The sequence below is a fragment of the Eublepharis macularius genome, chromosome 15, assembly GCF_028583425.1.
Source record: "Eublepharis macularius isolate TG4126 chromosome 15, MPM_Emac_v1.0, whole genome shotgun sequence".
Classification (NCBI taxonomy): domain Eukaryota; kingdom Metazoa; phylum Chordata; class Lepidosauria; order Squamata; family Eublepharidae; genus Eublepharis; species Eublepharis macularius.
In genome coordinates this window covers 48,469,556-48,541,118 of record NC_072804.1, presented here as the reverse complement: position 1 = coordinate 48,541,118, position 71,563 = coordinate 48,469,556, and the positions used below count along the sequence as shown (strand labels likewise).

The 71,563-nt window shown below is 45.5% G+C and overlaps 2 protein-coding genes across 2 annotated transcripts; both read left to right on the top strand.

Moving 5' to 3' along the window:
- Window positions 1-26,479: 26,479 nt before the first annotated feature.
- Window positions 26,480-41,976, top strand: LOC129342956 (sialic acid-binding Ig-like lectin 5). Its single transcript, XM_054998913.1, has 10 exons — window positions 26,480-26,518; window positions 27,550-27,705; window positions 29,688-30,059; window positions 31,592-31,894; window positions 32,031-32,084; window positions 33,670-33,936; window positions 37,591-37,884; window positions 39,869-39,953; window positions 40,110-40,236; window positions 41,631-41,976. The coding sequence occupies exons 2-10, from the start codon at window positions 27,591-27,593 to the stop codon at window positions 41,826-41,828; spliced, it is 1,815 nt and encodes a 604-aa protein (XP_054854888.1). The 5' UTR covers window positions 26,480-26,518; window positions 27,550-27,590; the 3' UTR covers window positions 41,829-41,976.
- An 11,403-nt stretch (window positions 41,977-53,379) lies between these two features.
- Window positions 53,380-59,991, top strand: LOC129342955 (sialic acid-binding Ig-like lectin 12). The gene is made up of 6 exons (XM_054998912.1): window positions 53,380-53,407; window positions 53,540-53,911; window positions 55,694-55,987; window positions 57,104-57,154; window positions 57,806-58,024; window positions 59,930-59,991. The coding sequence occupies exons 1-6, from the start codon at window positions 53,380-53,382 to the stop codon at window positions 59,989-59,991; spliced, it is 1,026 nt and encodes a 341-aa protein (XP_054854887.1).
- Window positions 59,992-71,563: the final 11,572 nt, after the last annotated feature.

The following is a 71,563-nucleotide window of genomic DNA, read 5'->3' as shown; positions in this document are numbered from 1 at the left end:
ATAAAAAATACATATAATACATATCTCTCCTCAGCATCTCAAAATGCGGCACTTCCTTTTCACACAGTCCCATCTGCTCCCCCCATCCTTACTTGCTAGGCAGGGGACTAGCTATCTCCTCCAGCATCAGTGGTGCTTGGCCACAGCAATTTCCCAACAATCAAGGGCTGTTGAGGAGATAGCCATAGCCAGCTAGACACATGACATTACTTTGCAATCTTAAAAACTTAAAGAGGCTTCCAGTTTTCTCTGTGACATATATAACTATAATTACAAATTTACCTGATGTTTACAAAAAAACCTCTCTTTTTTCTGTTGTCCAAATTCCTCGTTCAGTAAAACCCACTAATCATCAAATCATTATTAGATTTTTAATGCAAAAAATCTATAAGGGGTTTCCAATCCACAATAAACAAACTTATTGTCTTTTTTCTATTCAATGAAGAAAATGCGGCACTTCCTTTCCACACAGTCCCATCTGCACCCCCATTTCGAGCTACGCATGAGGCTATCTACCTCCTTCAGCATCAATAGTGCTTGGTCAGGGCAATTTCCCAAAAATCAAGAGCTGTTGAGGAGATATCCACAGCCAGGTAGACACATGGGCATTACTTTGCAGTCTTGAAAAGACTGTGGTATTGAGATTGGAATCCAAACGGTAAAACTATGAATGGATTTTTAAAATCATCTGCTGCTTCATGAGGTATTTCAGATTGCCTTAACAATCTTGAGCGGGATCCCTTGAGAGCCGTTGTGAAGCAGTAGTTCAGAGTGTTGGACCAGGTGTGTGTGTGTGGGCCAGGTGCTGTCAAGTCACAGACAACTTATGGGGGTGACCCCAGATGGCTTTCAAGGCAAGAAACAAACAGAGCTGTCTCTTGCCTGCCTCCATGTAAGGACCCTGGACTTCCTTTGTGGTCTCTCAAACAAGTACCAACCAAAGCAGAGCTTCCTTTGTGGTCTTTCACATCCTCGCTCTGTCATGGAAGGCAGAACTCACTGGGTGACCTTAGTGCCCGTCTCATACTCTCAGCTTAACCTATCTCACAAACTGTGAGGCATTTCTCTCCCCCCTTAAATGTTCCCCTCGCCCTTCAGATTAGTGAGATGGAATATGCAGAGTTGGTTTCATGCAGATGGTGCCATTTTAGATGATACAACATCCTGAGGGGGGGAAAGGACCTTTTAAGAAGTGGGTGGCTACCTAGAGGCTCTTGGACCTCAGAAGAGCAGAAAGAGGAGCCAACTAGATGCAGAGGGTGAAAGAATTCCTGGACAGGTAGTGAAGAAAACCAGTAGGAGAGGCGGGGGGTTTTTTTTGTCTTAAGCAGCAAAACTAAAGGCAACCCAAACAGAGCTGCGGGGGGAAGAGACACCATAATGGAGTCGGTGTTTTGGGAAGCCTCCTTCTTATTAGTGACCTACCAAAGCTGAAGTTGATGTAAGAATCTGCTCATTGCATACACAGAGCATATTGCTAAGTGGGTGATTCTCCATGTTTCTCTGATGGTGCACAAGAAGGTATGCCCCCCCCCCCAAACCCTGACCAACTCTAATGACAAGAGGGATGTACTTTGGCAAGGGCATCCATTTTACCTGCTTTTCATTTTTTTTTTACCAACTATGGTCCCTAAAGTGACGCCTAATAATTTTGCAGAGTAATGTTTAAGGAAGTAATCTTTGCTTTCCCACTTCCCACCCCGGCAAAGCTCCTTATAGAAACTGTTTACTACCACTTTCTCTTTTCTGGTTCCTGTCGATTTCAAGCCACAGAAGCAAACAAGGCAGCAGTGGCACACCGGTGGCTCCTCTCCGCATGCAAGAAAAGTAAGTGTCCTTGGAGGTTTGGAGAGAAGGGGGGAAGCTGAGTCAAGAAAGTCAAGAAGTTCTAGGGATAAAGAGGAAATGAAACTGAACTGAAGCAGGGTGGGGGGGGGGATAGAAATGCACACACCTGCTGGTGCACATGCCCATTAAGAAGCTGGTCAATGGCTTACTCATTTGATTTCTTCATCGCCCAGGTCTTGGAGAGTCTGTAACCAATGACTCAAACCAAGCCTGAATTCAACCCAAAGACATTTCTTAGAGAGATTTCCCTGCCCCCTCCCCTCCTCCAGATTTAGAAGTGAACCAGAACTGGAACCAAAACTCCTCAACGCAAAAACTGTTGGTGGTTCAAAATGTGTGTTAATATGGAGCAGATCAGGAGCTCCTCTTGAGGAGGGAAGAAACCTCTCTGCCTCCTCCATCCATAGGCATGCAAGCTAGGAGGGCTCCATCTTTCTGAGGTTACCCCTAGATATGAAGTCATGGGTCAGAACAAGAGAACAGATTCTGGGATCCTAAGAAGAAATTCTGAAAGCAATCCTAAGCAGGTCTACTCACAATTCCCTGGGGCTTACTCCCAGGAACGGGCTCTTAGGATTCCACTTTCTCTTAGATAAAGATTAAAAACAACCCAAATGAATCCAAATAAATGGTTTGGGCTTTCTAGAGAGGTGTTTCAAATGATGGATTTGAATCTGCTTTCTTGGTTTTCCATTTCTAAAATCTGTGTTAGAAAATAAATGTGCAATTATCTGTCCAACTAAATCAGACCAAGTAGGGTTGCTAGCTCTCGCCTGGGAATTCTGGAAGATCTGGGACAGTATGTGAGAAAAGTAGTTTGAGGAGTAGAGGACTCGGTGGGGATATGATGCCGTAGAGTCTCTTCTCCGAAGCTCCATGCATCTGACGAAGAGTGAAGAGTGACGAAGAGTGATTCTCGAAAGCTTATGCCACAGTAAAGTTGGTTAGTCTTAAAGGTGCTACTGGACTCTTTTCTATTTTGCTACTACAGACTAACACAGCAAACTCCTCTGGATCTCCAAAGCTGCCGTTTTCTCTAGGTGAACTTAATTTCCTGGTCTGGGTCAGAAAAGATTATAAATCCAGGAGAACTCCAGACTCCACCTGGGAGTTGAATGTCTGCCTGTCCATCTATCCATTCTCAAATATATTTGATGATGTTTTACTACTACAGTAAAAACAGAAAAGAATCTATTTATAAATAACTTGGTTTTCAGCCTACTTTGTGTCCATTTTGCACAAACTTGGCACAATATCCGGTCTTCAGAATCCTGCATATACTATTTGTGCTGCTTTTACTATATAACATATTTCTCCACCTTTTGTTAGAACATTTTGACATAGAGATGAAGATGCACCAAGGGATTAAAATCCAAGTCAGTCCTACAATGATTGATTTGTTCAGTCCAGAAAATAATTGCCCCTGGGACATGCTTTCCAGATACAGGAAAACATGCCCAGTTCCTTTTAGCACTTCCAACAGTGAGAATCATAGTTAGAATGAATCTTAATATGCTTAGCTAGGCTGCATTCAGATGGGGCAGTTAAATGAAAATGTGCGCAAACCCAGCTTGTGGCAGGTTTATGCACATGCATGGTTCTTCCACCTGCCCTTCTTGCATGGTATATGAGGAAGGAATGGTGGTGCAAGGCAAGCTTACCCCGACATAAGAATGCAAGTGTATAGTTCTACTGGGCAAAGTTTTCCTTCCATCCACCAGCATCCAGGCCACCCTAGGTAAGAATCTTTCCTTGTGGGAGAAAAGGAGGGGTTGCTGGTCTTTTAGATGCGGATAGCATTGTGATAGTGTGCTCACACAGTAGCTGCTGTAGCATAGTGGATAAGTGGTTGGGCTGCAAATCAGCACCGTGCTGGTTCACATCTCACTGCTGCCATGAGCTCAATAGGTAAGCCACTCCTCTCATCCTCAGTTCTCCAGCTGTATTGTGGGGGTAATAATAACACTGACTTTGCTCACTGATCTGAGTAGGCAGGCACTAATCTGTCTGGAAGAGTGTTATATAAGCACGTTGTTGCTGTTGTTATTGTTATTACATTCCCTGTCTTCAGTATGCTTCCTCCCCCAGTCATATCATGCTAACCAGGTGCAATATAATGGGTACACTCATGGCTTTTTTTCAGGGGGAACGCGGGGGAACGGAGTTCCAGAACCTCTTGAAAATGGTCACATGTCTGGTGGCCCCGCCCCCTGATCTCCAGACAGAGGGGAGTTTAGATTGCCCTCCGTGCTGTTGCGCGGAGGGCAATCTCAACTCCCCTCTGTCTGGAGATCAGGGGGCAGTGCCACCAACCATGTGACCATTTTTCTCTGAGGGCAACCCACTGAGTTCCACCATCTCTTTTCCCAGAAAAAAAGCCCTGGGTACACTGATGATTGTTGTTTATTGTTGCTACACCAATGTGCCATAAACATTATGTTCCAATGGTGTGGGAACACATTTGAGGAAACAGCAGTGCTGTAAAGTCCTTTTGGCATGTAATAGTCAGCTTTCCCCAAGCCCATCAGGCTTTAGGCAGATGCAAAGGAGGAGAGGGAATCTGTACCCTGAAATGCTGCGCAGAAGACAAAATTTTAGCAAGATGGGCTTAACATTCCCTTGGTGGTATTCCCTCTTCGGGCCAAGCTACAAGTGACGAATGACACTTGAACGGCAAGTGTATTTCTCCCTGTTCACTTGCCCTCCACTCAATCCACTTGCCGTTCAAGTGTCATTCATCACTTGTAGCTTGGCCCTCAATCCACTTGCCATTCAAGTGTCATTCGTCACTTGTAGCTTGGCCCTTCTTCACAACATCTGCTCATTCTAACTGACAGAGGTGGGGGAGGGAGACTGGGTTCCTCCTGATCTTTGGTTTGCACGTTCTAATAGTTGCTCCAAGCATACCTGCTGTCAGTTTTGTCCTGATCTCTTTACTGTCCCACGTTCCTCCTTTCCCTGCTACAGAGTTCCTACCCCAGAAAGAAACTTCCAGTGGTTACGGCTGCCTGCCAGGGGGCAGGAAGCACCAGCAACTCATGGATCTCCCCTGGAAGGTGCTGAATCCGGATTTCTCTGCAACTTTAATCGTTCTCATCTTTGCTTGCCTGAATAAAGGTTGGTGTGATATATGGAAAAAATTCTGGGAAAAATGAGGTGCTGTGAAAAATCATGGCAAGGGAGGGCATAAATGCCTGCGATAGGAATTTCCCATCCCTGTCATTTTGGTAACATCTAGTCATAGAATCCCATAACTGGATTGCACCACCTTCACTGTTTCTTACCCCTCAAGCAGGAGCCAGGACACTGGGGCAGAGATATAATGAGGTTGTTTGCTGGACGTGCCCAAGAAAGCAGCTTGACAAGGTTCTTGCATCTTCTGAACTGTGTGGAAAGGACCTTGGACCCCCTTGTAACCATCTGCAGTCTCCCCTCTTACTCTGAGTCCTGGGCCACCTGAAACACTGCTGTTAGGCTGAGGGTTTGAGGTCTGCCTCTCTGCCTGGATATGCCTAAACACATCCACCAAGCAGTGAGCTCTTGGCATATTTGGGTGCTTTCCAACGTCCAGAATGTCCTTGGTAGAACTATAGAAGGGCCAAGGCAAAACAGAGCTTAGCAACCCCTCTGTTCATATGCCAGTTAACTTCTGTCTTCTTTCTCTGGAAGGTCTGCTGAGCCAAAATATGGAGTATAAACTGATAGTTCCAGACTTAATCTCTGTGCAACACGGCCTGTGTGTCCACATTCCCTGCAACTTCACTTACAATTATTTAGACAGGGAAATCTCCGATCAACTGTATGGTCATTGGTTTCAGAAAAAAGATGGATATCGACGCCGTCTTGTCTGTGGCTACTGCACCCCTCAAGGTAAACTTGTGGCCACCAATGACAAGCAGGAGCAACTCCTGCCATCTGTTGAGAACCGTTTCCAGTTGACAGGCAATCTAGAGCAAGGTGATTGCTCCTTCAGCATCCTCAACGCCCAGTTGGAGGACATAGGAGAATATTACTTTGTCATTTGGAACAACGAAATGGGACACAGCTACGAAAATCACAGGCTGCTTCGAATTTTTGTGACAGGCAAGACTTTCCTCCTTATTTATTTCGTAACTATTGGGTTGCCTCCTATGCTACAGAGGTAGAAAAGCTAGATTGTTGGCTGCAGACTTTGTGCAGAACAGAGAAGAAAAGGAAGCTCAAGCGCCTCTTGTTTCCTGTTCCTCCACATCCTGGTCATGTTTGAAAGACACCCTTCACATCTCTTGCTGCAGGAGCAAAGCTGCTCTCTTCCCTGCTAGAGAACCTGCATCTTTTTTTGGACCCTTTGGGAAACCGGATATGTGAAGCAGTTGCGCTTCCTGTTCCTAACGCATCCTCATTGGAGTAGGGGAGGGGGAGCTCAGTCGTTTCTTGCCTATAATTTACCTACTAAAAATTTCCTTTCCTTGCACTGTTTTTCTCCTTGAAGGGGAAAAAGATACCTGCAGTGCAGTCTTAATCAGAGTGACACCCTCCTATGAATGTTCAAGGGTGTAATTCGTAGAAGGGGGTAACCCTGTTATAATTACATTGCTAGTTTTGTCAAAAAGAGTCCAGTAGCACCTTTAAGACTAACCAATTTTATTGTAGCATAAGCTTTCGAGAATCAAGTTCTCTTGTCAGATGCATGTTACAGAGACTGGTCAAATATAGAAGAGGAGGAAGGAGAAGGGGAGGAGAGAGAAGAGGCAAAGGGGGGGAAACCAAAACATTCCTTTGCTAGTATATGTAAACATCTCCTTTTGATGTGTGGATCAGTTGGCTTCAAAGGAGTTTGCCCTGTTAGTTTGTGGCAGCCAAACAGCTAGACCATCATACTGCATTGGAATTGGATCGTCTAGCTGTTTGGCTGCCACAAACTAACAGGGCAAACTCCTTTGAAGCCAACTGATCCACACACCAAAAGGAGATGTTTACATATACTAGCAAAGGAATGTTTTGGTTGCACCCTCCCCACCTAATTGCCTCTTCTCTCTCCTCCCCTTCTCCTTCCTCCTCTTCTATATTTGACCAGTCTCTGTAACATGCATCTGACGAAGAGAACTTGATTCTTGAAAGCTTATGCTACAATAAAATTGGTTAGTCTTAAAGGTGCTACTGGACTCTTTTTGATTTTGCTACCACAGACTAACACGGCTAACTCCTCTGCATCTATTGCTAGTTTTGGTATTCCTTCCCTATTGCAATCGCTACTGCCATTCTATTGTCAGGGAAAGATGTTTTTGTTTCATTTATTTTTTTGCTTCATGCTTTCTTTCTGTGATGGAGCCTATTGGAAATTACTGTTGTTCCGATAGGCTGCAGCTTCGGGAACTGAGTTGCCAATCTGCAGGTGGGGCCTGGACTTCTCCGGGAATTGAATACTGATCTCCATACTACAGAGATTAGTTCCTCTGGAGGAAAGGGCAGTTTGGGGGAATGAATTCAATGGCATCCTATGCCCACTGAGATCCGCTCCCCAACACCACCCTTCCGAAGCAATGGCCCCAAGTCTCCAGGTGTTTCCCAAGCCAGTGTTGGCAGCCATGTTTTGGAATGAGCTAAAAGACATATAATGGTTGAAATGCCAGACTACAGTCTGAGAGACTCAGGTTCAAATCCCTGCTCTGCCATGGAAGCTCACTCGTAGTACCATTGCAAGATCACTTTCCTAGAGTAAGCCCCACTGAACACATTTCAGTAGGGATCTGAGTAGACCTGCTTCACTGACCTTGGTGCTCTCTGGCTGACAGTGGGCCAGTCACACTCTCTGTGACTAACCTACCTCTTAGGGTTGTTGTGAGGATAAAGTGGAGGAGGGGAGAACGTTTTAAGCAGCTTCGGGTCTGGACTGAGAAGAAAAGTGGGGCATAAGATAAAATAGAAAAGACAGAGGAGACCATCCATAATGCTTGTCGTATATAACCTGCTTTCAGTTAATCACCCAGTAAATTTTCGTTTAATACCTGTCTGGGAATTTTCCTTTGCTCAGAGTTTGCAGAGAAACCACGGATCCTGAACTCATCTGCGGTACTTTCAGGAATGGAAGTTGTTTTCACCTGTTCAGTGCTGGGTCCCTGCTCTAAGATGGAGCCTACCTTTCGTTGGATAACTAGATTGACCGGACATGAAACGCCTTACTGGAGCCATCAGCAGAGCAATGGCAGCTGGACCTACGGGTCCAACTTCACCTTCACACCGTCCCTGAATGATCAGGGCAAAGAGCTCACCTGCCGGGTCTGGTACCCTAATATAAAGAAATATGTTCAGAACTCCTTCCTTCTTGACATAGCTGGTGAGTAGCTCCCTTTGCTTTATATTGACTTCCTTCCTCCAGGAACTATCACTGTGTTCCCCTGGGCCCACATCAACCCCTCTTTTTCCTTGGGCTACCCTTTAGATGTTCTCACCACACTCTATATTATTTCAGATCCATTCCAGACTGTCGAGATCTCCACAAATGCCACAAATCATGGGCATCTTGGTAAGACACCGAAACTGAAAACATTTAAATATCCTTACCTGTCACTCTCCCATCCCAGCCACAGGCTTGTGATTCCCTGGTCTTCTTATCAGGACACCATTAGGAAGTAGAAAATCCCCAGAGCGCTCCTGCACACCTAACAAGGTCAAGTCTTGAGAGCATGCAGTGGAAAGTCATCTCGACGTGGCCAGTGGAAACGGGGATATTTGTGACATCTTATGCAGGAGGGGGACCAACAAGGCTCATAGCAGTGTTTTGGATAGTAGCTCCAGTCCCAAATCCACACAACTTAACGTTCACCCCCATGTGTAAACTATAGGGTTGAGACAGTTCAGGTTTCACATGGGGAAAATTCAAGACTTAGGCCTTCTTCTCATCTGCAGGAAAAAGAGGCTCTGAGGTCGTAGAATGGACTTCAGACTTCGCGTAGTGTACTCTAGCTTTCATAGTTCTTTTGCATTAAAAAAAACACTCCATCATGCAAACAGAAAATTAGTACAGCAGGGGAAACAATTCTCCCTCTCCTTTCTTAGCTGACTTTCTGAGGGATTTCTTTAATATAGGGATGCATTCCAATATGTGCTCCTCCACTTTCAGTCTGATGTGGCACCATCCATTCTACAAGATCAGTATTTTACCACTTCATCTTCCTCTACATCCTTCTACATGTACAAAGCAGGCCTTGGAATGAGAAAACATCCATTGGAGATTGATGGCAAGACGATTATTATAATGAAGGAACTGCCCAGATCAGTGTTATTGGACCGGAAAAAATATAAAGTGCTAATTCAGACTTTGAAGGACATGAATATTAGGTACAGATGGGAGCTACCGGAAGGAGTGTCCTTTGAGTTTGGAGGGGCAAAAAAACGCATCAGATCTGAGCGGGAGATGGAGCGATTTATTAAGGACAATGAAAAAGACTTACCAACAAAACTATGAATATGGAGTGTAAAGTATTATCTTGGAATGTAAATGGACTAAACTCACCGAATAAGAGGAAAAATATTTTTCATTGGCTACTAAAACAAAAATGTGATATTGTTTGTTTGCAGGAGACCCATATTAGAAAACAGGATGTAAAATATTTAAAATCTGGAAAATTGGGCAAAGAATTTGTAGCGGCCTCCAACAAGAAAAAAAGAGGAGTGGTGTTGTACATAAAGGAGGAGCTGCAGCCAAAATTTGTTATGAGAGATGTGGAAGCTAGATTTGTAGCAGTGGAATGTAATTGGAATTTAAAGAGAGTGTTGGTAGTCGGACTTTATGCACCTAATGGTGCAAAGGAAAGCTTCTTTGAGGATTTAAGGAAGCATTTAGACGATCTTGCATATGACCAGATAATTCTTGCTGGAGACTTCAATGGAGTGACAGATTTGGAATTAGACAAAAAGACTACAACAGCACAAAAGAAAAGAGGACTATTGCCAAAGCTTTTTTTTGAGTTGATTCAACAAGAGACTCTCGAAGATGTATGGAGGAGAGAATATCCTAAAACCAGACAGTTTACTTTTTATTCTGCAAGGCATCTTACATTATCAAGAATTGACATGATCTGGGCCTCAAAAGACTTAGCGTTATGGACTAAGGAGGTAGAAATAATGCCGATGGTAGGCTCAGATCACAACCCAATTATATGGAAATTTGGAAAAAGGAGAAAAAGGAAAGCCTGGAGAATAAATGAGGACTTGTTACAGGAAAGAGAGAATATGGAAATATTGAGAAGAGAGACAAAGTTTTTCATACAATACAACGTGAACAAAGAAGTACCAACCAACAAAGTTTGGGATGCATACAAGGCGGTTGTAAGGGGCATACTAATGGACTTAAATGGTAGAGCAAGGAAAAAGAAAGAGGAGAAAAGACAAGAGATTGAGGAGAAAATAAAAGCCAAAGAAGCACAGTTAAAAAAGAGACCAGGAAAAAAGAAAATATACCAGGAAATCAAAATTCTTCAAGAACAGCTAACAGCAATGAGTAATAAAGAATTGGAGTGGAACCTTAAAAGATTGAATCAAAAAGCGTTTGAGGGTGCCAATAAACCTGGGAAATATTTGGCATGGCAATTGAAGAAGAAAAGGGAAAAGAAAACAATAAATAAAATCTGTGAAGAAAATAAAACGTACTTGGAGCAGACTACCATCAGTAGAGCCTTTTATAAATTTTATGCTAAGCTGTATAATAAAAAAGAAGTAAACAAAGAATCAATAGCATCATATCTGGAGAAAACCAAACTTCCAGAAATCTCGGAAGCTTGGAGAAATAAGTTGAACAGTGAAGTAACTGATGAGGAAATAAGTAAGGCAATACAATCCGCAAATCTAGGAAAGGCGCCAGGGCCAGATGGACTTACGGCTAAATTTTATAAGATAATGGCCAATGAACTGGCACCATTCCTAAAAGAGGTGATGAATGGAGTTTTTAGGGATCAAAGGATTCCAGATACTTGGAGTGAAGCGAATATATCATTGATCCCAAAAGAGGGCCAAGACCTGACCAACGTGAAAAATTACAGACCTATATCACTACTTAACAATGACTATAAAATTTTTGCGAAGATATTGGCGGAGAGATTGAAGGGGTGGCTCTCGGAAGTTATAGAGGAGGAACAAGCAGGCTTTTTGCCAGACAGACAAATAAGAGACAATTTAAGGACAGTGATCAATGCTATTGAATATTATGACAAGCGTTGTGACAAAGAGGTTGGTTTCTTCTTTGTAGATGCTGAAAAAGCGTTTGACAATTTAAACTGGGACTTTATGTTTGCCACTATGGAAAAGCTACAACTGGGAGAAAGATTTGTCAAAGCAATTAAGGAAATTTATAGAGACCAGACTGCAGCAATTGTAGTGAATGATGAACTGACCAAGAAATTGACGATTAGTAAAGGAACAAGACAAGGTTGCCCGTTATCTCCATTGTTGTTCATTTTAGTATTGGAGATTCTGATGATACAAATACGATAAGACGAGGAAATACGAGGAATAAAAATCAAGGACTATTCATATAAGGTCAGAGCATTTGCAGATGACATAATGTTAATTGTAGAAGACCCACTGGAGAACATGCCAAAAGTGATAGATAAGATTAAGGAGTTTGGAGACTTGGCAGGTTTCTTCATTAACAAAAAGAAGTCAAAGATACTATGCAAAAACATGACTAAGCAGAAACAACAATTGTTAATGGAAACAACGGATTGTGAAGTAACTAGTAAGGTGAAATATTTGGGAGTTGAGCTGAGTACAGTCCATTGGAAGGTCAGAAATCTCTTAAAGTGCCAGTGCTATATAAACTTCAGATTACAATATATAATATAATACCATACCCTCTGCAGCCCTATTGGGGTGAGGAGGTGGTAGGACGGACGGGCCCACCTCCCAGCCCTTTCCCACCATGATTGGCCGGCACTGGGGAGGGAGCAATGCCAGGCCCAGCCACCCTGTCCTCCCCCCGCCCAGACTGGAGTGCAGCAGAGGGGGCAATGCCTGGCCCGGCTGCCCTGCCCTCTCCTTGACCAGATCATGGTGCGGTGGAAATTATATATTGTAATCTGAAGTTTATATAGCACTGGCACTTTAAGAGACTTCTGACATTCCTATGGACTATACTTGTGTTAAAGCCTTGCCTTTGTAAGCAAAAACTACTTTGTTCAATAATACCACACAGCTGACATACTAAAAATAGTTTTGAGAAATTTATATATATGATTGTTTGAATTGCCTTTCATTGGTATCTTTAGTTAGTTGGTCACAGTTTTTTTCTCCCTTTGGTACCCCTGGAAAAAATAGCAGCTATAGAGAGCAGGTGGTATGGCTTTAAACCCAGTTGAGGACCCTCTCCTCCAACTTCTGTCCTCCCCAATCAAAACTGTGAAATCTACAGGAATTTCCCAACATGAAGATAGCAACAAACACCATAAGACCATCTTTTCTAAGTTGGACCCATTTCTCTTGCAGCTTTGTGCTTACCTGAAGCCAAAGGGGATCTGGAGTCAGCCATGGCCCGAGAAGGTGAAAGCATCTGTCTGGTTTGTAAAACAGAGAGCAGACCTGACCCAGTCCTGAGCTGGATTAAGGAGGACAAGACCCTCAATGGGACCAGACAGGACAAGGCCTACATTCTCCTGCTATTACAGGTCAGACCAGAAGATGCAGGGCAGTACCAGTGCCGAGTGAAGACTCCATATGGCTCCACCAGCAAGATCCTGCAGTTGTGTGTGTTGTGTAAGTACTGAGGTTCTCGAGGGCAGTGGAGGGTTTACCTGAAGACATTCATCATAGGCTTGGCTTGTATCACCAATCATTCCTATGAGTTTTTAAATAATTTCTGGTGGGCTGTGTTGGTCTGTAGGAATAGAGCAAGATCCAGGTCCAGTAGAACCTTAAAGACGAGCTAGATTAGTTTTTAAAGTACATGATAGACACCTTCTTTCACAATCACACCTGCCGCTATTTGGACCTCTGGAAATCTGCATGGCTGTGATTGTACTGCCATGTGAGGCAACAGAGAGGCTTGGATGCTGTGGAAGATCTCAGCAGACAGACGGATTTCCATCGATGACCCCCCCCTCTTCTCTTCCTCTTCCTACTTTTCCTCCTGCTGCCCAAAATGTCTCCCAAAAGCTGCTCTGGGGGAACAATGGACCCCCCCCAGAAAAAAAACATGAGGGGGGAGTTACAATTTTGCTGCAGAAGGGGGGAAATCGGCCAAAATGCAGGCTTGGAAATGGTTGGCAGGACCCTACCTGGCGCATAATGCACTGGAATCACGTGATGTTTTTACAGAACATCCTGTAAGGATAGTTTAAGGTAGCATAAATGTGCCGTCATGTGGTGAGACCTTAGTTGTGAGGTCTTGAAAATACTGTGTGAAATCTGTTTGTTCTCTTTCCCCACATGAGAGTACTTTTATACAACATTGGACCAAAGTAGACTGACAGGGCTTTCTAGTCTCTCACCAAAAGAAAAAAGAACTGTGAAGTAGGGGAGGGGGCAGCCATTGCGAGTCCAGGTAATCCCTGCCCTCTCTACAAAAGAAGGTAACCATAGGTGAGGGGAGCTCAGAGCTGGTGTGGCGCAGTGGTTTGTATGTTGTGTTGGACAGGAAAGAACTTGAGTTTGCTTACTTGGTGACATTATGCCATCTCTCTCTCTCTCTCTCAGCCTCTCAGCCCTTCCTCACAGGGTTGTTGTGAAGCTAAAATAGAGAAGAAGCATACTGTGCATATTTCTCAGAGTTTCTTGGAGGATGGGTGGAATATAAATTTAATAAACAAATAACTGTTTCTCCCCTCTTCGATCCATCATTGATTCAAACACTTTTCTGTCAGCCTGGCTTCTGAGAGAGCAATTGCCCCAGAGTCCTCCTAGACGGGGAGAAAGAAGCAGGTACCCAGCAGCCGCAGCAGCAGAGACTTTCTTTTCCCATCCAGCTCAAAATGGGGATTACTTGGGGTCATCGCCCTTGCCGCTGCCTCTTCCCTCTTTGCAATTCACTTCCCAAAAAAAGTTGCCAAAACATTAATATCTAAAAAATTAAATCATATTGGGAAGTTGGATAAGCTATGAAAAATTAAATTGATTGCAAACAGGGAGCAGGATTGGGATCATTCTGGAAAGTGGGAAACGAATGCCTACAGCCTCGAATGTCATCGGAACATTTACCAAATTGTAATGTTATGAGACCTTGGTGTGTATAGCAAATACATACCAGGCAGGGGATTTCCCTGGAGAGTTATTGCTGACTCCAGGAGAGCATTAGATCCTGTGTTTTAAGAACGTGAACACCACGGAGTTCATCAGTAGCAGTCCTGGCTCCTACCTGGTGGAACGCTCTGTTTACTGAGACCAGGGCCCGGCTGGATTCACTAGCTTCCCACCAAGCCTGTAAGACAGAGTTGTTCCACCAGGCTCATGGCTAAGGTTGGGCCTCCACTGGCCGGAGGATGAAACATCTACCTCCTCTCCCGGTGAAAGTTGCCCATCACTGTTTGTTTTTCAGATGCTGTTACTGTGCTGCTGTATCCAGGTGTACTGCTGTATTGTTTGTTAATAGTTGTATTACTGCCACCAGGCAAAAGAATGCTGCTATTTTTATATGATGTTTTAATATGGAATGTTTTAAAATTATTTTAAGGTTGTTATGCACTCTGAGCCCACTTGCGGGGAGGGTGGAATACAAATATGATAGAAATAAATAAATATCTGTTCCAGATCCACCGAGGACAGTGGTGATCAGTGTCTCCCAAGCTTATAGAAGAGGCCAAGACCTAATCCAAGGTAACTTGGAGCATATTAGGGGGCAGAGATCAGTGACCTTTCTCTGCTAGAGCATGCGGGTGCCAAGGGTCTGCTCCTCTTTCACAGGGTTGACCTGCCCCTTTACTGTGCTTACAGGTCCCCCCAAGCATGTGCCAAACGGCTCCCAGCTGATGGCCCAGGAAGACGACTCCTTGTGGCTGCTCTGTACGGCCCAGAGCTTCCCTCCCAGTGAAACAAATTGGATCAAGGGGAACAGGACTTTGGATCGTCACAGCCCCTCTCCAGATAACTGGCTGGAACTGACCAACTTAACAGTCAAAGATGCAGGCCAATATGCCTGCCGAGCAGAGAACTCCCTAGGCTCTGTTCAGGGGATTGTCCACGTCTCCGTACTACGTGAGTGAGTGGGGATGCTGGCAAAGGGCTCAGCTGACCTACAGCTCAAGGATGTCAACAGGGCAATGTTTTCTTGTTTCAGACACCCATAAGGAGTTTTGGGGGTCTTCCATGAGCCTATTCCTGATACTTCTGTGCCTGATCAAGTAAGTATTTCTCCATCTGTCCTGGGGGGGGGGGGCATTTGGTCTGAGAAACAAACTAACATTGGTGGAGGTTGGAGGGAATAGATATCACAATAAGAATTTCTGCAGATCTGCCATGTATCTTCTTGAGCCACTTTAGGCAATTCTACTCTGGCTAATGACTCTTTTCTCCTGATATCTGCTTGGTAGGGTTTTGCTTTGTTTCCTGTCCTTCTCACTCTTTGGGTTTTTGAACCAGAAGAAAGTGCTATCAAGAAGGGAGTGAAAGATGATGAGGAAGTTATAAACTGGATGGATCTACTGCAATTCCCCTGCCCATGGAAGGCAAGAATATCTCACAAATGTTTTAAAAAATACAGAGGTATTTGAAAATGTTTAAAGAGAAGAAAAAATACCAATATCAGCATAGAAGCTTCATGCAAACTAACATGGGGGAGCTATGCCATCTTTTTAAAAAAAGACATTTAAAAATCATGTAAGCAATATTAATTTATTTTGTACTTGACAAGGCCAGAGCAGAGAATGAAGACAATTACAAGAGAGAAGAAACCATCAAGTTCACTTCAATAACAGTGTAAAGGAAAATGTATAAACATGTATATTAAAAAATAAAACTGGGATAAACGCGATGTCTTTAAAGGTTGATTGAAAGGAGGGAGAATTGAATTGTTGTTCTCATACAGAAAGTATCAATAGTCCCTTGATATCTCGATTTTGGTCAGAAATACTAAATATTATTAAGGAAATAACAGGGTACAGTGTCCCTATGTCACCAAAAGTAATCTTCTTGGGACTGTGGGATCAGACATCGATCCCAAATGTTAGAAGAGACCTTATCAACTCTCTCCTGGTGGCAGCTAGGAGTGCAATAGCAACCAAATGGAAAGACCAATCTCCACCTACTACAGAACTTTGGTTTACAAAAATCTGGAACCATTTGATAATGGAAAAAATAACTGATAATCTACATCAGACGGAATATCAGTCTTCGGGATCAAACTTCTGGGAAAAATGGATCCCATTTTATGAATTCATAGAAGCAAGAGATCTGCAACCTCCCTCTTCACACCACTCATTGTTAATGTATTAAAGTTGAAGCACTGTGTTAATATTTTTAAATGCAATGTATTATATTGGTTTGTTGTTTAATTATTGTTACAGTTCTAAAATTGAATAAAAATATATATTAAAAAAAAAAAGAAAGTATCAATAGAGAGCCAGGTAGAAACTTTATGCAATAGACGAAGACTGACAAGGGATAGCATGATAAAGGGGCTGAAAAAAATCCAAAAGGTGTTCAAGGCGTTTATATGCCACATACATTAACAAACAGAATAGGACAGAGGGAGCTTTGTAAAATTAAGGAAAGAGTAATGAACTGTGGAGGAAGCTGAATGTTCCTCAGGGAGAAATAAACAACCAAACATGCAGAAACAGGGTTCATGTGGGAATGGTGCTAGCATGCACAGTAGACCAACACATTTTTAAAAAAAAAATTTTAAATTTCTTTATTTAAAAAAATCTAGAGTCTTTCAGAGTGATACAGCCAGCTTGAGCTGAGTGGGTCAGTGGTATCATGCAGCCACACATGGCAGGTATCAGCAAAGTGGTGGCTCTGGCTGTCGGGGACTGCTCACCCAGCCTTCTCCTGCCTCCCCTGTTTTCCCCACTGCTCAGAAGGAGGAAGAGAGGAAGAGCAACCAGATGCTCCTTTGCCACCGGATTCCATGCGTATCCGGCTCACTGGCAACGGTGGCTCCTTGCTTGCCCAGGTCCATGCATATCCAGGCTTTGGCAGCTCCATGCACACCCAGTTTGCAATATTGGAGGGGGGGGGATGCTCTCACCATGCTAGCTGGTGGCTTAGGACACCGAAATCTCTTGGACTGGCTCTGATTGTGTGAGTCATTTTCAACACTTTAAAACTGCATACAGCAACAATGAAACATTGCAAGGAAACCCACAATAATTTAGATTAGAAAACCAATGCTGGAAACCCATCAGACCCCAACTGCATTATACGATGGTCTAAAAAATAAAGTGTGGCATTACAACAGGTAGCTTTCCCCCTGACAGAATGTCTGCTCCTTTAAAAGAAGTGTGAGAGCAGGGATTTCATCTGGTGCAGCTTCCCCTCCCTCTGAATCTCCAAGCTGAGGACAGCTGCATCTCTTCAACTGTGTTCCCAAAGCCACCTGTCTGAGGCGCAAAGAAAAGGAACAGCCCAGTAAAGGGGGGTGGGGTGCTAGAGTATTTGCTTTGCATGCAGAAATTCCCAGGTTTGGTCCCCAACATCTCAAAGTTCAGAAGATTTGGTACTGGATAACATGAAAGACCTCTGCCTGACCCTACAGAGCCCCTATGAGTGCACAGACAGCATAAGATATATAGGCCACCAATCTGAATCAGGATAAGGCAGCCTCATGTGCGAGGAAAGGGTGTGGAAGGAGGACAAGAGAGGGTGAAGATCAACCGAGACGTGGACCATCTAGACTTCCTTCTGCTCTAGTCCTGAGTTCCCCTTAATGGGTTTCCTAATGACCGCAAATATAGACAAGCAGCTAAGAGTATTAAAAGAGCTCTGCCAGATCAGATCCAACATCCATCTAGTTCGACATCCCATGTCTGGCAGTGATCCAGCAGATGCTGCTGGGAAATCCATCCGGGCAGAGGGCACAAAGGTATCAGACTTCACGTAACATTTCTCCTTCCTTCCCATCTGGAATTCAAAAGCATTCGGCCTTTTAGCTTGGCTCCTGTCCTGGATAAGAGAAGTGGAGGAGCCTATGAGAATTCATTTTTTCAAAAGTTTTGTAGGCAACATTTCCTTCCTGTACCCTGCTCCTCTGTCTTTACGGTCTGATGGGGGTGCAGGTGATATTGCTTCACTCCAGATGCAGGGAAACCTGCGAATTCCTACATTTTAATGGTGGGAATGGATATCCTTGGGGGCTATGGATCTTTGAGAGTGGTGGGGTTCCTATTCAAGCAGCCGACGGACCAGAAGAAGACGTCTTGTCTTTGTGCCTTGCCAAAAACTGGTATGCAGAAACTGGTAGTTGAAGCTTTTTATCGAAAGAAACTAACCATTATCACCTGCCTGCAGGCCAAGTTGGTGTTAATGGAGGGGAAATGTCAGCATAACTCCCCCCCCCCCAAAAGGGGGTGCTTAAAATGATGAGCTTAGGAAGGATTCAGTGTTTTCTTTTCCACATGAGGGTCTCCTCCTTCTTCTCCAGATGGTTGACAAAGGGTTGAAGACACTGCCCTATGACATCTCTCTGCCTAGCAGATTTCAGTGGAAACATATCCTTAGATAGTCTCTTTCGATCTTCAATCATTAAAATAAAAAACAGAAAAAATAAATACTTATCAGAAACATCCCATCACAAAAAGAAAACTGAAAGTGAAGTGCGCCACCCTGTGGTATAAGTGGTCAGACATGCCCTCACTATATTAATAAGGCTTATGAATATGGCAATATCATAAATCCCTCACCTCATGTGTTTAAAGCTCAGTTGCCTGCCCAGACAGGAAATGGAAGGGTACTGGAATGTGAGCGGTGAAGTATGACTAACTCTCAGCTCCGCACCCTAGAGATGTGCAAGCCCAGGGGCCAGGGTTTCTGGTGCCTGAGGCTGGGGGCAGCCCCAGGTCTGTTGCAGTTCATGCACGCACATTCCCCAAACTGCGTTCCACGTTCCGCCGGCGCTGCCACCACGAGCGCCATAGCACGCGCCCTCGCCCCCGGCACCCCCTCTGGTGCCCTCTTCAGCACCTCATCACTTGAGGCGGGGGCTGGACCTGCCTCAATGGGTGCACCGGCCCTGTGCAAACCCACAGAACAATGGAGGTCTCCAGAAGTATTTGAATCAATCCATTTATACACCCTTCCAATCCTATCCACTCTCCTATTATAGCCTCACCCATCCAGCCATCGTGGATCATCAGTCATCGTTTTACACCTGTACTTCCTCTCAGGAAGGCACGATCAAAACTTCCCAGTTTTATTGTCTCACCCCAGAGATAGTTTCCCAATTCTTTGTCTCCCTCAAAGACGGCCATTAAGCCATTGTTTGGGGGCCGAAGGTGCAGTACTGCTCCAGGGCATGTTCCACAGTAGAATTGGACTGCTCGCTGCCTTTTCTGTGTGTGTGTTTTGAACCCACTCATGCACCCTCGGACTGCATGTCTGAGCCCCTCTCCCTCCTCTTGCGGTGAAGTGGTGGCCACTGAAGTGGCTCTTCCTTGGAGCCAAGCTACAAGTGACGCTTTACACAGGTTGGACACTTGGCAGCTTACCTCAAGTTTTGATGAGAAATGTAGGCGTCCTGGTTTTATAGCTTGGCTCTCCATTACAGCTGCAAGACCAGGATGCCTACATTTCCCATCAAAACTTGAGGGAAGCTGACAAGTGTCCAACCTGTGTCAGGCGTCACTTGTAGCTTGGCTCTTGGACTCCTTCTGTCTTCTGGAACTGGTAATTATAGCCCAACTCTGTAACTTCAATTTTCCTCCCTGTTTTTCTAGTTAGCTCTGTGTATGTGAGGAGTATTTTGTGGGCAACTGATCTTTATTCTTTTAAATAAAAACTTCTTTTTGATTGAACACCTGCCTATCTATTGAATTAGTTCTCTAGAGGAAGGGATCCTCATATACATAGGCACAAAAGATCCCAGTTACCTCCTCTCATTGTCTTCTCCTTGTTGCTAATTCCCCCAATGTGCAAGGTGACCTGTGGTGACAGTGGCTGGCACTGAGAAGAGTAAGTGGACAAAACAGAGGAACGATCCCCAAAGGATGTTGATGGACCCTCTGATAACTGCTGCCTTGGATCTTACCTGGGTAACTATAGTCATGCGACTCAAATAACTCAGAAACAAAGGGGGGCACAGGCAGAAAAGAGGAGAGTGACGTGGTCATGGGCTTGCTGAAGTTGTCAGCTCCCAGCTGGGGCCGAGAGTCCTCCCAAATTAAAAGTGGTCTCCAGTCTACAAAGATCAGTTCCCCAAGAGCAAATTCTAATTTGTCTGGCATCACTTCCCTACTGAACTCCCAGACTTCCTCAAACTCACCAGCCACCACTCCAAATCTCCAGGAATTTCTCAAGCTGGAGTTTTGTGACCCTAGCCTCACCTGGCCATATGTGCAGCAGACCTCAAGAAGATCTCTGAAGCAGAACCCAGGGGAAAAGTCCCATTTAGTTTAGCTCCAAGTGGGATTTTCATGTCCTAGATCTGGCAAGCCTGTTAACGGTAGGCTGTTTTGGAGGTCTTTCATTCACAGGGTCACCTTAAGTCAGAAGTGACTGGATGGCAGATAACACACACACGCCCCACGCACTCGTATACACAGAGTTTTACACTCTAACCACTATACAACACTTAATCTAATTGCAGTAAGCCCGTTTTGAGTTATTTAGTGTGAATTAGAGGAACCTTATGCTCAAGGGTACCTGGAAACATAGAAATGTAGAGTCTCTCTAGACAAGACATCTGAGCGCATGTTCATCAAGTGCTGGGAGATGCAATGTTTGCTGGGAAGTGTAGTTTTAAATAACGAAGTTGGCGGAGATTGCTTCAGAGGGGGTATATTCTCTCACAACCCTCCACCACCTCTGGTGTGCCAGGCTGTCTCCTCTTTCGACAGCCTTTGCCCTGCTGTCCTTGCTGCTTAAAACTTTGAATTAAGTGAGCCTTGGCAGGGCAAAGGCTCCAGAAGGGAGCCAGTCCAGCACGCCAGAGGCGATGGAGGGCTGTGAGAGAATCCACCCCCTCCAGAGTGATCTTCACTGGCACTGTCATTTAAAACGATGCTTTCCAGCTAACATTGCGTCTCCTGACACCTGAAGAACACGCGTCAAAGGTCTTGTGTAGAGAGACTGATTGAGCTGGGAAGAACTCCAAGGGTCATCTAGTCCAACTCCCTGCACAATGCGCAAATTCGCAGCTACCTCCTCCTCTCCACCTCCCCCACTGACCCCTGCTCTGTGCCCAGAGAAAGGCAAAAAACCTGCAGGATCTCCTGGAGGAAAATTCCTTCCTGACCCCAAGTGGCAAGCCAATTTCCGGAAGCGACTGATTTCCGGAAGCGGTTTCGCTGTAGTGTCTCATTTTGGTTATCTTGTTCAGGGAAGATTCACCCTCTTTCTTCTTGTAGACAGACGTTGACTTGCGGAGGGCAGCTTCCTCATCCCTGCCAGCTTCTGCCTTAAAAAGAACAAAACAGGAAAAGAACACTCCGTCCCCTCGCAGTGTGCAATTTGCAGTATTTGCATGCAAATATATGGGGTTTTTTTTGTTCTCTGCAGATCCGGTGCAGACTTTGAAATCCAGAACAAGTCAGGAACTCAGACTGTGTTCTTCACTAAAGACTCCATTCTCCTCTCTGCTTTCAAAACAGAATGGTTGCATTTACAGGGCAATTGTAAACAGGGATACACCAATGAAGTCAATGGACTGGTGTAAGTCTGATTCAAATGGCCATGGTAGTGTGTTGGTTTTGGACCAAAGAAACCTAGGTTTTGGTCCTGACTTCCCACAGAGAATTCTGGCTTTCGGTGCTACACCTCTGAAGATGCCAGTCACAACTGCTGGCGAAACGTCAGGAACTACAATGCCAAGACCACGGCCATACAGCCCAGAAAATCCACAACCACCAACATCCCACTTGCTTGTCACTTGTGGTGCATATACTTCCATTCCATTTTCCTTTTGGGGACGAGATAACAGTGGAAATAATTGTTTAGCTAAATGCCAAGTATTAGAACGATCACTGTGCAATCTTAAACAGAGTTAGACTTAATCCCTTGATGTTAATCCTAACTCTTCTTAATTACATATACTGTAAAGATTTGTAAAAGGAATCGAGATGCTGAATCACAAAAATGACTAGATACAAAAACCCCTCATGTGATATATTCTTTCTAAAGATTGTAAGTCTGTGAAACTGAGAGAAGGCCAAATTTAAAAACCAGCCAATTGGAAAGAATTAAACCAGCTGCGGGGGCTGCGTGTGAACATGCTGTCATACCACACCATGACTATGCTCCACAATTCTCTTGAGACTTCATGGTTCTTCTCTCATTCTGTACTATGTAATTGTTTCCATTCTAGTAATTCAATGAAATAGCTGAATGATTTTTCATTTGGGGGGGATTTGTCCCATCAATGTGAGATAACTTCTTTTTTGTGTGGTTTCTCTCTTTTGGAGTGAAAGACAGCATAGCATCTACATGTCTGTCCAAGAATGAAACTTTCTCAGCTGGAAAGTTCCTAGTTCAAATCTGACATTGGCTATGAATTCATCAATTGGCTAGCAGCAAATTTCAATGTTAGAGTCCTAGTCTGAAATCTAAGGGACAATAATATCTGTGGCCCAGCTGTATTAAACAACAAGCTGAGGGATAAATATACACAACCTGAATATACATAACCAAAGCTTCTAAAATCAGGAAAAACAAAAATGCTACATTTGGAATAAAGCATGTACTTGGACATCTTTTTGTGCCGAATTGGAAAAAAAAGGTCTCTCCTCCTTTGTTCTTTGTTTTCTGATCTTACCAAGATAGTTCATGAGATCAGCATTATATTATGAGTGACGTGCTATTTATTCCTCCTTTCCCATCCCTGAGAAATCTGATTATCATCAATGCTCAACAAAACGGACCTCAGACCCAGAGCATTTATTGAGTGTTTCTTACCAAACCTGATTGACCACAGGAAGGAAGTGGGTGTCAGTAGACGCTTGGTGGGGAAGGGCTCTGCAGAAGCAAGCAGATGGCCTGCCACCCTGCTCAGAGACAAAGGAAGAACCGTAGTTGTAGCATCCCTCATGCACGGCTATCTGTGCTGAGTGCCCTTGCGCTACCGAATGTGCAATATGCTCAATCAGCCCTGACCATCTGCACCCACCATATTGTACGTGGCACTTCTTTTTTTCCTGCTGAGGGCAGGGCCAGCCAGCTCAGGCAGTGACTGATGGATTTCCCAAAAGGATGTTGAAAACCAAAGTTAGCATCTGATAAAGCGAGCTCTGACTCACAGAAGCTGGAATAGGTCTGGTTTCTCTCTAAAGTGCCTCCAGACTCCAGTTTTATTTGGGAAACCAAGAGGCAGTGTTTCCGTCTCTGTGCTCGTTCCCATACCCTGCATCTAAACTTTGTCCAAACTCTCCAGGCCTTCTTTCAGCAGGTATGAACAGGACTCTTCCTCCGAAGGAACTCTGTGCCCCTTTCTCGTCTGTGTGTTTTTGAGCCACAAGGAAGCAGAAAGGGGTCTGAAGTGTCCTCTCAATGGGGCGTCCTACGTCCCTGAACACCACTGGAACGTCTAATCCAGACACCCTGTTTCACACAGGGGCCACGCTGCTGCTGGAAATGCGGGATTCCCGCCCCCCCCCCCCAAGGATATTTCCCACCACCACTTTGCTGGGTGATGGGAGAAAAATGAGAGTCGATGGCCAGAATCCTAACAGTCTGAAACATTATTTTAGCATTGAGCTGATGATGCAATAGCATGCAGCTAAAACTCTGCTTAAACTGAATGCTAGAGCTTCCCCGGCAATGCATTGATGTGATTTCCCATCACACAGGAAGTGACATCAGCACACCACTCGTGACATCATAACATTGCTGGTTGGAACACTCCCTCACACACAGCAGCAGTGAGTCTCTAGCCAGCTGCCAGCCTTGCGCTGTGGCAAACCCATCAAGCAGCTGTCCTGGAGAGCCAATAAACCTGATAGGGAGGCCGAGCCCCTTCCCTAATGCTGCCTCCCTGAAGTGATAGGGTTTGCTGCCCCTAAATATGGAGATTCCCTTTAGTTGCCAGGGCAACCAGCCATTGACGGATGTCTGCTCCATGAATCGGCCTGATCTTTTAAAGCCCTCAAAAAGCCTGTGTCAAAGGAGGCAGGACGGTGAAAAGGATCTCTCTGAAACATGCAGGGCCTTCCTCTCTCGACTGAACATGTTTGGAAGCTCTGTTCTTATTTTGTCTCAATTCTGGGCTTTCCCCTACTTTGCAATTCTGTTCTTTGTCTGTGGGCCAAGCTACACATGACGAATGACACTTGAACAGCAAGTGTATTTCTCCCTGTTCACTTGCCCTCCACTAAATCCACTTGCCATTCAAGTGTCATTCGTCATGTGTAGCTTGGCCCTAACATTCAAAATGCCAGAACTCTCGCAGTGTGGAATACGAAGCCCTCATTTCAATGCCCAGCCACTGCGGGTGTCTCACTGATTTCTGTTTCTCCCATCATAGCCAGATTGCTTCACTTCGGGACCAGTATTTGAGGAACTGAAAAGTTGGCAGCCCGTCTTGCTGTGTTGCTCAAGCACTTCTACATTTGCGGAACATTTTTGCCGGAAACAGAATGATATTCATTTCTAGGATACTGCACAGTATAGATAGAAACGTCGCCATCCCAGCATTCATCATTGGATCTGCCATCCAGATCCAAAATCCAACACCCGTCCAGAATATGCTCCAGAATCATATTTCTATTCCAGAATTGCACTTCCCAAATAGAGTGCAGGATGCCTTGCCCCACCCCCGCCGAGTTACTTGCCACCCTTCCGCTCTAAATAGGGTTGTTAATTTGAGGTTGGGAAATTCATGGAGATTTCAGGTGGGTTGCCAGGTTGGTCTGCAGTAGAGCAGGAGGTTTTGAGTCCTTAGAGAGCAAAAAGATTCTCAGGGTGTAACTTTTCTAGAGTCAAAGCTCCCTTCTTCAGAAGCGAGAATCTGGTGACGCAAGATTCAAATCCCGCCCTTCATGGAGATTTGGGGGTGGAGCCTGAAGAAGTCAGAGTTTGGGGAGGGGAGTGGCCAAAAGGGGAGGGGGAGGGGAGGGGTATAATGCCAAAGATTCCTCCCTCCAAAGCTGCCATTTTCTCCAGGGGAATGGATCTCAGTAGTCTGAAGATAAGCTATAATTCCAGGAGATCGCCAGGCCCCACCTAACTCCTAAGAGGTAGAATTTATCTAGAACATGCCACAGTGCAGTCATCACAATCAGTCACATTAATAGACCATGGCTTGTGTACAGTCACTGAATCACCATGTGGAGATGTGTGCTAGATCAGTGTTTCCCAATCTATTTGGTGTGGTGACTCGCCAGTTCGAATTCACTTGACATGGTGACCCATTTTGAAAAAACAGACAGCGCACAAATCCATCAAACTTTAACTGCTTGGGACCCACTTTTACAGGCCTTAGGATCCACTTTTGGGTTGGGACTCACTGGTTGGGAAGTGCTGTTCCAGATGTGTTCTATGACTCTTCTTTATCTTATGCTAGGAGCTTTGGACCAGGGACCACCTTGCCACTTTTCCATAAATGCCACGATTCCTTTCCTGAAGTCACTGAGAAGGTGGCAAAGTTTCTCCCTTCCGCTTTGAAGTTGCGTCAAAGGATATCACAGAAATAAGCGATAATTGTATTTACGTATTTGTAATGTAGTATCCCTTTAACCTTGTTTTTCTTTTTTGTAAGTGGATAACTTGAATTGCTGATATATGCCAATAAAGGCGAACTTGAACTTGAAATGCCTCCCTTTGTACTATTCCAAAAGTGGGGGAAGAATTCGCCAGGGAATCCAGAAATAATTGCACTGATGCATGACTCCATCGTAGCTCTAGAGACCTGGCTGATACCAATGTTTGAATTTTCACAGATACTTTGAAGGATCAGGACCAATTATGAAAGGAGACGTAAGACATAATCTCGGTCTCGCAATTTCCCCGCCAGCCAGTGACACACACAATGCTGACAGAAGGAAGTTCATTGCATCAGCGTTGGCTTTCTCTTCTCTCTCTCCGTTTAACTTCTCTTTTGGGGCACAACAATGCTACCGATTAAAACTGCCTCCTTCTCCTTGGCGGCCCACCAACGTTAAGCATGGAAGAATCTGTCACTAGCACACAAGGAGCATAGTGCTCAGTAGGTGTTTCTCCATATTTCTCTGATGGTGCACAAGAAGCCCCCCCCCCAAACTCCAATCAACTATAACGACGAGAAGGATTAACTTTGGCATCCATGTAACCTATTTTTCATTTTTTTTTACCACCTGTGAACCCTAAAGTGAAGCCCTAGTAATAAGGTATTGCAGAGACATGCTAATGAGGAGGGATTCCCCACATAGACACGGGGGGGGGGAGTTTAAGAAAGTCGTCTTTGTTCTCCCCCACCCCCCACTCCCTGCAAAGCTTCTTGTAGAAATTGTTTGCTACCACTTCTGCTTTTTTGGTTCCTGTCGATTTCTTTCAGCTCTTAACCCAAGTCTTCCTGAATTTCAGGCCACAGAGGCAAGTAAGACAGCAGCGATATACCGGCGGCTCCTCTCTGCCTGCAGAAAAAGTAAGTCCACTTGGAGGTATATAGAGAAGGGGGAACGCTGAGTCAAGAAAGTCAAGAAGTTCTAGGGATAAAGAGGAAATGAAACTGACCTGAAATGGGGGTGGGGTGGGGGATAGAAATGCACACACCTGCTGGTGCACTCGCCCATTCAGAAGCTGTTCATTGACTTCCTCGTTTGATTTCTCTGTGGCCCAGGACTTGTAGCCTCGGTATCCAAGGACTCAATCCAAGCCTGAATCCAATTCAAAAGCATTTCTTAGAGAGATTTCCCCCCCAGAAATTTGGGAGTGAACCTGAATCAGAACCGAACCTCCTCGACACAAAAACTGTTGTTTGTTCAAAATGTGTGTTAATATGGAGAAGATCAGGAGCTCCTCTTGAGGATGGAAAGAAACCGCTTTACCTCCTCCATCCGTAGGCATGCAAGCCAGAGGGCTCCTTCTTTCTGAGGTCACCCCTGGAGATGACGAGATGGTCCACAGCAGGAGAATGGATTCTGGGAGTCTGCCAACGTTGTTTACTCTGACCCTAAGAACAAACTCTGAAAGCAATCCTAAGTGGGTCTACTCACAGTCCTGTGCAGGTCAATTCCCTGGGGCTTACTCCCAGGAAAGGGTATTGTACTTTCTCTTAGATGAACAAAAACAAACCAAATGAACCCAAGCTAAATTAATTTGGGCTTTCTACAGTCACTCATGTTTCATGTGATGGATTTGAATCTGCTTTCTTGGTTTTCAGTTTTTAAGATCCGTGTTAGAAAATAAATGTGCAATTATCTATCCAACTAAATGGCTAGAGTGAGGTGTGCAATTTCAACTGAAAAACAGCATGGAGAATGGGTTAATCCCACCTTAAAAACCATTGGCAGTACAATCTTAAACAGAGTCAGCCAGCCTACACCCAGCCTTTGAGTTCCTTCTGATTCATCCTGATCTTTGGTGTGAACATTCTTCTAGTTGTTCCAAGGATACCTGCAGTCGGTTTTGTCTTTGTCTCTTTACTGTCCCACATTCCTCCTTCTCTTGTTACAGAGTTCCTGCCCCGGAAAGAAATTTTCAGTGGTTAGAGCAGGATGCCAGGGGACAGGGGGAACCAGCTGCTCATAGATCCCTCCTGGAAGGTGCTGAATCCAGTCTCCTCTTCCTCTATAGCTTTAATAGTTCTGATCTTTGCTTCCCTGTATAAAGGTAGGTGTGATGGATAGAAATGGGGAAAAAATCTGGAACGAATGTGGTTCAATGAAAAATCACAGCTAAGGAATGTCTTGACATTGGTCAGTGAGGGCCTAAATACATGCAATAGGAATCCCCCTACCTGTCACATTGGTAACATCTAATCAAAGAATCATATAACTCAATTGCATCACCTTCAGCATTTTCTTACCCCTCCAAACAGCACCCCAGAAATTGGGGCAGAGATATTCTAAAGACAGTGACAGTGTCGTTGGACATGCCCAAGAAAGCAGTTTCACAGAGTCCCTGCACCCCTGAGAAAGACTTTGGAACTCCTTACATCTGGAGAAGATACACAAAATGTAGCCATCCCTCTTGGAACCAACGATGGTCCTTTAATAACTTTTCAATAAAACTGGAATCAAAAGGTACTATATCCTTGGAGCAATTTTTAAAGATGAATTCTGAGTCAGTACTCCAAGCCCTTTACCTCCCCCAACCCCCCAGAAGTAGGGCTTATATCTGCCTTAAACCTCTTTTGGACTTTTAATGTCTGAGGACATTTTTTCACACACGAGGCTTAAAGCAGCACTCGCTTCCTTCTAATACGTTGGCCAGACATACCAATCCTACTTGTGTTATATAATATCGTTACCTATTTTATGCTAATTCAATGGTTCATTTATCATATTTTTATCCCCCTCCTCCTTTCAAGGAACTCAAGGCAGCACAAGGGATCTCCCATCCTTTGTTCTGTCCTCAAAAACAACCCTGTGAGGTAGGTTAGGCTGAGAACAACTGGCTTAAGGTCACCCAAAAAGCTTCATGATTGAGCAGGGATTTGAACTCAGATCTCACTCGTTCTAGCCCAATATCCTAAGTACTACACCATTCTGTGGCTACATGATTGATTTGATATGCATATCTATATCTGACCACAGGAATTTGAACTCCATGGAATTGGGATTCAGATTTGTATTTCGCATAGTGGTCATTTGACTAACCAGATACTTGCTGTTCATTCCATACCTGTCCAACAGCCCAAAACTTCATCATATATTCATATACTGACTGCTTGCTGATTTATCACTGAAAAACCACTTTTGGCATCATCGAAGACAAGCATGTTAGGGTTGCCAACTCTGGGCTGGGAAGTTCCTAGAGATTTGGGGAGAATAGGTTCTAGGGTGGCAAGGGGTCTCAGCGGGATGTAACTCCATAGAGTCCTCCTTCCAAAGCAGCCGTCTTCTGCAGGGGAACTGATATCTGCATTCTGGGGATCAGTTCTAATTCTGGGAGATCTCCAGGCCCGACTTCGAGGCTGGCAGCCTTAATCCTGACCAAGGTCCATATAGGAACCCCAGGGGAGTTGTAAAAAATGGTATAATATATTTTTAAAAAGGATAAAAATGTAATAAATGTTGTGGATGTACTCTCAAAGTATTTTGTAGCTCAAGACAGATTACATATTTTGTAGCTCTGCCAGATTACAGAAGAGTGAAAACTTTGCTTAAGTGGTGCAGAAACATGATACTGTTTTTTTTAATTGCATTGGGACTCTGAAATAGCAAGCAGGAATGAGGAGCAATGGGAAAAGGGAAAATGGGACATGGGTACAAAGGCAAGTGGGAGTTTCTGTTGGATGGCTTAAGATTGCCCCCAAGGACTGTGGGCTCTCTAGCTGGGGCTCCAGAACACATTTTCCTTCCTGCAGTCCTGGAGAAATGACTGAGAGCTTGTGCTGCAAGGTGGTAAGTCACCCCAGCTCCCCCTTCTTGCTCCTGGGCCACCTGAAACGCTGCTGCTAGGCTGAGGGTTTGAGGTCTGCCTCTCTGGCTGGATGAGCCCAAGCATCTCTATCAAGCAGTGAGCTCTGGGCATGTCTGGGTGCTTTTCAATGTCCAGAATTGTCCTTAGTAGACCTATAGAAGGCAAAATTGATCTTCAAAATACCTCTATTCATATGCTGGTTAATTTCTGTCTTTTTTCCCTGGAAGGTTTGCTGAGCCAAAATACAGATTATAAACTGAGCGTTCAGGACTCGGTCTCCGTGCAACGCGGCCTCTGTGTCCACATTCCCTGCAACTTCACTTACAATGCTGCAGACAGGAGGAACCCCCAAAAACTCTATGGTTACTGGTTTCGGGGATCACGTTATCTTGTGGCCACCAATGATGATAAGCAGAGATATCCTGAGGGGCATTTCAAGTTAACAGACGATCTGGAGCAAGGCAGTTGTTCCTTCAGCATCCTTGATGCCAAGTCAAATGACCAGGGATGGTACTACTTTCGAATTGAGGACAACAGTTTTGGATACAGCTACATCAATTATCACCAAACTCATAAGAAACTTCAAATTCTCATAACAGGCAAGACTTTCCTCCTTATTTATTTCCTGGCTATTTGGTTGTCTCTTGTGCTGCAGAGATGGGAAATTTAGGTCGGTGGCTGCAGACATTATGAAAAGCAGCACAGAGTAGGAATTACAAGCACTTCGTGATTCCTGTTCCCCCACATCCTGGTCAGGTTTGAAAGCCAGCTTTCACATCTCCTGATGTTGGAGCACAGCTGCCTTTCTCCTTATGGGAGAACCTGCATCTTTTTGAACACTTCAGGAGACCAGATATGTGAAGCACTTGCGCTTCCTGTTCCTCTTGCATCCTCATTTGAGTAGGGGAGGGGGGGGGGGTCTCAGCCTTTCCTTGCCCAGCCATTTGCCTACAGAAAATTTGGTCTCTTTATGTTGCTTTCTACCCACAGGGGAAAAGTTACCTGCAATGCATTCCTCAGCTGAGTTACACCCTTCTATGTCCATTGAAGGATGCAATTCTTAGAAGGGTGTAACCTATTTAGGGTTACACTGCTTGTTTGGGTAAATCCCGTCCCCCCAATTGCAACCCCCACTGTCATTCTAGGGCACAGCCAAGATGGTTTGGTTTCATTTAGCTTTTGCTTCTTTCTTCCTTTCCATACTGGAACCTACTGGAAAGGCTTGTTGCTTCATAGTTAACTGTCGCTCCAATAAACTGCTGCTTCGGGAATTGAGTTTCCAAGCACCGGTTGGGGCCTGGAGTTCTCCAGGAATTAAAAACAGATCTCCATACTTCAGAAATTAGTTCCCCTGGAGGAAAGGGAAGCTTTTAGGAACCACACTCTATAGCATCAAGTGTCCTCTGAGGTCCACTCCCCAAACACCACCGTCCCCAAGCAATGCCCTCAAGTCTCCAGGAGTTTCCATGCCAGAGTTGGCAGCCCTATTTGGGAATGAGCTGATGACTTTAGACGTTTATAACAATAGCTGCAGCTTTATTGTGTTTTGATGAGGGTTTACGGTGCCCTATTGCTCTAATTTATAAGTTGACTTTATTGTATGTTTATTGCATTTTGAGATTTTTTAGCTGTTTTGGATATTTTATTGGAAAGACATTTTTTTAAATTTAATAAAAATAGCAGTAGCTTTGCAATGAGGAGGGTGGTGGCAGCAGAGGTAGAAGATGTATAATGGTTAAAGTGCCAGACTATTGTCTGGAAGACACGGGTTCGAATCCCTACTTTGTGATGGAAGATCACTGGCAATGCAATCCTAAAACTCAGGGCACAAGCCCAACTGAATCACCTTCATTAGGAATTTGAACAGACTTGCTTAGGTGACCTGGGTGCTCCCTGGCTGACCTGGGACCTGTCACACTCTCTGAGTCTAATCTATCTCACCGGGTTGTTGTTTTGAGCATAAAGTAGAGGACAGGAGAATAAGAGTATACTTTGCTTTGGGTCCAGACTGAGAAGAAAAAGGGGTTATAAAATAAAATAAAAAAGGCAGAAGAGACTATCCATAATGCTCGCAGTTAGTCCCCCAGTGAATTTTCTTTTAATACCTGTCTGGGGATTTTTCCTTCCTCAGAGTTTGCAGAGAAACCACGGATCCTGAACTCATCTGCAGTACTTTCTGGGGAGGAAGCTGTTTTCACCTGTTCAGTGCTGGGCCCCTGCTCTAAGATGGAGCCTAGGTTCTTTTGGATAAGTCGTCAGATCAGACATGAAACACCTTACTGGAGTCATCAGCAGATCAATGGCAGCTGGATCTATGGGTCCAACTTCACCTTCACACCCTCCCTGAGTGATCAGGGCAAAGAGCTCACCTGCAAAGTCTGGTACCCTAATATATGGGAATATGCTGAGAACACCTTCCTTCTTGACATAGCTGGTGAGTAGCTCCCTTTGGCCTACATTGACTTCCTTCCCCCAGGAACCATCATTGTGTTCCCCTGTGCCCACATCAACCCCTCTTTTTGCCTTGGGCTACTCTTTAGATGTCCTCACCACACTCTTGGTTATTTTAGATCCACCCAAGACTGTTGAGATCTCCACAAATGCTACAAATCAAGAGCATCTTGGTAAGATACAGCAACAAAAAACACTTGACTATCTTTTCCTGTCACTCTCCCATCCCTGCCGGAGGCTTGCGATTCCCAGGCTTGTCAGGACACCATTAAGAACTAGAAAGTCCCCAGAGTGCCAGTGGACAACTAAGAATGACAGGAAGTTCTCCAAGTCGTGAGAGCATACAGTGGAAAGTCATCTTAAAAGACTTGCATAGAAGAGGGTGGACAGGTATACATGTGATACTTTATGCAGGAAGAGGGACCAGCTAGGCTCATAGCAGCCTTTTGGAACAGAAGAGATTGACAGTGTAATCCTCAGTGAGCTTAGACTGAAGTAACTCTGCAGAAGATTGCACTGTGAGAGTCTCTACATGAGACATCTGATACGTGAAGAACACATGTTGGAAGATGTGATGTTAGCTGGGAAGGATGGTTTAAAAAGACAAATACAGCAGCAGGGCAAAGGCTTTGCTATAAACTGGAGCTATGTGAAGGGGCTGTGAAATGCCAGAAGAGAAACTTCATTATAACCTCTCTAGGTTCAAGCCTGGCTCTGGAAAGCAGCTACAGTCCATTTCCGTTCCTCGCTGCCCTCTAGTTGCAATCCAACACAGTTTTAGATTGAAGAGGTGAAACTGGCAGAGCCTTCAGGGAGGCGATAATGAAATTAACAAACCCTCTGAGGAGCAATCTCTGCAGGCTCTGTCCATTCTTCTGCTAATATTGCGACTCCCTACACTTGACAAACACATGCCAAGGTGTCTCGTGTAGAGAGACTCTAAGGTTCTCCCCACCACTGCACTTTGTTAATTTGTTTTATTGTTTTGATATTGATTTTAGTTCTTGTTTTTATCGATTTTAACTGTTCACTGCCCAGAGCCCCTGGGGATGAGTGGTATATAAATTGAAATAAATAAATAAGGCCTGAGGTGGTAAAATGGACTTCAGGCTTTGGGTAGTGGACTCTAGCTTTCAGTGTTCTTTTGCATTAAAAAAAACCCTCAATGCAAACAGAAAATCTGAAAAACAGGGGGGAATTTCTCCCTCCTGTTTCTTTGGCAGCTTTACTGGTTTTCTACTCACAGCGAATTTTGATTATAGGGATGCATTCCAAAATGTGCTCTTCCAGTTTTAGTCTGATATGACACTGTCCAATCAACTACATCAGAATTTTACCACTTTGTTTTCCTCTTCATCCTCCTGCATGTATGAATCAGGAACTGGAATGAGAAAACATTTTGTCTTGGCTGTAGTCTTCTTACAGCACCATCCTAAACAGAGCCAGACCTTTTCAAGTCCATTGAAAGCAATGGCGTTTGAAGGGTAATAAAAGGATTGCCAGCCTCAAGGTGGGGCCTGGAGATTCCCAGAATTACAATGGACCACCAGGCTACAGAGATCCGTTCCGTTGGAGGAAATAGAAGCTTTGGAAGGTGGACTCTATGGGATTAAATCCCGCTGAAGATCTTCCCTCCCCAACTTCTCCCCAAGAACCACCCTCAAAACTCCAGGAATTTCCCAACTTGGAGTTGGCAACCATCTTAGCAACAGGCACCTCAAGACAATCTTTTCTGAATTGGCTCCATTTCTCTTGCAGCTTTGTGCTTACCTGATGCAAAAAGGGATGTGGATTCAGCTGTGGCTCGAGAAGGTGAAAGCATCCACCTGGTTTGTAAAGCGGACGGCAGGCCTGACCCCACCCTGAGCTGGAGGAAAGGGAACAAGACCCTCAGTGAGACCAAACAGGGCAAGGAGTACATTCTTCCACTGATGGAGGTCAGGCCAGAAGATGCAGGGCAGTACCAATGCCAGGCAGAGACTTCATACAGTTCCGCCAACAAGAGCCTGCAGTTGTGTGTGCTGTGTAAGAATTGAGGGTTGTGGGGAAGGGGTTTGAGCTTTAGCTAAGGGCATTGATTATAGGCTTGGCTTGTATCAGCAATCATTCCTACTGGTTTTTAAATAATTTCAGGGCTGTGTTGGTTTGCAGTAGGAGAGCAAGATTCTGGTCCAGGAGCACCTTAAAGACCAACTAGATTGGTTTTTAAAATACGCAATAGATACCTTCTTTCACAATCATATGTGCCACTATTTGGCCCACTGGAAATCTGCACAGCACTGACTGTATTGCCATGTGAGGCAACAGAGAGGCTTGGACTCTGCCAAAAATCTCAGCTGACATAAGGATTTCCATCAACAAAGCCCAACTTCTCTGCTTCTTCTTCATCCTGCTACAACCCCAAATGCCTCCAAATTCTGCTCCATGGATCAGTGGACTCCAAAACAGCATGAGGAGAGCCAGAGTTTTGCCAAATGAGGGGGAAATCAGCCAAAATGGGCTCTCGTTGAAATGAGTGGCAGGATGCAACCCAATGCATAATGCAGAATTCATCTCTTGACCACAACTTTAGAAATAATATAGTGATTTTCAGTTCTAAAGAACTTTCTGTGAGGCTAGTTTATGACGGCATAAATGTGCCCCTTTGTGGAGAGAACATAGTTACGAGGTCTTGAAAATACTGTGTGAAATCTGAGGCTATTCCCCTCTTTCCTCACATGAGGGCACATTTATACAATCTTGAAGAAAAGAGGACTGATGGAGCTTTCTAAAGATACAAGATTAGTGATGGAGGAGTGGGGGAGAAGCAGCCTTTGATCGGTCGATCGATCGATCAGCATACTTCTCCCTTTGCAATTCTTTGCAAAAATGTTACCCAAAAATTTAAATTTAAAAAATTTGAATCATATCGGGAAGCCAGATAAGCTATGAAAAATCGCACATTGGTTAAGGCACAAATAGATTTAAATTGTTGCAAAAGGGTAGCAGAATTTGGATCTTTCTGGAAAATGAGCAATTAAGGCTAACAATCTTGAATATAGTTGGAACGGGAGCTAAAACATGGTGTTACGAAACCTTGGCACACATAGCAAATACGTTCCAGGCAGGGGGTTGTTAGGAGATCTTCTGTTGCGAGCAAGAGAGCACCACGGAGTTCATTGGGGAGAGCTCTCATTCAATGTTGATTTATCTGTTCCAGATCCACCAAGGACAGTGGAGTTCAGTATCTCCCAAGCTTATAGGAGAGGCCAAGCACTATTCCAAGGTACCTGGGTGCATTAGGGTGCAGAGATCAGCACACAGTGGCCTTTCTCTGCTGGAGGACGCTGGTGCCGAGGGGCCGCTACTCTTTCATGGGGTTGACTGGCCCCTTTGATGTGTTTGCAGATCCCCCCAAGCATGCACCAAACGGCTCCCAGCTGACGGCTCAGGAAGGCGACTCCTTACAGCTGCTCTGCACAGCCCAAAGCTTCCCTCCCAGTGAAATAAATTGGATCAAAGGGAGCAGGACTTTGGAGCATCACAGCCCCTCTCCAGATAACTGGCTGGAATTGACCAACTTAACAGTCAAGGATGCAGGCCAATATGCAGGCCAGGCTGAGAACTCCCTAGGCTCTGTTCAGGGGATTGTTCAACTCTACGTAGAATGTGAGTGAGTCAGGACTGTCTGGAGTTAACCTTTGAGACTCCCTGCTGTAGGATGAATGTGAAAAGCTCTGATCTTCAAGATGCAGGAATTACAAATCCCTTCCCTTCTACCATAGTCAATGTTCACAAAACATTTGGGTTTTTAGGGAGCCCAAACTCTCTTTGAAATAAGCTCTTGAGACTTACTTGTTACTAAGTACCTAGGGATGCTCAAGTGCAGGATTGTATTTTTAGTCCTCAATTCAAATGCAGGCTGTTCTTGCTCAATGCATGTGAATGATGATTTCATGGGAGCTCCCTTTGTGTGGCTGCATCTGCAAGTGATTCCGGAGGGCAAAATACCAATTCCGCTCTGTTTTTGCTGTGAGGACAAGTACTGGAGGCTCCTTTGAATTGCCAATTTGTATTTCTTTAAGGTGGGAGAAAGTGTCAAAATTTGCATTTCAATGAACAGATGTGGGGAAAACTGAGATACTTTTAGCAGTGGAGGAGGAACTGATCAAACACCTGATGCAGAGCAAATTGAAGTGAGACTGTGCGATTGAGTGCATGGAAGGTTGGAGGGGGGACATGTACAATGAGATGTATTGTCAAGTGAACCTCATGTAAAATGAGGTTCACTTGAGCATCCCTAGGTACTTAGTAATGTGTAAAGAGACTCTTCAGCAGCTGCAGGGCAGGGAGAAATTGATCCAGTGCAACTTTCCCTTTCACTGTAGTCCCAGGACTGGAACAACCATACAGGAATCTTACCATAGTATAATATGATGCTGGTTCCAGTTTAACTGGAATTGGCATGCTTGTTTCATTCCCTTCTGTCAGGCAATCCAGACCATGTCGCATGCACTGCATTCCAGGTTTGTGTGTGTATGTTGTGTTTTTGTCTTTAAAAAAAAAAAAAAAAAGCCCTAATTTGCCATGATTTAAAAATGCCTCGACAGGCTGTCCTATGTAGATGTGGAAAGTGTGAATAATTTTCCCAGCACTAATATCCCTTTAACATTTCATCTCTTTGCTCTCCTCTCAACATAACAAATTACTTCTGCTTCCATCCTGAAACTGACTAGTTCTATCAGGTGTTCACAAATCAGTTGGAAATTAGCAACTATTGTTGGGATAAGACTTTTATATTCAACCAAAGCCACTGTTCTTTTTGATATCTTTAACAATTGTTTCATAAATATGCTATTAGGATTACAAACCACAACAAAAATGAGCAGTAACTTTGCCTTGATGCAAAGTAAAAAGCAGTAATTAATCTCTCTTCTGAATAATATTTGATAATTAATTGTTTATTCATGAAACCATCCTGATTATTTGGAAACTGTCCTGATTGAAGGAAGTAATTAGGCTGAAAATGAAGCCGCCAAAGGGAGGGGGGGGGAACATAGTCTGAGGTAAGAAGAGGGTTTACTTCATATATAATAGGATCTTTGCCTATACGGATGGATTGTTTGGGGGGAGATGACACTATATTGTGCTATGTGGAGTCCGCATTTTGATTCCTCTTGCAATAGCATATGAAAAGCGATCGTTCAGCCATTCAAAAGTTGTAGCATAGAACCTCCCTGAGTCTGGAAATTTTACCTGTATTTTCAATTTTGTGTACTTTGTGCAATATGGAACACACGGATCTAGGGCTAGAGGAGTGACTTGGAGGAAAGCAACTTCTTTCACCCTCAGCTTCCTCCTAGCAGCCTGGAGTGGATGTATTTGCAACCAGAGCTTTTTTTCTGGGAAAAGAGGTGGTGGAACTCAATGGGTTGCTCTTGGAGAAAATGGTCACATGGACTGGTAGTCCCACCCCCTGATCTCCAGACAGAGGGGAGTTTAGATTGCCCTCCGCGTCGGCGTGGAGGGCAATCTAAACTCCTCTCTGTCTGGAGATCAGGGTCGGGGCCACCAGCCCATGTGACCATTTTCAAGAGGTTACGGAACTCTGTTCCACTACGTTCCAGCTGAAAAAAGCCCAGATTGCAACCACCACTGCAATTCTTTTCACTCTTCACTTTTTTGTTTTACTTCCTCCAGATCGTCCAAGACTCTGCAGTCAGTCCAGGAGCACATGTTGGCAAAAGGACAACATTCTCCACTGCAACTGCTGTCTGGACTCCTGGCCCAAACCTCAGATTCGATGGGAAGTGGATGGGCGGAAACCGAGTGAGGGGAACCCACCGATCACTTCCATGGACCAAGAGAATGAAGTTATCAGCACTCTGAGATGGACAACAGAGAACCCAGACAAGAACCATAGTATCATTTGCTTTGGGACAAATCTTTACGGGGCCTACACACTTCACTTTCTACTCAGTCCCCCTACAAAAGGTGAGTGTTCTACATTTGGCTTGGGTTCGTGTGGGCCTTGTCATTTCTTTGTTTATAATTATAGGTGTGTGTGTAAACGCAACCTGAGGCCTTTACAATATTGGTGGGAAGACCTCACACTTAATGAAATGTCGCTGCCCTCTAATTCAGAGCATGGTAGATGTTCCACCAGGCCTATCAGAGTGGTTGAAGAACTGGCGAACTATCCTGCTGGTCCCTCGCTTGTTTTTCTTTGTCCCACTCCACTTTTTAATGAGATTTGCTGATTTTATTATTTTTTAATGATTTTAACAATTTATTGTATTTAAATTGTGGTTTTTATAATTTCATGATGTTGTGACCCACCCTGAGCCCACTTGCGGGGAGGGTGGAAAATCAATCAATCAATCAATCAGACAGACAGACAGACAGACAAAATAACGGCCAGAGAACGATGGTTGTTGTGGATTTTCTGGGCTGTATGGCCATGGTCTTGGCGTTGTAGTTCCTGACGTTTCGCCAGCAGCTGTGACTGGCATCTTCAGCGGTATAGCACCGAAAGACAGAGATCTCTCAGTGTCAAACACTGAGAGATCTCTTTGACACTGAGAGATCTCTGTCTTTTGGTGCTACACCTCTGAAGATGCCAGTCACAGCTGCTGGCAAAACGTCAGGAACTACAATGCCAAGATCAGGGCCATACAGCCCGGAAAATCAATCAATCAATCAATCAATCAATCAATCAATCAATCAATCAATCAATCAATCAATCAATCAATCAATCAATCAGAATAGTAGAGGGACAGCTTAACTTAAAACCAGGCTAACCTAAATAACAAAGAGAGGCCAAAGATACGATTATGACCTGAGTGGTCAGTAGTTTAATGGATGTTAGCCATCTGTGAGGTAAATAACAGATGTTGGTTACACCTGCCTCTGGTGTGCTATGGGGATTTTCTTGCCCTTGGCCCTACCTTGGTATTTAACCTGTTACAATCTTGTCTGCTTGTATGTATTAAGGGCGAGTCCATGGTTAAACAAAACCAGAACAGCAGGGGAAAGAAACGTTTCGGTGTTCAGGAATTAATGGTATACAATTTTAGCTAACCTGGAGAAACAGTTTTACTTTAGGGTAATTTGTCACTGGGATAAAGGAAGAGTCAAGCAGAAACTGCCTGTCTACCATTTGAGGGCAAAACAGACAAGATTTCCTCAGGTTTTCCAAACGAGTTTAAGACTTCTGTAGCTTTTATCACGCAGACATCAATCTACCCCTTAGATTCCTTCTACCCTGGAATATTAAATTTGAGAGCTTTCAGATCTGCATGTGCCCCTACCCTGCCTGTCACCACAACAGGCCCAATTTGATTTGTTTATCCTAAAGACAAACTATGATACAGGGCTACTTCTAACCTGCCTATCTGAGGAGAATGATAGTTAAATGTCCCCTTTCTTCCCCCACATCCCCCACTTTTCTCCCCTTGAAGGTTCTGAGTTTACTTATTGCTGGTTTCTGGCTTTGTCGCTACACCAACAGGGTGAAAAGGAAGTTGGCTGATAAGGAGAAAGGCTTTGCCTTGTCCATCACGTTGGGAATCCAGCAGATTCTGGGTTATTAATATGAACAAATTCCGATACTGGAAAATCACAAGGAAGTTGAGATAAATGCCCAGATATGAAACCTGTTTACTTGAAATTAAGTTCACATCACCTAATCCTTTCCACTGGAGATGAACCAGGGATCTTCTTCATACAGAGTGGATCCTTTACCACTGAGCTGCAGCCCTACCCCATAATCAGTTATTGGGGTGGCTCCTACCTCTATCCTGTTACTCCACTGAACAAAGTCCATCCATCCATCCAAATAGTTATATTCCACCTTTTCTTTTGCTCAAGTATGAAGTCAAGCCTACAAAAATATCATGCTACCATCAGTCAGGTAACCTTTCAGGCACCACAAGGCTCTTCTTCGATTTTACTCTGAGATCTTGATTTATTGTTGCAGGGAGTCATGCAAGTTTAGCCATATCTGGGCTCTGTGGAGCTTTGGTGGGTGTCATCCTTTGCGTGCTTTGCCTCTGCCTGATCAAGTGAGTTGCTCTCCCTATGATTAACACATGTCTTGTTTGGATTACCTCCTCCATCTGTGTAGCCAACTGTCCTTTATTATATCGGAATAAAATGCTGTTAATGTTAACGGTATCACAAGACTACCATTCATTTCTTCTCACTCTACTACCTCTTAGGTTTTATAAGCAAAGGAAAGCAAAATCATCTTCGAAAACCAGCGGTGTGGAAGTTCTGAATTCTGCCAATGGGGGGCACCAGAGAGCCACTGATGGCAGCTTGATCTATAGCAACATTTCATCTGTGGTAGGTGTCACACGGGACATTGATGTCCTAGATCCACTTGGACCATAGAGTGAAAGAATAGTTCTTCGGACACTTGAACATGTAGGCAGGATCATATTTTGATTCTGAGATTACTTATACCAGATTAAGGCCGTTTCCACATGTCTTCTCCCCCCTCCCAAAAAATAGCACAAAACTTACAGAACGACATGCCTTCATGGCGCGATTTCCCAACATGACTTTGCTTCATGGCGCGAAGATGTCATAAAATGCGCCATGAAGCAAAATTATAATAGAAAATCGTGCCATGAAGGTGCTTCTGGTTTTGTATTCCAAATCACTACCCAGTTTATAAATAAGTGATGAAAATCAGCACATGTTCTTTCAAGACCCTGACTGTGAGTAAAAAATAAAAGTAAAAAGACATTAACTGAAATATTTGCTTTCATGGTTACCTGATTGAAAAACTGCCTTTTGACATGTTTGAAAACCAGGAAATAAATTTAATTTAATCTGAATTTTTAACTTTAGTTTTTAAAAACCAAGTCTTTGGTTTCTTTCAGTGTGGAGATATAAGGGGAAAGGCATATCACCATAACTGAAAGGGCCAGCAACTTTGATTAAAATGAAAATTGGAAATTCAGAGAACCTAATACATAGACTGTTATAACCAGGGACAGCCCACCCATTGAGGCCAGCCTGGCAGCCGCCTCAGGGCATTAAGGCACCAGAGGGGCACCGGCCTGGGGGCAGGGGCGCATGCCCCAGAGCTGCTGCAGCCGCTGTTGCTCTGTAGGCCAGGCGCAGCCAGCGGCCAGAGCAGCCAGCTGCACCTGGCCTGCGGAGCAACTGAATGGGAGAGCTGGAAGGCCCCCCCATGCATGCACCAGCCCCGTGTGATGACATCACATGCAGTGATGTCATCATGCAGTCTGGCGTGCGTGCACACTTACGCGTGCGCACACAGAGGCAGCCATTAAGCTGCCTCAGGTGCCAGCGACACTGGAGCCAGCCCTGGTTATAACGTTATGTCCATATAATGATATTCAATGGAAGATTATTTTTAAAAACTGAAAAAAGACCCAGTGGCTAGGGAAGGGGAATGGCCAATGCTGGGGGACTGAGGCAGGGAAACTGGGGAAACTTGCTGTGTGGAAGTTTCATTGTTGCTGCACTGTGTTGCCACCAGCAACGGGAAACCACACAAGTCTGTCCCCATGTGGAAACCACCAATGTTTTTCTTAATTATCCAACCCACCATACTAACAAAACATTAGAACAAGGCAATAAACCATTCAAAGATCTGATGCATTCGTATGTTAACTGCGCCGGACTGGGAATTCTCCGCTTATAAGGGTGGCAGAGGGGAAGTGTAACCTTTTCTAAGCATTTAAACCCCCCCCCCTTTCTTTCAGGGTCAAAAATCACCTCGTGTTGACTACTCCAAAGCAGGTACAGAAAGAATTTCAACCTTCAACCCCCGGGTTCCCAGTTCAAGCGTTGCTGACCCAGAAGAGCTCTACTATGCAACCCTGGAGTTCTCCAAGCTGAAAGACAAAGAAAGAACAGCCCCAGAAGAGTCTGTGGACTATTCAGCAGTCAAACAGAAATAACCCCCCCAGTCCTCCCAAGAAGCAATGCAGTATGGGAGGGCCGTCCCTAGCAGGATCGAAGTAGATGCCGGATAATGATACAGATATCAAGGACAGGTGGAGTTACTAGAGTAGTGAGTTTCTAAGTACAGTTTGTCAAAAATAACGTTACTGTTTCTGGACTGTATCCAATGGACAAGAGAAGCCTTGGACATATTAGGGTCAAACTAGATGTGCTGGATCTGGGTTCTCCTGACCCAACTCAAGTTCTGGGCAGCCACACAGCAGCTTTGGGAAATACCTGTTAAAAAATAAAGGAGAATCCAAATGTCGTCAGAATGCCTCCATGGAGGGAGAAGGGGCCTTCCCCCTGAAGCTGTTTTCCCTAGGTCAAAATAGCATGGGGGGGGGCTTTTCCTTCCTCCCCTCCATGTGGAGTATTCTGTGCATGTGGAACAATAAAAACAGGGGAGGAAACTCCCCCCCCCCGTGCTTTTGTGACACAGGGAAACGGCTTGAGGGGGAGGCATTCTGTGGCCATTTGGGCTCTCCATTTTTTAAAGAGTTGTTCCCCAAAGTTGCTGTGTGGCTACAGGGAACCTGAGTTGGGTCTGGGGAACCAACAACAACTGTTTGTGTTTTATGTGGACCTGAAAACTTTCTTTACTGCTGGGACGTTGAAGTGATGTAGCTCCCTTTGTTTAAGTGCCATCTTCTGATCATTTCCTAATGTAGTGTAGTTGTCAGACTAGGATCTGAGAGACCCGGGTTTAAACCCCGACTCTGCCATGAACCTCATTGGGTAACTCTGGGCCAGACAGTCACTCCCAGCCTGACCTACCACACAGCAGGATTTGAGTCCAGTGGCACCATAAAGACCAACAAGATTTTCAAGGTATAAGCTTTTGAGAGTCTAAGCTTCCCAACTCTCTTCTTCAGATACCTATCAGATACCTTTGCCAGGATCGAACTCTGCTCACGACTAGAGATGGGCACGAACCAGAAAAAAACCCGAACCATGTGGTTCGTCAAATTTCACGAACTTTCATGAACCTGCCCCTGGTTTGCGAACCAGCTTGTTTGGTTCGTGAAAATGTCACTTCCAGGTCAGAAAATCGTCACTTCCAGGTCAGCAAAAGGTCAATTCCGGGCCAGCAGAAGTTCACTTCCACATCAGCAGAAGGTCTGCAGGAAGTCCATCCCCTGTTGCCTAGGAAACTGATTGATTGGCACCAGGCTGTCTGCAGTGACGAACCCCAAACGAACCAGCATAAAAGTTCATGGCAGTTCATAAGAAATGGAATCTGATGAACCGTGGTTCGCCCAGGTTCGTGCTTAATTTTGGTTTGTATTTCGGTTCATGCCCATCTCTACTCACGACTTGAGTTCAATCCTGGCGGAAGCCAGGTTCAGGCATCCGGTTCAAGGTTGACTCAGCCTTCCATCCGTCTGAGGCCAGTGAAATAAGTACCCAGTTTCCTGAGGGTAAAGAGTAGATGACTGGGGAAGGCAATGACAAACCACCCCGTAAAAGTCTGCCAAGAAAATGTGATGCAATGTCCCCCCATGGGCCATAATGACTCAGTGCTTGCACAGGGGGACTACCTTTACCTTCAGATACCTCTCTGAAGAGGGAGCTAGGGAGTTTTGACTCTCAAAATCTTACACTGAAAATCCTGTTGGTCCCTAAGGCGCCGCGGGACTCAAATCCTGCTATTCTACTGCAGGCCAACACAACTACCTTCCTGAAAGCACTACATAGGTGGTTGTTGTAAGGATAAAATGGAGGAGAGAATGGAGTTATAAACCACTTTGGGTCCCTTTGGGGAGAAAAGTCGGGTTATAAGTATCAAAATCAAGTAAGTCTGTAAAAACTGCCTGTCAGCTGCCAGCCTCCTTGTCTGTGAAGTAAGGTTGCCAGGTCACTCTACCCTCCTTCCAGGAGCGTGGGGGACCTGGCACTTACCTCGTGCCAGTAGCCTGCTCCTTCTTTGCCCAGGGTTGATGCGGTGACGTCACTTCCGGAAGTGATGTCATTGTGCCGGCTGCAAAAACGTTCCCGCACTCCACATGGAGCCAATTTGGCCTGTTTGAGGTCCCAATTGGCCCCAAATGGAGAGATTGCTGGGTGAAGGAACCAGTCCCTGGGAGTTTGCCCACTGCTGGTGGGCACCTGGGAACACACTATGGGTAAGGCTACCGCTACAGCTAAGGGTAAATCTAAGGCTACAATTATGATTAAGGCTAAGGCAGGGACTCTACTGTGAAGCGATCTGTTGGCCCAGCTGCTGTAGTATCACGGAACGTTCACTGCTGAAAGGGAAACTGACGGCAACAGAGCGCTCACAAGCAGTGCAGTGTCTTGTTAAATTGACCTCTTGGCTTGATAATTTTAGTTTCTTTTCTTTTTTTTTAAGAGATATTTTGTACAGCTGTATATTTCATAAAAAAGTTTAATCACTCTAGCTCTTTGTGGTTATTTTCTGCTTGGGAGGCTATGTTTAACAACGACGACCCTTTCTCTACTTTTGGGTTGCCAACTCTGGGTTGGAGAATCCCTGGAAATTGTGGGGGGAGGGGAGGTTAGAGAGGGAAAGGGCCTCAGCACAATATCGTGCTGTAGAGTCCCCCCTCGAAAGCAGCCATTTTCTCCAGGGGAACTGAACTCTGTTGTCAGAGATCAGTTGTAATACTTGAGCAAGGACCACTGCTCGCCCTGTTAAATTCATCCCAGGCTCTTCTAGCAACACACCCTACAGCTTTCCTGAGAGGTTCTGCAGAGTGCTTGATTCAAATTGCAACTCTTACCACGAAACGGAATCTGCATACCACAAAGCCCTGGGGGCATGATCCGGAGCAAGCCTGTTGTGATTAACTACTTGCCATATTGAATTTAATGAGAGTGAAGGGTGACTAATCTTTGGAACAGGGCCTGCATGGTAAAGAATTCCTGTCTTACAATTCTTCCAAATTGTTTTCATGCTCCAAAAGGACCCCCCTTCTCCTTTTGAGTGATGCATGGGGCAGGATGTTTTGCCAAAAACCCTCCCCAATCAGGTACTTAAGAGTCTCTCTATACGAGAGGCCTCGGTGCATGTTTGTCAAGTGTAGGGAGATGCAATGTTAGGGCCAAGCTAGAAGTGAGGAATTACACTTGAATGGCAAGTGAACAGACTCAGGGCCAAGCTACACATGACGAATGACACTTGAACGGCAAGTATATTTCTCCCTGTTCACTTGCCCTCCACTCAATCCACTTGCCGTTCAAGTGTCATTCGCCATGTGTAGCTTGGCCCTCACAAGTATTCCTCCCTGTTCACTTGCACTCCACGCAATTGAGTGGAACACAAGGGGAGTGCAAGTGGAGCGCAAGTGAATAGGGAGGAATATTTGTGAGTCTGTTCACTTGCCATTCAAGTGTAATTCCTCACTTCTGGCTTGGTTCTATGCCTCTCCTCTGAGGGTTTGTTAATTTCATCTTCTCCTCCCCCAAGACTCTATCAGTTTCACCTCTCTGGTCTAAAACTGTGTGGGATCACAACCAGAGGTCAGCGAGGAATGGCAATGGGCTGGAGCTGCCTTCCAGATCCAGGTTTGGACCTCGAGAGGCTATAAAGGGCTGAACTTTCCCTTCTGGCATTTCACAGCCCCTTCACACAGCTCCAGTGTATAGCAAAGTCTTTGCCCTGGCAGCTCCAGCCCATTTCCATTCCTCACTGAAATCCATTTCTAAATAATAGTATTCTGTAAAATAAGTATTCAATACCTTAATCAAATTTCAGATAAGGGTCTTCATCCAATTAAAGAACAATTTTTAAAAAGCTATATTCTGGAAATTCCATTAAACAAATTATGAAACCATTCCACAAAGTCTTTAATAGCATATACATAGAGTTTAGGAGAAACAAAGGTCCTAGAGTGACATCACATCCCCACTGAGCTCCCTCCCTCCCTGAAGAGGAGTGGAGAGAGCCCTCAAGTCATAGTTGACTTATGGGGACCCCTAGTGGGTTTTTTTAGGGCAAGAGACAAACAGAGGTGGTTTGCCATTGCTTACCTCTGCAACCCTGGTCTCCGTTGGAGGTCTCCCATCCAATTACTAACCAAGGCCGACCCTGCTTAGCTTCTGAGATATGATGAGATCAGGCTCACCTGGGTTATCCAGGTCAGGACCTGTCCCTGAAGTATTGCCCTCAAATCTCCAGGAATTTACTAAGCCTGTTCAGTCTCAATATCATTCTGTCAGGGCAAGGCTATAAACAGTCATTAAGAGAGTCTGCCAAATCCAAGAAGGGAGAGAAAGATCACAGAGTAAACTGGAGGGTGAATTTGAGTTTTCAAAAAAAGTACTTCAAGCCAAAATTCACCCACTCCTTTTGCATGCAGCTTCATGTAAAATGAGTCTACGCTGCCTTCCTAAGTAGAATTATGCCCTTCCAAGCCCATGGACTTCAGTGGATTTAGAAGGATATAACTCTGCTTAGGATTGCACTGTTACTTTTTATTTATTTAAAAGTTTTATTTATGACATTTATAGTCTGCCTTTCTCACTGAGACTCAAGGTGGATTGCACAGTGTGAGATTAGTACAGTCAATATGCAACATTTCCATAAACAATGCTACAGGGTAAATAGATACAAGTTCACAAAGACATAGCATTAGCAAGAATCCAATATAGCATAGAGATGAAGTCTATGGTTCCTAACTCATTAGCAGAGTATCAGAGACTCCCCCCACCCCTACAATACAGCCTTCCTATCTGAGTAAATGAGAAGAAGAAGAAGAAGTTAAGAAAGCAGAAGTTAAGAGAAGAGGAAGAGAAGAGGCTTAGAGAAGAAGTTAAGAAAGTGGTTATAAGGAGAAGTCATTCCCAAGAGTTTGGCACATAGAGGTGTTGATGCATGCCTGGTAGGTGTCCCGATTGCAGACTCACACTGGCAGCAGGCAAGGGACAACTCCCAGTTGTCCGAGCAGGGCAAAGCACAGTTCAAAAGCTCAGGCACCAGATGGGCAACGCTCACAGCTTCAAGTCCAAAGGGGTATTCCAGAAACAAGTCCACATGAACAGGCCAAGGTCAGAGACACCAGAATCCATTCCAAACACAGCAGCAAGGCCAGTAGTGAGCAGACACATTGCTTCCACACAGCCGCTCCCTCTTCGGCTGCTTTTAACCCTCACAGTGCTCAGCTGCATGTGCTACAGCAAGCATCTGCCGGCTGTCTCAGTCCTGCTCCTGCAAGCACTCATCCTCACTAATGATGCTGGGCCGGTGCTGTGCTGCTAGCCTGGCACTGCGCCTTCTGGCTTGGAGGGCTCTCCTAGCCCTCCTCTGGCAGCGCTCCCGAGGCTCTGGTGATGGAGGGGGAGAGCTGGCCTGCACCTGGCTCTCTGCTGCCGGCCCAGGGCTGGGAAGCTGATGGACGGATGTGCTGGGACCTGGCTGTGGATCAGTATCTGAGCCTTCAGGGCCTGCCTCCTCCTGCAGTGCCTCTGCCACTGGCTGTGGATCTGGGTCAGGTTCACCAGCTGCCTCTTCCTCAGAAGAGTCCTCTGAGTCTCTCTGCTCCGCTGGGCCAGGATGGTCCAGGACTGTAGGGTTGTCAGGCCTTCTCAACCTCCAGTGGGGGACTTACCTCTGGGGGGGGGGGAGTGCAAGTGCAAGCGCGATGACATCACTTCTGGGAATTGATGTCATCACGCAGCTCCGCAGGGGTTCAGACTGGGGCTGCTGCAGAGCGCGGGAGTGCTCCTGCTCTCCACAGTGGCCCCAAACGTGCCCATTTTGACCCAAATTGGGCTCATTTTGGGCCCGTTTTGGCATGGATTGGGCCCATTTTGAGCCTCTGTGGAGTGTGGGAGTGCAGTGGCCCCAAAAGGGCCTGATCCATGCCAAAATCGGCCCAATTTGGGTTCCCACTGGAGAGAAAGGTGGGGTATAAATGAAATAAATAAAAATGTAAGAACATATAAACATTGCACATGTTTTTGTTTCTGATGGAGGGAAGAGCGGGAGAGTATGCCTTTTGGGTACTTATTATCACTGTGGGTACTGTGGGTAGCAACAAAGATACGTATAAAATCCATACCCAAATGTGCATCTGGACAAAATTCACCGAAACACACAGTGGATTATCGAAGGTTATCTAAGGGATTGCTCGATGCTGCCTAGCCGTGGAACAAGTAAGGCAGGGAATGAGTGGCATTTGCCCAACAGGGCTCTTCACAAAAAAACCCACAGTGCAATGAGTGCATATTTGCACACAACTCAGAGCCAAGCTACAAGTGACACCTGACACAGGTTGGACACTTGTCAGCTGGCCTCAAGTTTTGATGGGAAATGTAGGCGTCCTGGTTTTACAGCTTGGCTTTCCATTACAGCTGCAAGACCAGGATGCCTACATTTCCCATCAAAACTTGAGGGAAGCTGACAAGTGTCCAACCTGTGTCAGGCGTCACTTGTAGCTTGGCTCTCTGTTTGAAGAAAAATGTTCCTGCTTCCTTGAAAAGCTTCCCCTTTTACAACCTGGCAGTTTAGGACACTGGAGGAAGATGGGAATATTGACAACTGTAACGTCTGGAGATCACAAATGATACCTGATGTGGGTAGAGATGGGCACGAACCTAAATACGACCCCCAAAAACACAAACCAGCCCGGTTCAGGGTTCGTGAACCAGGGTTCATGGAAGCTCCTTTCCATGCTGGTTCGTTGGGTTGTATTTACAGGGCAGTTTAAATGGCCATTTCCCAAGCCCCAGCCCCACATTTACCTTATCCTGCAGTGCAGCGGCCTTCCTCTCCTCCCAGGAGGGGTGGGAAGGTCGTTTTTGGCCTCTTCTGCCGCCCTGGGGGCCTGCAGGGCAACGGAAGAGGCTGAAAACGGCCTTCCTGCCCTTCAACTGGCTGCTGCGGCTGCAATTTGAGGGGCAGGGAAGCCAAAAACGGCCTTCTTGCTCCTCCTGGGAGGAGAGGAAGGACTGCGCTGCAGGATAAGGTAAGTGTGGGGCTGGGGCTGGGGCTGGGGCTGGGGGGGTAGGGGGGCTGGGGTTTGGGCAGTTTAAAGGGACCTGCTGCTTGCAAGGCAGGAAAAGGCCCTTTAAACTGTTAAATGCCTCTTCCCCTGCCACTGTTAAGGCCGGAAAGGGGCATTTAAACCCCACGAACCACGAACTGGTTCATAACTGGTCCAGTTTCATGGTTTGTGGTTCGGGTTTTTTTTGTTCCGTGCCCATGTCTAGATGTGGGTAGGGCTGAGATTTGGATTTGAGGGTGGAGAGAATAGTTGGGCGATCAGGGCACACCTGCAGTCATCTCTCCAGATAACATTTCCTTTAGTTCACCAGTCACTGACCCAGAAATATGCCAATACTCACCAGGTTCTGTGACGTAGTCAGTCCTAGTCATTGCATGATGAAAAAGCCTCCAAGGGCCAAGCTACACATGACGAATGACACTTGAACGGCAAGTGGATTGAGTGGAGGGCAAGTGAACAGGGAGAAATACACTTGCTGTTCAAGTGTCATTCGTCATGTGTAGCTTGGCCCCAAGTCTCCTTTTGAAGCATGATTCATTCCACATCCTTTGTCTCTCTCCTGAGCAAATTGATACATTTTTCCTAGGTAAGGATTGGTAGGCCTGAGAGGTAACTATTTCAACACCGATGGAACCGGGAAGAAAGTATTCCTGCTCGTGATAGGAATGGAACTCTATCAATCCACTCCAACCACTTCCCAGGAAAATGAGGTAAGCAGCTAGCTATGACAATCCTAGTCTGGGTTTCGTCTTTAATAACGTCTCTTTGGAAAGTAATGGAATTTTTGCAGAAAGAAGGAAGAAGGTGCCGATAACTTTCCTCAATCTGTTCCCACTTTCCGTGAAATCATTTTTAGGGACATGTTATAAGTTGTCACCTGCCTCAACGCCAACATATTATTTATATTATTATAATATAATAAATGTATTATTTAAATTATGAAACCGGTATTATGAATTTACCTTGTCAATTTCTGGGAAGGCACCCATCATGATGATTTTGCCAGAAAGCATTACCTGATCAAGGTTGAGAAAATAATTATTTATTAAGTATATTTCTTATCTTACCCTTCCTCTAAGGTGTCCAGGGTAGCTTTCCTCCTTCATTTTAACCTTAAAATTACTCTGGGAGGTCCAGTTGCCAACACCTGGCCTGGAACCTAGATTTCTCCCATAATTACAATGGATCTTCAGACTAGTACAGTGATCAGTTCCCCTGGAGGAAATGGCAGCTTCAGAGGGTAAACTCTGTGGCTTTACATCCCCTTTGAGGTCCCGCCAGATACTGAGGCTCCCTGGATATTGCCTCCAAATCACCAAGAATTTCACAATCTGAACTGGCAATCCTACAGTGGAGGACATTTCAGAGCATATGACTGGCCCATAATCACCCAGATAAACTTCATGGCAGAGTCAGGATTTGAACTCTAGTCTAACACTAACTACTAAACCGTGCTGGCTATCTTGATCTGTTCACATTCCTGACTTCCTTGAATGGCTGTAGAAGTTTGTGGAATGAGCCGTTCACCTTCAATAGCAGGGGTTCGAGACCAGAGCTTAGCAGATGTGAGAAAATGGCAGTTGGCAGTTTTGCATTTGAAGACTAGCTTCAAAAGGTCCTGATTCAGGGCCAAGCTACACATGACGAATGACACTTGAACGGCAAGTGTATTTCTCCCTGTTCACTTGCCCTCCACTCAATCCACTTGCCGTTCAAGTGTCATTCGTCATGTGTAGCTTGGCCCTGAGACTGGAAGCACAGTGAGTGGGAAAGGAGGTTTGACTTCCCCTCACCATTTTCCCAATTGCAGATGGTCCCCCAGAGCTGCTATTTGCCCCCTTGTGGGAAACCTGCAGGTCAAATAAGACCTCCAGGGGGTTGTTTGAAGGTGGGGGAAAGACAAGGGCCCCCTTCACACTCACAGTTTAAAATGCCGTTGTTCTGCAGTCGCAGTGGCTTCGGCTTGGCACCGATCCTTTCACACTTCCCAGCAGTTTCGATTTGGCCTCTTGTGATTCCTTTCAGACTTGCCTCGAGAAGCCTCTGTTCAGTTTCGGGCTTTCGGGGCATTGCAGTGCGCTGTCACTGATTTTTTTAAAATGTTGCGCATGCGTAGTAACGTTTCTACATCTGACTGACATGCCCCCCCCGCCCCCTTTAAACCACCCACTCCCACCCCTCTTCCAAAGTGGTAAGGCAGGACTTCAATTTGCACGGCACCTTTTTAAAACTCTGGGCATATGTAGTAACGTTCCTGCATTACTAGATCTTCTGACAAACAAGCCTCCCCCCATGCTGCCCCCTTCAACTACCCACCCCCACCCCACTCTTCCCAGGGTAAGACAGGACTTGCCTAACCAGGGTAAGACACAGTGGGGGGGGGAGCAGACTCATACCCACCCCTGGCTCAGCTGAGACGTGCTGAGCTGGGGCTTGGCTGGGGCACCCGCTCTCGTGCTCCCAAGAGCTACCTCATTTGAGCCTTGGCTGTGGAGCATGAGAGCGGGCGCCCCAGTCAGGCCCCAGCTCACTGGAGGAGATTGGATCCAGGGCTCCCCCAATGCTAATCCAGCATCTAATCACCCCATCGTGTTCATGCTAAAATGGCATCAGGGTTGGGGGTGAATTCAATTATATCCTATGGAGGGGAAGGTGGGTGTTTGATACGGGGCTTCCAATTTCAGTGGCAGCCCTGTGCTCTTTGCATTTTGTAGCCACCCAAAGCTTTCTCGTTGACCACAATCCAGCACAGAGTTAAACATCCTTAAACATCACAAAGCACTTCATGGGCAAATGCATGCCAACTCAAAGTCTGAGTTTGTTTCCAAAATATGTGTTTACGAAAGCCTGAAGTTCAACATCGTCTGATCTTAAATCTGTTCTGTCCAATATCTCTTCACACGGTAACGCAATCATGACATCTCCCTTTTCTCAGTTAATCAGTGTTGCAATTTGCTGATGACTAATCACCAAGCTGGTAATATGGCACAATTATTACTGCTTTTCTGGAGTATATATCATGAGGAGTTGTTTCCCCCGCAATTGTTCTCTGAGAAGACAGCACAAGAAGAAAACGAAGACTCGCAGAGAATTTAAAGAAACACTCCTGCCAAAGGTATGTTGATTCTTCTTATGGTATATGATTTAGCCAAAGTAAAGCCTTTTGACCTACTAATGGTTTCAAAGGACTCTCACAAAAATCCAAAGGACTTCAAAGCATGCAGCATCAGCCTGCTTGCTCCTTATTCCTTAACCACAAGGCTATTCTATTCATTATTCTATCCGTTTTTTAGGAATATCGTGGTTGTGTGGTGTCTTGCAGCACGAGTGTCTTCTGCAATGTGTTTGCAATGCATCTTTTGATGCATTTTCTCAAAGAATGTGGGGAGACTTCGAGGGGCAAGACGGTCCCAATTGATACCCTGGTATCTCCAGTTGAATGATCTCAGTGGGCAGGTGCTGGGAAAGGTCTTTCTTTTGCCAGACATCCAGGAGAGCTGTTTCTAATCTAGTTCAGCTGGTAGAGAAGTTCCCCAGGATACCTCCTCGGGCTTTCCCACACTGAGCTTCTGCTGCCGCTCAGCTTAACTGCATCAGTTTCCCCCTCCTTTAAATACATGATCATTTGCCAGTGGGCGCTTTCCCAGTTTTTCCCATGTTTTTTTCTCTACATGTTACTAAGTACCTAGAGATGCTCAAGTGAACCTCATTTCACGTGTCCCCCCCCCTCCAACTTTCCATGCACTCGCTCACCCAGTCACTCTTCTATTTGCTCTGCATGAATACATTCATGCTTTCATATCAGCTCCTCCTCAACTCCTAAAAGAATCCCAGTTTTCCCTACATCCATTCAAATGCAGATCTTGACTTTCTCATACCTTAGAGAAATGCAAATCAGCACTTCAAAGGAGCCTACAGTACTTGTTCTTGAAGCAAGAACAGAGCTGAATTGGCGCTTTGCTCTCCGTAATCACTTGCACATGCAGGCACACAAAGGGAGATCCCGTGAAAGGCACATTCACGTGCACTGAGCAATTGAAGACTACACATACAATCCTGCACTTGAGCATCCCTAGGTACTTAGTAACATGTAGAGAGACTCTACCTTTTCCCATGTTTTTGTCCCCAGACTACCATAAAAAAGCAACACAGGAAAAACTTGGGGGATGGGAGTGGAAAGCAATGACCAGCAAATGATACTGTATGTAATTGGGAGTGTGTGTATGTTGGGTGGCAGGGGGAATTAAAAAGCCAAACTGCAGCAAAAAAACCAGTGAAGTCCCTTATTTACCAGTTACTAATGCCCATTAATAACTGTTGGTTCATATCTTGTCCCAAAAATCCATTGTCTGACTGAGCAGTCGCTCTCAAGAGCAGTTGTCCAAAGGCAAATCGGTATTTCTGTATCTACTTTCCTCCTTCTCATATTATGCTATATTGTAGGACCCGCAGTTAAGAACAAAGCTGCAAAGGGACTGAAGATCCAGGAAGGAGAGAAGAGAAGATGGGGTGTCACCTCCTCCAAGTCTTGATTCCCGCAATGATTCTGGCATTCGTGCTTTGGGAGGGTAAGGAGGAGGCTGAACAAAAAAGGGTGCAGCTGTGGATGGCTGTTCTGTCTCCTGTCTTCCAGCAGTGGGGTGGAGAATGGTGTTTACTAGCTTGGGCAGTTGAGTTTCTTTGTCTTCTCCTCGCTGTAGGTGTCCAGTGCAGTAACAATGGATACAGCTTGGAAGTATCTTCCGTGACTGTGCAAGAAGGGCTCTGCGTGGACATCCCTTGCAGTTTCACTTACCCGGCATCGGATGCTGACCAAAATGCTCCATTGTATGGATATTGGTTTCGTGGCGGATCTTTGGTGGCCACCAATAATCAGGGAAGGATGGATGAGATAGAAGAGCACGATAAGCGACGATTTGATATGTCGGCATCAGAACTGGACCTAGGTGACTGCTCCTTCACCATCAATAACGCGGAAGCCGCTGACAGCACCAGTTACTACTTCAGAATGGAGAAAGGGGACAAAGCCAAATACACTTATTTTGCACGAAAATTATCTGTGAATGTGACTGGTGAGTGCCTGAAAGGAGGGTGCCCTGCTGTCTGCTGAACTGCTGCTCTGATCTCATTGCCCCATCATTTGGTAGCTGAGAGCCAAGCTACAAGTGACGCCTTACACAGGTTGGACACTTGTCAGCTTCCCTCAAGTTTTGATGGGAAATGTAGGCGTCCTTGTTTTACAGCTTGGCTTTTCATTACAGCTGCAAGACCAGGATGCCTACATTTCCCATTAAAACTTGAGGGAAGCTGACAAGTGTCCAACCTGTGTCAGGCGTCACTTGTAGCTTGGCTCTGAGACAGATTTGCTTTCTAACCTTCGTCTCTTTCAAGGAGGATAGCCTTCAAATCTTCAGCGTTTCCCAAGCCAGATTGGCAAGCCTAGTTGAGGGGCTCCAGTTATTAGCGAACAAGAATCTATTTGTTGGTTAACTATGTGCTATAAAGTAGGATTCATCTAAATAGGGGCTCCTTCTATAACAGGACAGAGGGGGAATGCCTTTGGGTGGAAGGTGAGCCTCTCTTACCTTATGGCTGTCACCCTCCAGGTGGAGCCTGAATTACAACTGATGCCCAGACTACAGGGATCAGTTCCCCTGGAGAAAATGCCTGCTTTGGGAGGGTGGGCTGTATGGTATTATACCCCGCTGAGGTCCCTCCCCTCCACAACCCCCACCCTCTCCAGGCTCTGGCCCCAAATCTCCAGGAATTTCCTAGATTGGAGTTGGCAACCCCACTTACATTCACTAATTGTAAATGGGGTTTCAGCCCATGGCCCAGTTTTCCTAGGAATGTCTGTCAACAGACTGCAGTATTGACGAATCAAATGTTTTATTGTTTACATTTGTGTGTATGTGAGTGTATGTATGCATATATGCATATATATATATATATATACACACATACATACACACACATATATAAATACACATGCAGACAACATATATACAAGTATACACACAGAGATATGTATTTATATATATGCATGTTTATGTGTGCATAGACAGATGGACAGACAGATATATATATACACACACACACAAATACATATGTAAACAACATATATACTCATATATACAAGTATATATATTTATGTGTGTATGTATATACATATACAAGTATATATATTGGGACAGTGGAAAAGGTCACCAAGAAGAACCAATTGAAAGCACTTAAGCCTATTTTTACTGAGTAATGCAAATTCGTATTTAAATGTCAAAGCCCTTGCCTTTGTAGATGACTATTAAAAAAGTATATATATTTGTGTGTGTGTGTGTGTACACACACACACATATACTTGCATGTATATGTGTGCATAGACAGACCGACCGACAGATAGAAAGATAGACGAACACAAATACACATACCAGCCTCAGGGAAAACCAAAGCTAGAAGTTTTCTCCTGGTATATTAGCTTTTCAAGAGTTTTTGCTCCGGAAGAACATTCAAACATGCAATTATCCCCGTATCTTGAACTGACACAATCCTATCAAGGCAGTACTATATAATTGTTGTGAATGCTTAATCCATCTCTTGTTGTGCACTAGTAAAACTTGCCACTGCTGAGAGCTGCAGTAAGGGGAGGCTCGGGTGGCCCAACCTGCCTAGAAGGTACATTATCCCCCGTGCCCTTGACTCTCCTGGGAGAAGGTAGTTCATGGTCCCAAACTATTTAGCAGACAGGTGGAGCTCATTCTTGTCGTTCCAGTTCATCTCAGGTGACAAGGAGATAGTGTGGAGGGAATACTGGATTCTGTTGGGATAACTATATACCGACTTTTCTCCTCTCTTTTCAGAGAGAAAACCAGACATAACTATTTCAGAACCACTGAGGGCAGGACACGAAGCAAGAGTTACTTGCATAGCCCAGTGGTGTTCTTCATCGGGCCAGCCCACAATCGTGCAGAAAGGCATTTCTGACGACTCTATAAGGAAGGAATCTATAGTTGAGACAAACACCGAGACAGAGAAACAAGTGGACTTCATACCTACGGCAGCAAACCATCAACAAAATTTTACCTGCAAAGTCATCTATGGCATCGAGCCCAACAGTGTAACCGTTGAGAGGACAATCACGATGAACATCCATTGTGAGTAACTGTTCGGCCCCTGTCCTAATCTTTATCCACCCTCACTATGAGCCAAACTACAAGTGACGCCTGACACAGGTTGGACACTTGTCAGCTTCCCTCAAGTTTTGATGGGAAATGTAGGCAGCTTGGCGGAATGTTGGACAAGTGACAGTTGAAAAGTCCATTGGACAGCAGTCGGAGAGCCAAGCTACAAGAGCAGGACGGCTACATTTCCCATCAAAACTTGAGGGAAGCTGACAAGTGTCCAACTAGTGTCAGGAGTCACTTGTAGTTTGGCTCTGAGTGTTCATTTTTACCATTGCTAATCTGAAAATCAGTTCAGTTGGAGCTAGGTTGAGACTGGGAAAAGGACATTCGTGCAAATCTCAGCTTGCTTGTGCTAAAAGGGTAATTCCCAAATGTTTGATAACCGGAGCACATTTCTCCTCAGATTAAAGGAGGCACACTGTTCTCTTATACTCCCAAAGTTATATTCCTCCCTAGACTCGGCAGGAAGTGCGTTGTTATTGCTAACCCATCTCTTCCTGGAACCGGGTTGCCACATTGGCAACCTTCTGGAGCTTATGGGAGTGGGGCATCATGGGGCATCATGTGCCACTGCAACACTCTACCTCAAACTATGGTTTTGACATCACACAAATGTCTCCTGCTGATGCTCTGGGCAGTAGCAGGGAACCAGGGACCAGGGGGAGGAGGCCTTACATCGAGTCAGATCATTGGTCCATCTAGCTCAATATTCTCTATGCTGATTGGCTGCAGCCCTCCCAGGTTTTAAGTAGAAAATGACCATTCCTGGCTCTGAGACTGAGCTACTTTCAATGATAATGACAGAATCTGAGCCTGGGACTTTCGGCCTGCAAAATAAGTGCTCGGCCACTAGGCCATGGCCCCTCCTGTTAGAGGCAACAAAGCAGCGGAGAAGGATGTTGAAAGAGGACAATGAAGCCAAAGCTGGGTGGGGGGGACCAGACAGATGTATCAGGTTTGATGTTTTTGCAAACTCCTGATGGAGGAAGGGGTGGGATATTCCTGGGATATCAGATTCTTTTCTTCCCTACGCTGCATTGTCACTGGCGGAATGCTTTACCAGCCATGCTTGCGTTTGTGTTACAGATCCCCCCGGGATGTTTCATTTCAGCGGGCAGCTCAGACACCCCAACGGATGTAAGTTTTCTATATTTTTAAGTAGTCGCACAATGACAACAAAGATGGCCATTTAATCCACAACCCCAAGACAAATTGCAATAAATGTTCCAGGGTGAGGAACGGAAAGGCAGTGTTATGTTTGGGTACGAACAGACCTGCATTCAATTCCTACTCTGCTCTTGGGCAAGATATAGGGCGAAGCTACAAGTGACGAATGACACTTGAACGGCAAGTGTATTTCTCCCTGTTCACTGGCCCTCCACTCAATCCACTTGCTGTTCAAGTGTCATTCGTCACTTGTAGCTTGGCCCACAGGGTCTCACCACACAAGACAAAATACACTTGAATTGCAAGGATAATTGGAGTGTATTTTGAAATTTGAGTGTATTTGAGTGTAAATCGAGTGTATTTTGTCTCGTGTGGTTTGACCCATAGTCCCAGCTGTAAAATGGGCATAATAGCAACCGATTTCAGAGAATTGTAGGGCTGAGTGCTCTCTCCCCCTTCTTTTGAACTCCCTGATCCATGCTCACAGGCAAGATGGGTCCTGTTGTGCTATGATACACGGGGAAATTTGGATGTTTACTTTTTTTTTGCTGGGGGAGGAAAAACTGAGGATTGAGCTTGAAACCCATCGTGGCAATTCCTTGTCTCTTTGGACTCTTGCAGCTATAGAGAACTTCACCAATGCTGACCAGGTGGTGGCACGGGAAGGCGACTCTCTCCTGGTTCACTGCGAGGCAGACAGCAACCCCGCAGGGAATGCGACTTGGGTGAGATCGCAATTCTCGACAGCTCCGCTGAACTTATCAAACAACAAAATGGAGATTTTTGACCTGACGTTGCAGGACAAGGGTGAATATGTATGCGAGGCCAGGAACCAAGAAGGTTCGTCTGAGGGATTCTTCTATCTCCAGGTACCATGTAAGTGAGACACTATTGGGGTTTTCTGACACTATCGGGTTGCCAGCTGTCAGTGCAAAACTGAAGCACTCTTGAACGTCTCATGGCAAAGAGCAGAAGAATATTGAAGTCCACCTCAGTGGACAGCAGGGTATATGTGAGATTTCCTTGTTGCAAGGAAATCTTAGGGTACACCTCGGTATACCCTGCAAAACACTTTGCTGCATGGGGACGTTATTGAGAGCTACACAGGAATAATTTTTTCCCTTGTATTGTCTCTTGGGAAACCTTCATACGAGGTTTAAGTGAGTGTGTGTGGGGTGGGGGAGGAGTCTATATCCTCCCCCATCCCTGAAGTTCACCCCCATCCCTGAAGTGAAGTTCACCCCCATCCCTGGATTTCCTACTGTGGCAGAAATACTTTTTGATGGATCTTCATCTCTCTTTCCTGCCCGTATTTTTTCTTGCATCTCCTTCTGGACCCTTCTCTGCTTCCCAGAAGCCATCGACTGTCAACTTGTTCTCCCCAGGCTGGTTCCACGGGGGATTAAAAGTTCAGGAGAGAGAGTATTGGGGTAAACCCTTACGATGCCAGCAGCATAACCCTTCCCTTTTTCCATGGGGCATCCAAGGATATCTGAAGATGCATATTTTATATACTCCATCTTCCAATATAGAAACCCTTCTCCCTTTCCATGGAGCATCCAAGAATATCTGAGGGTTTTCTTTAATGTCCTACCTCTCCCACTACATAAACCCTTCTCCCTTTCCATGGATCATCCAAGAATATCTGAAGATGCTATTTTATGTACTGCACCTTCCACCGCCCCCCACCCCGACCAAGGATGCACTAGCCTACAACTTCTGCTGTTTGTTGTAGTCCTCTTCTCCTTCTACCAGGGATGCTTCCCCCTTTCTCTTCACCTGTCTGCTTCCCACAAATCCCCCAGCCGAGGCTGTATTTAGATATCACGTTGATACCCCATCTTTCTTCCATCACAGATTGCAAGTCGACACCACTAGGGTTCCCATCCAGTCACCAAGCGTACAGGCTCAGCTTCAGCTAGGTGGCTGGATCACAGGCGTTGCAATGGAAACATGCCCTCGGCTTTCCCCAAACCAACCCAGTTGCATAATTTCCCCCATCTAATAGCATCCCCCCTCTTTTTATGAATTCAAACTAGTGACTCACTACTGTCTTGCATCTGAAAAGGTTTGCTTTTAGACAGCAAAAGCACAAAGAGCCTCAAAGGAGCCTGCTTCCAATGTCTCTGCATGAGTCACCGGTCTAGGTGAACTTCTATTGAAGCCCAACAAGAAAACCTCCTTGGAAAGTGGGTTATTCTGTTCCGTCTGTATCAGAGTTCATCGGAGGATTTAGAGCCAAGCTACAAGTGATGAATGACACTTGCCTGTCAAGTGAACAGACTCACGTGTATTCCTCCCTGTTCACTTGCTCTCCACTTGATCAAGTCTGTTCACTTGCCAGGCAAGTGTCATTCGTCACTTGTAGCTTGGCTCTCAGTCGCAGATGTGCAGTACAAATACCTGCCCTCAGGGAATGCTGAATGGATGACAGTGAGGCCAAAACAGTGGATCATTCAGAGATGCAGAAGGCAACCCTCCTTAATGGAGGGTACTTTGAATTCAATGCCGCCCTAGTTTCATTTCTTTCTTTCTCCTGGTGCACTGGAGGGCCACAAAACACAGTTTTTGATATATTACCTTAACGTCTGCCATCCAGCTCTCCTAGGGTTGCCAACTTTGGCTTGGGAAATCCTGGAGATTTGAGTGTGGAGCCTGGGGAGGGAAGAGTTTGGGGGAGGCAGAGAGCTCCGTAGGGATGTAATGCCATAGAGTTCACCCTCTTAAGCTGCCATTCCCTCCAAGGGAACTGTAGCCTGGAGAATGAAATCCCAGGAGATTTCCAGGCCCCTATTGGAGGCCGGTAGCCCTAATTACTCTCCCATAGACTGCTCCCATTATTCAACTCTCAAATCCCTGGCTCTTTGCCTAAACTGGGTTTCAATGTTTAACATACACCGGAAGCCCTCTGGGGCAGAGGCTGCGTCACCTCTATGGACAGCAAACCCTTTCACATATTGTTGGGGTTCAATAAAACCCCAATAGTAGCAACATTGGTAGATTTCATGCAATTGTCCTGCTATAGACTTGCTTGTGGCCCTGATTCTTCAGACACACAGGCTCAGAGCTCCACCAAGTGGAGAATAAAAGAACAGCACCTTTACAAAAATGACATTTAAAACTTGCTCAATCTTGGCCAGCTCAAAAAGGAAGCTGCAACTTAGCTCAAGCTCTGACTTAGCTGCGACTTAGCTCAAGTCCAAGGAATTCCCTGACCGTGGGATGGCCACAGGGCCCCTTCTCTGATCTTGGTGCACAGTCTCTGTCCCTTGATCCCAACAGTTGCAAAAGTACAACATGGAGAAGGTGGTCTTTGAGCCCTTTAAGTCCCAAGCCATTCAGGGTCTTATATAAAAAGGGATACCTTCATTGCCAAGTGATGTCACAGTGCGGAGGGCCCTGATTCGCCGTGCAATCCTAAGCAGAGTTACTCCAGTCTAAGTCCATTGAAGTTAAGGATTGCCCTGTCAGACTGGGCATGGCAGAAAGAGAGGATTAAACTCTTTCCTTCTGTGCTCTTTTTATAATTTGAATTGCCCTCCATGGGTAGGGTTACCAGGTGCCCGCTGGTGGCAGGCAAACGCCCAGGGATTTGCCCCCTTATCCCTTCAGCCGTGCATGCGCTCCCACCCCTCACGCTGGCTGTGGGAGCATCCCTGCGCACCGATTTGGCCCCAAACTGTCCAAATTGGAGTGTGGGAACACTCCAGAAAAAGAGCTGGAGGAACTCATTAGCATAACTCATTAGCATATGCTACACTCCCTGACATCACCTATCCTGGCTGTTTTGGACCCAATCCTGGCCATTCAGGGCTGAAATTGGGCCTAAAATGGCAAAAGGGGGCTGAAAATGGCCGAAAAGGCGCCCAAAATGGTCAGGATTGGGCTGCTGCTGAGTGGGAGAGCCATCCACCACCCATCAGAGGCCCGATCTGGGCCATTTCGGCCCCAATCCAGGATGAAACGGACCCAAAATGGCCGAGAGCCAGGTGGGTGGGGCCACCTGACATGTGACCTCTTTGGGGAACTGCTGGAACTGCGTTCCTGCACGTTCCCCCTTGAAATGACCCCTGATAATAACAATAACAATGCACATTTGATTTATATATAGCCCTTCAAGACAACTTAACACCCAGTCAGAGTGGTTTACAAAGTGCGTTATTATTTTCCTCAGGGTCAAGCTAGAAGTGACGAATTACACTTGAAAGGCAAGTGAACAGACTCACGTGTATTCCTCCCTGTTCACTTGCGCTCCACTTGCACTCCATGATGGAGTGGAGAGCAAGTGAAGTGCAAGTGAACAGGGAGGAATACATGAGCGTCTGTTCACTTGCCATTCAAGTGTAATTCGTCACTTCTAGCTTGGCCCTCAGACCATCACCCTGTAAAGTGAGTGGGGCTGAGAGAGCTCTGAGAGAGCTGTGACTGACCCAAGGTCACCCAGCTGGCTTCAAGCAGAGGAGTGGGGAATCAAACCTGGTTCTCCAGATTAGAGTCCTGCCACTCTTAACCACTGCACCAAACTGCCTCTCTAATAATAATACCATTCGATTTATATACTGCCCTTCAGGACAACTTAACGCCCACTCAGAGTGGTTTACAAAATGTGTCATTATTATCTCCACAACAATTACCCTGTGAGGTGAGTGGGGCTGAGAAAGATCCAAGAAGCTGTGACTGACCCAAGGTTACCCTGCTGGCTTCAAGTGGAGGAGTGGGGAATCAAATCTGATTTTTCAGATAAAAGTCCTACCGCTCTTAACCATTACACCAAACTGAAATATTTATTTAGTCGGGAAATTTGCATGCCACCTCTTGAGAGACCTGCTTGAAGTATGGACTTGCATTGCCCCAGGATAACTTTAAAAATAAAAATAAAATCCATTCACTCATCTCCAGCTGCTACATCCAGCTTGACTTTGAAGAATGATGTTGTAAGCTGCTTTGAGCCTCCACTGGGGAGAAAACTGGGGTATAAATTCTAAATGAATGAACGAATCAATATTGTGCTCAGTAGAGAGCTGGTGCCGATGCTACAGAATAGGTATAATACAGCTGTGGCTGTCCCCCACTGCAGCAAGTAGGAGGACCCTTATGTTCCCTCCCCAACCAATGCTGCCAGTTATTTAGCTCAGCACAGAGCTTGTGGGAAAAGTGCTGGCATCGTCCCCGCAGTTGAGGGATAGCCTAGTTCATATATCGTCTTGTTGTCCCGTCTTCCCGCATTGCCCAGTCAATCAAGGCTCAAGGGCTGGATTGTAGTTTCTGGGCAACAGTGATTTTTCTGACATTCCTCTTCACCTGTCAGCTGCTGCAGCAGGATCAATGAGAGTGCATTTGCCCTGATCGATCTCCACGTAGAAATCATCTCCCCGGACCGCAATCACAGTTTCAGTGGCATGACCAGGTCAAACATACAGGTCACTGTATGTTTTCCGGTCTGGAAAACATACAGTGTCGAGGAGCTTGCAGAGACTGAAAGCAACCACATCTGTTGTTGCATTCCCCAGAACATCTGGGCCGTATCCAGACGGCTTACCTGCCTCCGGAACGTTGCACTATGTTGCGGGGAAAACACGAAATATCGTGTTTTCTCACACGAGTTTTGTGCGACGTCGCATGACATCACGCAAAACTCGTGCGAGAAAACGTGATATTTCGTGTTTTCCCGGCAACATGGCACGATGTTCCGGAGGCAGGTAAGCTGTCTGGAAACGGCCCTGGACAGGTTAAAACCAGCTAGAGAGTCTGCATCCAGAGAGCAAGATCTGGGTCCAATAGCACCTTAAAGATTTCCAAAGTATGAGCTTTCAAGAGTCAAAGCTCCCTTTGTTAGATCCAGAGAAGATCTTTTCAGCAAGAGCTGAACAAATGCAGTTTTCAGGTTGCCCAGGACTTATTATTGTTGTTGTTGTTTCGATTTATAAACCGCCCATCCTCAGGGACTCTGGGCGGTGAACAGCAGGTAAAATCAATAAAAACAAGAAAACAATAATTCTAAAATCAACATACAATAAACAATAATAAAATAAATTAACCAAATACATTAAGGTGCAATGGTGGGGAGAACTCACTCCCACCCCAAAGATGGGAGGCCGACATGGCACCACCCCCTTCAACCACTGAACGCCTGGTGGAACAGCTCTGTCTTACAGGCCCGGCGGAACGATAATATGTCCCACTGGGCCCAGGTCTCCATTGACAGAGCGTTCCACCAGGCTGGGGCCAGGACTGAAAAGGCCCTGGCTCTGGTTGAAGCAAGGCAGGCTTCCTTAGGGCCGGGGACCACCAGTAAACATTTATTCTTTGGTTGGCAAAGTCTATAAAGCTGTCCAAAGGCTGGACCCAAAGTTCTCAACCCTGATTGTTCTATTCCACTCCTTTGCAGATAGCCCAAGATCCTGCAACCTGGTGAGTTCCATTTGCCAGAGAAAGGACGGCGAATATCTGTGTAACTGCTCTGTCTGTTCCTACCCTTCATCCAGAATTCAGTGGTTAGTCAATGGGAAGATCTACGAAGGAAACATCACTCGTCAGGAGTTAAAGATCACATCCTGGATAGAAACGGAGGAAATTGCTTTTAGTGTACTGCATTTGCTAGGAGACTGGAAGGAAAACACCTCTGTGGTCTGCTTGGGAAACAACCCTGGAGGGCAACTTGGGATCAAGTATGAACTTTTAGATAAAAAAGGTAAGCCTGTCAGATGCAAGCTGCAACTTTTCTGTTATTTGGGTCCCTGTTCTAACAGGCCACTTGCATTTCCCCGCAAAGTGCTAGGATTGCCAGTTGACCAAAAAAAGATCACCTGGTGTGGCTTGTTTGAATGCTTTTAAGGACAGCGTGGTCTGCAGAAATCCACGGGGGAGGTGAAGATTCTCACAAGCACACACCTGCAGGTCTAGAGGGTTGTCAACTCCAGCTTGGGAAATTTCTGGAGATTTATGGGCCGAGCCTGGAGGAGGGTGGGGTGTGGGGAAGGGAGTGGGATAGAGTACCATAGAGTCCACCCCGCAAAGCTGCCATTTTCTCCATGGGGACTGCTATCGGGAGAACTTGTAATTCTATGAAGATTGTTTCAGGTAGGTAGCTGTGTTGGTCTGCAGTAGAACAGCAGGATATGGGTCCAGTGGCATCTTAGGGCCAGGCTACAAGTGACAAATGACACTTGAACGGCAAGTGTATTCCGCCCTGTTCACTTGCCCTCCACTCAATCCACTTGCCATTCAAGTGTCATTTGTCACTTGTAGCTTGGCCCTTAGAGACCAAGAAGATTTTCAGGCAATATGCTTTTGAGAGTTAGAGTTCCCTTCTGAAGATATATCTGAAGATAGATAGATAGATGGATAGATGGATGGATGGATGGATGGATGTGGTCTGCGGGACTGCTTCTCCCTATATATTCCCCGGAGGATGCTCTGATCAGGAGAGAAACAGCTGTTGGTGGTCCCTGGCCCCAGGGAGGCCCACCTAGCCTCAACCAGAGCCAGGGCCTCTCGGTCCTGGCTCCGACCTGGTGGAACGCTCTGTCTATGGAGCCCAGGGCCCGGCCAGATTTGTTATCCTTTCACTGGCCTGTAAGACAGAGATGTTCTACCAGGCATAGGGTTGAGGCTGGGCCAGGCCATCCGCTGGCCTGGTAGGAAGGGAAGAGAATGATTTGAACGCTCCCCATTAGGTTGTCCATCATCCTGTTTCCACATTGCTTAATATTGCCATCTGTTGCCGCCTGTTTTAATGAATTGACTGTAACGTTGATTGAATTTAAATGTTTTAAATTGTTTTGATGGAAATGTGATGTGGCTATTAAATTATGTGATCTGCCCTGAGCCCGCTTGCAGGGAGGGTGGAATAAAAATCTAAAATGATAGATAGATAGATAGATAGATAGATAGATAGATAGATAGATAGATAGATAGATAGATAGATAGATAGATAGATAGATAGATAGATAGATAGATAGATAGATAGATAGATAGATAGATAGATAGATAGATAGATAGATAGATAGATAGATAGATAGATAGAGGGCCGGCGCCACTGTTGAGGCGGTAAGGAGGGGGCCGTGGGCACTGCGGGGCTGGAGGGGGTGCAGAAGGGGTGCCGGGGGCAGATCAGAGGGGGCATGTCCCATGATGCCACCAGTCATCCCCGCGCCGCCACCACTGCCGCCGCCCGCCCCTGGGCAGGCGCAGCAGCCACGGGCCAGGGACGACAGGTGGCATGTGGCGCGCGGGCGGCCTCCTTGCTCCGCCCCAGTCACTCGCCAGCGGCACTGCGTGATGACATCATCACGAGATGACATCATCACGCAGTCCGGGGCTGGCCTGATAGATAGAAACCCTGGCTGGCCTGATAGATAGAAACTCTGGCACCGGGGCTGGCTGGCTGGCTGGCTGGATAGATGGATATGGTTGACCAATGACCCATGGACCCCCCCCAGCAAATAAATACATGAAGCTGCCTTATACTGAACCTGACCCCCGATCTATCATTGTCAGTAGCGTCTACTCAGACTGACGGTGGATCTCCAGGGTTTTAGACAGAGGTCTTTGCCATCATGTAGTACCTGATCCCTTTAGCCAGGGATGCTGGTGATTGAACCTGGGACCTTCTATAAGCAAATGGATGCTCCGCCCCTTGTGTCAGATCAGCAGCCACTCCAAGCTATAAGTGAACGGGAGACATGATAGGCCCAAGGAAAGTAGGGTAGTTTGGCTCCGCTCTTTATACAGACATCAAATGCTGGGGCCATTGGTCTATCTTGACTAGTATTATCTACTGAGATGGGCAACAGCTTCCCAGGGTCTCTTGGCAGAATTCCCCCTCCCAGACTTGCCTCCTGGAAATGCCAGGAAATGACTTCCGGATCTTCTGCATGCAAAACCTGTGCTGTGCCACTGTGCTGTGGGCTTAATTTGGTTTAATTGAGAGACGCAGAACTATGATTAGCTCCTTTTAGAAGGGAGGCAGCTGGTGCAGGGAGAAATGATTCAGCAGCCACCACACCTGTTTCCACATATCTTACCTGCCTGCAGAACATCGCACAAAAAGACCCGGAAGACAGCGTCTTATCGCGTGAAATCGCACCAGGAAGACGCTGTTATCCGGGAGTATTGCGCAAGAAGCCGCTGTCTTCCAGGTCTTTCGTGTGATGTTCTGCAGGCAGGTAAGATGTATGGAAATGGCCCTGGATATTAAGCCCATGCCAGTTGGGGCCCATCAAGGTATAGACTCAGCTTCTCCTAAATGCGTCTTTCACCTCCCTTGATGGCACATATATACATACCTTATATATGTGCCATCTAGTCTCAACTGACTTACGGTAGCCCCAGCAAGAGGCTTTCAGGGCAAGGGACAGATAGAGGTGGTTTGTCATAACCTTCCTCTGCAGACACTTCCGCTGTGCCCCCCCCCACTCAAGTACTGACCCTGCTTAGCTTCTCTGATCTGACAAGATCGGGCTATAACATGCTGCCTTCCCTCCCAGTTCATACCTCAGGGATTACTCTTTCCACCTCTTTCTAGAAAGGGGTGCGTAGGACTCATCTTTAGTTAGCTTTGATTAGTCTGCGCGGCGGTGGTCTTTCTTTGAAAAGCAAGGCCAGTGTTATGTACGTTCTCATAACGTTCAAGTTAGACCACTGCAGGGTGCTTTTCGTGGGGCTGTCCTTGAAGACTGCCCTTAGGCTTCAACTAATGAAACATTTTAGCTGACGCTGATGATAGGTTCCATTGCTTAAAAAGCAACACTAGTTGCCAGTTTGTTCCTGGGCACAATTAAACATGCTGGTTCATAGCTTTAAATGGTTTGGGACCAGGATTGGTCATATGATCCTACCCTTTAGTTTGGATCCTTTCAAGAGATCCTGCTCCACACACCCGCACCTTTAAAGGTAAAGTAAGAGACCAATAAAGGCAGGGCCTTTTTTGTAGTGGCACCTCACTTCTAGAGTTCTCTCCCCATAGCTATCTACTTGGTACCAAATTTGCTGAGCTTTAAGTGTGGGGGGAAATTTCCTGGCCTTTCTTTATTGCTGTTTCTCTTTTGCTTCCTGCAGTTCCTGCTTCTATTTTGGCCTCTGTTTTACCCAGTGATGGTTTCATTGCTCCAATTTTTTAATAATTTATTTACTCTGAGTCCTTGATTGGAAATTTGTATACCATTTTGGTCCATAGTGGGTCATTATGAAATTATAACTGTGCTAAGCTACCTATGTTTTTAAGCTGAGAATGCAGAAAAATCTTTTTAAATAACTTGGGATTCTGAGTAGAGGTTATATAAACCAGGAGTTCGCTGGCACCTTAAATACTGAGGGAAAAACTGATCAATATACCCAGAGGAGTTAGCCGTGTTAGTATGTAGTTGCAAAATAGTAAAGAGTCCTGTAGCTCTTTAAGACTAACCAACTTTATTGTAGCATAAGCTTTTGAGAACCACAGCTCTCTTCATCAGATGCATGCATGCACCTGACGAAGAGAGCTGTGGTTCTCAAAAGCTTATGCTACAATAAAGTTGGTTAGTCTTAAAGTGCTACTGGACTCTACTGGTCAATATATGTGAACATTGCACAAGGGCAAGGGAGGTTTTGGCCTTCCCTCCTGCACTATTTTCCTAAACTAGAATGGTGTCCAGCCGGGAACCCTGTTTGCCCTAGGTCACTCTAAACGTTACTTCCTTTATGAGGTCTCCATGGAGCAAACCTGGGCTCGTGCAGACACACTGCAGCTTTGAGAAATGACTTGTATAAAAAAAGAAAAGTCCAAATGGGCTCGGAAAGCTGCCGCTGGAGGAAGGAGAGCTCTTGCCTTTCTCCCAAGCATTCCCCCCCCCCCGTTCAAAAACAGTAAGGGGGGGGACAGTTTTCCCATTTCTGCTGCCTCACGTGCAAAAAATACCTCCTCATGGAGCAGACGAAATAGGAAACTCCCCGCCCCCCCCTCCCACACACACATGTACTGATGACAGCACACATTTTAGAGAGACCCCGGGACTTCTCAACCACTATAAAATCTGACATGGAATGCCAGCCGCTCTGCATCCCAAATGCAGTGGGCTGGAATGAAACATTAGCAAGAGAATGGCATTCTGCACATTTTTATTTATTTTTTTAAAAAAGATTTTATTTAAAAAGATAAGCTGTGAAAATAAGAAGTGCTAATAAAAGATTATACAGATACCAGATTAGAAATTGTGTTGAGATTTATATAATCCTGTATAAACCGTACATATAGAATAGTTGAGAGTTGATACATTTAAACTCACATTGACCTACTAAACAAAAAAAACGTTCTAAATTTATTATACCTAAGCAAAGATACATCATAATTTTCCTTCACTTTCCTTTCTCCCTTCTCTCTTCTGGGTTAGTTTTAGTTATGAAACATTCTGCACAATTTTAGAATCACTTTTCTACCACTTCTATGGCTGAGCTCTGGGATCGAAAGAACGTTCTAGAGTTGATCCTTGGCTGAAATGAAACCCAGACTCTGTGTCTTCATGTGTTTAAAATGAGCGTTTTATGATCCTTCCCCAATTCTCTAAAGAGCTTTCAGCATCTGGCCTGAAGGCAAGCATCAGTGAGATTTTATTAAGTGTAGCCGTGCTAATAACTTTAATTTTAAAGATAAATGATTGCTATTAGAATAATTTAGTGCTGAACTGTTGAAAAGTTTATTATTTTCTTCTAATTGCATAGCAAAAGAAAAAAAAACTGATTAGCACCAGTACTTCCACATATTTATTTTTAATTGTAGAGATAATACATTCATTTTTTACTAAAGCGATGGCCATGATTTCAGGTGCTATTTTAAATGTGGCTAATATCAGCAATTACCACTCATTTTGTGCTAGAAAGAACACAGGAGGAGCAAGCTGCGTTTACAAAGGACGCTCAGCCAAAGGCGTAGTGGTTAGGATAGCTGGTCCAGGGTAATGGATAACAATGTGAGCCTGGGAGCTCTTGAGTTTAAATCCTAACCAGGCCTAGGCTGAATCCACACACCCGCGGAGCATCCCGGCGTTGCGCTAAATGTTCGCTAAACGCCCAGAAGGGTAGCGTCTTTCTAGAGCGATTTCTGAATCGTGCTAGAAAGACACTACACTTCTGGCTGTTTAACGAACATTTAGCGGAACACCGGGATGCTCCGCGGGTGTGTGGATTCAGCCCTAGTCTCTCCATCTGCAAAATGTTGATAATAACAGTGGACTATCTTATATAGGCCCTGACATGGATAGCCCAGGTGAGCCTGATCTCGTCAGATCTCAGAAGCTAAGCAGGGTCGGCCTTGGTTAGTAATTGGATGGGAGACTTCCAAAGAAGACCAGGGTTGCAGAGGCAGGCAATGGCAAACCACCTCTGTTAGGGCTCTTGCCATGAAAACACCACCAGGGGCCGCCGTAAGTCAGCTATGAGTTGAGGGTTCCATCTTACATAGCTTTGCCAGTCTCCAGGTGGTGGCTGGAGATCTCCCAGAATGACAACTGCTCTCCAGGCTGCAGAGATCAATTCCCCTGGAGAAAATGGCTGCTTTGGAGGATGGACTCTATGGCATTATACCTAGGGTTGCCAGCCTCCAGGTAAGTTCAGAGAGCTCAGCCCCTGGACAGCAACAGGAAAAGGCCACCATGAAAGTGGCTCTTTGATAGGATTGCCAGCCTCCAGGTAGTGGCTGGAGATCTCCTGGAACTACAACTGATCTCCAGGCCACAGAGATCAGTTCACCTGGAGAAAACGGCTACTTTGGGGGGTGGACTCTGTGGAATTATGCCATGCCAAGGTCCTTTCCCTCCCCAAACCCCACTTTCTCCAGGTTTCTCCAAGTTTCACTCCCCAGATCTCCAGGAATTTCCCAACTTGGAGCTGGCACCCCTAATTATACCCCACTAAGCTCCGCCCTTTCCTCAAACCTCACCCTCCCCAAACTCCACCCCCAATTCTCCAAGTATTTCCCAACCAGGCATTGGCAACCCTAAATTCTTACAAGGTTGCTTAAAAGACTGCTGCAGCCCAGTTTGTACATTTAACAGAACCAATTAATGTGAGCGTAAAATGGAGGCTGGGAGACGGATATATGCCACCTCAGGCTCCTTAGAAGAAGGGTGGGATTTTAAAAAGGCACTTTAATAAATAAATAACAAAACACACTGATTCTTCTTTGAACCCACAGAGTCCCTAAGTCTAATTAGTGGCGTGTTTGGGGCCCTCGTCATGTTTGCGGTTATTGCGCTCATTGGCTTCATCATCCTGGTTTCCATGAAGTAAGTAATATAAACCAAGTGTTTTTCCTTCTGGGTCGTGGGTGCTGCAGACTATGTAGGGCTGGGCTGGGCCCAGAGGGAGGTGCGCCCCAGGGAAACGGAACAAAACGGGTATTATGTACTGGGGTAGGCCCCGCAAGTGATTCAGCCAGGCAGTGACTTCAGCTCATAGTATAGTTTATTGTACAAGAGAAGAACAACCGGCCCCGAGGGGGGCCACAATATATACACTCCCAACTGCACCCCATATCCATAACAACCCAATAAGAATGTGGGCTTTAGGATCCTTCATTTGCATGCACTAAACAAAAGGCATCCTGTTTACTTGATTGCAATTGGCTCATGTCCAAGGAATAACGATTGGTTGCTGACATCCCAATTCCTGATAGGATTGGTTACCTTAGGAGCCTAGTTCTCCCCGAAGCTAGCTCAATACATAACAACGGGGAGGTGGGATGCCATTGTCTTCCACTACGGAGTGCGGATCTGAGCAGACCTGCACGAGCTGAATGGCACACGAATGGCACGGGAATGCCCTTACACTAGGGGTGTGCAAGGAAAAAACTTTCGGCTTTCTTGTTTCGGGATTACCCGAAACAAGATTCTCTACCGTTAAAGCCGAAAGCCGAAACAAGAATCTCTTTCGGGATTCGGGATTCGGGATTCTTTCGGCATTCTTTCGGCATTCTTTCGGGGTTTTTTTTTGGGAAAATGCCTCCGTCTTTCAGGACACCTGGAGGAGGCATTTTCCCACCTAATAAGCCCAAAATTGGTGGGGACCTTCCTCTAACCCTTCTCTAACAACCACCCAAGTTTCAGACAGATTGGACTTTGGGGGGCCATGTTATGGCCCCCCAAAGCAGGTCCCCCCATCCTCCCATAAGAAAGCGAAGGAGCAGCATATTGTTAGCATGCTGCTGCTGATCTTTCTTCATTATTTCCTATGGGGAAAAAATGAAGAGGCAGGCTTCCTTTGCCAGGGGTGGCATTTTGCATGCAAAATGCCCCCCTACCCTCAGGGGCCCTTCTCCCACCCCTCCTCCCACCCCCCACCAAGGCTCAGCCTGCTCCCACTTGGGGGGGCCATTTCATGGCCTCCCCAAGTAGGTGCTCTAATCTC

Bases quoted from the DNA above. Each gene is read 5' to 3' on its own strand.
- LOC129342956 (XM_054998913.1), top strand. From the start codon at position 27,591: ATGCCAGGGGACAGGGGGAACCAGCTGCTCATAGATCCCTCCTGGAAG. The intron at 30,060-31,591 runs GCAAGACTTTCC...TTCCTTCCTCAG, and splicing joins ACTTCAAATTCTCATAACAG to AGTTTGCAGAGAAACCACGG. The intron at 37,885-39,868 runs GTGAGTGTTCTA...TTATTGTTGCAG, and splicing joins ACTCAGTCCCCCTACAAAAG to GGAGTCATGCAAGTTTAGCC.
- LOC129342955 (XM_054998912.1), top strand. From the start codon at position 53,380: ATGATTCTGGCATTCGTGCTTTGGGAGG. The intron at 53,912-55,693 runs GTGAGTGCCTGA...CTCTCTTTTCAG, and splicing joins ATTATCTGTGAATGTGACTG to AGAGAAAACCAGACATAACT. The intron at 55,988-57,103 runs GTGAGTAACTGT...TTTGTGTTACAG, and splicing joins AATCACGATGAACATCCATT to ATCCCCCCGGGATGTTTCAT.